This window comes from Sprattus sprattus (assembly GCF_963457725.1).
Source record: "Sprattus sprattus genome assembly, chromosome: 13".
NCBI classification, from domain to species: domain Eukaryota; kingdom Metazoa; phylum Chordata; class Actinopteri; order Clupeiformes; family Clupeidae; genus Sprattus; species Sprattus sprattus.
The window spans coordinates 12,257,332-12,329,420 of record NC_137911.1 but is presented as its reverse complement, the minus strand read 5'-3'; the positions used below and the strand labels follow the sequence as shown (position 1 = coordinate 12,329,420).

General features: G+C 41.2%; 2 protein-coding genes across 5 annotated transcripts in view; one reads left to right on the top strand and one right to left on the bottom strand.

Annotated features, from left to right (window-relative positions):
- Nucleotides 1–49,444: 49,444 nt before the first annotated feature.
- On the bottom strand, nucleotides 49,445–63,050 carry nsd2 (nuclear receptor binding SET domain protein 2; the record flags this gene model as incomplete). Its single annotated transcript, XM_080850691.1, has 23 exons — nucleotides 62,310–63,050; nucleotides 61,619–61,775; nucleotides 61,226–61,374; nucleotides 60,241–60,894; nucleotides 59,995–60,123; nucleotides 59,318–59,483; nucleotides 59,045–59,125; nucleotides 58,740–58,849; nucleotides 58,301–58,487; nucleotides 57,944–58,056; nucleotides 57,682–57,777; nucleotides 57,434–57,560; nucleotides 57,070–57,270; nucleotides 56,402–56,581; nucleotides 55,350–55,506; nucleotides 53,873–54,075; nucleotides 53,553–53,656; nucleotides 52,429–52,698; nucleotides 52,068–52,184; nucleotides 51,229–51,370; nucleotides 50,449–50,555; nucleotides 50,084–50,282; nucleotides 49,445–49,800 (listed from the first exon to the last, which is right to left on the bottom strand). The coding sequence occupies exons 1-23, from the start codon at nucleotides 63,039–63,041 to the stop codon at nucleotides 49,445–49,447; spliced, it is 4,737 nt and encodes a 1,578-aa protein (XP_080706817.1). The 5' UTR covers nucleotides 63,042–63,050.
- A 3,518-nt stretch (nucleotides 63,051–66,568) lies between these two features.
- letm1 (leucine zipper-EF-hand containing transmembrane protein 1) overlaps nucleotides 66,569–72,089 on the top strand; it is a 28,193-nt gene continuing 22,672 nt past the window's right edge. For all 4 annotated transcript variants that reach the window (XM_080850615.1, XM_080850613.1, XM_080850614.1 and 1 more), the window contains exon 1: nucleotides 66,569–66,923. In XM_080850615.1, coding sequence (XP_080706741.1) covers nucleotides 66,845–66,923 — 79 coding nt within the window. In that variant the 5' untranslated portion in view covers nucleotides 66,569–66,844. The remainder of the gene's footprint in view (nucleotides 66,924–72,089) is intronic.

Sequence of the window (72,089 nt, the reverse complement as noted above, 5' to 3'; positions counted from 1 at the left end):
GGGGAAAACATCAGAACTGCTTAAAACCCACCACCTGCTGATTTCCATGCTCTATGTTTCAGCCGTTCTAGAGCATAAGACTTGTTTGAGATTTTCAGGCTCTTAAAGCTATGAAATATAATCCAATATGAACATTAAAGCTCAATCTGTGTAAGACTGGGGCCACAAAAACAAATTTGAAAACCAACTTATATGATTTTATATAGTTCTATGGAGGGACACATCAGACTTGATGTCCAAACTGAATTCAACTTCAACCGTATCCAATTACTGCAATTCCCAATATAAAAAGAAAAATGAGATACATGTGCAATACACAATAATACACAAACTGATTCATGACCATTCTGTCCCTGTTCAGTAAACAAGATATTTAAATGCTTATAGTTCTGTTTCTAACCAGGCAAATGTTCATACCTTATGCTCTGATAGCAACCTAGCCCCAATAGCTTATTGGCTGTGAGTTAATCAAGCTTGACGTTCCAGATTAGATATATAGCACACTGAGTGTGTCTCCTGTCTATGACAGAATCATTCACACTTCACCACTGCTCCTGCTGTCATTTCAGAGTGCCAGGGACCGGCCTTTTATTGTTGGATTAATACAAGTGTAATATAAGTGTAGTGTAAACACTGACCTTCCAGAAGACTTTTCTTTTGAAGAGAGAACATTTTGTATTCTTTACATGAAAATGGCAGGACGTGTTTTGTTGATCCTACCAACACTAGTGTGGGTTTTTGGTGGAGTACTTCTGCAAGTGTGTGGTGTCTCTGCAGTGAGACAGCTTAGAGCACCTCAAACGAATGAGACATCAGGTAAAATGGACTACCACTCAGCCTCATCGAATTCATCCCATCACTTCAACATGTCAAGCAAAACTGTAGTTCCTGAAGCTAGCGTGAAGCGCAATAGTATGATTAGAGCCATTTTGAAGAAACAGCAGACCTGGAGGCACCTACAGTGTGAGTATTGTAGTCCTGAATTAGCGTTTTGTGTTAAACTGAAATAGCCTAGTCACTTATGAATAGTATAACACTCATGTGCGCTTTCAGTTTACCTTAACTGGAAGGCAGGGCTTCCCTATTTCAGGGTATACTGTCTTTAGACAGGTGGGGTTTTGCTTACAGTACCAAAAACTAGTTAGGCCCAGCAGAATGGCAGCTGGACCTAAGCAGACATTCAGACTCTGGCTAAAAGGGGTTGTTTCCCTATTTGGGTAGTGTTAGAGACAAGTCATATGTGGAGGTAAAATTACATACTATTCTGAGGATTTCTGATGGGTATAAGAACAGTTTGTATTCTGTGGCTAGTTAGATCTTGGATTCCGGAGTCCAAACTCCTGTTCGTCTGTCGGCGTGTGTATGTTATTAAACCAGCTCCAGTTCTCCTCAATCTTGATGGCTCTTGGCTCTTTTGATTATCGAACTCAGATCGAGTACAAAGTATTACCAATTCTCTACATCAGTATGATACCTGTGTTTCACATAAAGGCACAATTGATGTGACAAACATCTCTTATCTAATACTTCAGATGTTAATTTAGTTGCAGTGCTATTTTAGATTACAACTATACTGCCTGGCTGCTGTATGAGTTTGAGGATGAAACTAAAATGTTTCCTTAAAATCACCAGACTTGTATGGTAACTACTGTTAACTCAGCCATTCAGATTTAGAATTCCGGAGAAAAGGATGATTTTGGTTTACAATTCATTCATCAATGATGGACTATTAAACTGTGTACTATAGTACAATGTGTTTATATATTATTACATTTTTACCAAATCCAACTTTAAACACCATCCTTCAACCAAAACCTAACCCAGGTATAGTTTGAGACAACATGCAATGCTATAAAAAGCAAAGTGTATTGCCTTATTGATAAGGTCTCTAAGGATAGTCCATACAGAGGGGGTTTGAAATACTGGGGTGCTTTTGGTTCAGAGCACCCACTGAGGGGGTGCCTCCAGATAACCCAACACAATTACAGGCCTGTGCTATGCCATGTCTCTAGTGGAGAGATCACTTGTGCTACACCGTCACATTAGGCTGAAGTCTGCATTAGTGTGCATGTTTCCCCTTTTCACTTGTCACCACAGAATAGCCTGACATGCATGAATGGCATAAAAAATTTTTTTCTTTTATCCTCTAAGCATTACTGGTGACTTACTCAAAGGCACTATGGAAACCTTTACTTTGGTGTCTGTTATATTATGTAACCTTTTGCATTTTCGGTCTGGGCTCTGTTCTCTTTTCAGTATCTTCCAAGAGTTTGGATGGAATGAATATAACAGAAGATTATCTGCCACAGTTTCACTGTAAGAGCGAGTCTCTCATTCTGAGGATTGCTGAGGCCAGACAAACCCATCTATTCCTGCTTACCGGTCAGTATAGATAATGTTAGTACACAGCACAGTATCTGGATAGAACCCCACTTTAATGTAGTTCCTTTCCACAGACAACCTCTCTCCCATCAGCATCCAGCATCTCCCTGCCCACTGCAAGCACACAGCAGTGAAACATGGACCTTGGATGCTCCTTAAGGTCTACTTTAATGGTTGCTACCTTCATCACAAGGCAAGGAACTCGTAGTGTTGATATACACTGTTAATCCCGCATCTCCAAGTAGCACCACACCTCTGTGTCCTTTTTATGTTGTATATTTAATAATATGTATTCTATATGTAGATAACTTATACAGATAAACATGTAATCCCTAGGTGATGGAGTGGATGCAGCTCCATGCTCTGATGGTGCAGTACTTTGACCGTGGGCTGAAGCAAAACATAACAGGGACTGCCTTGTGCCTTACTGTCACACCATCACGTGCTGCTTCAAAAGCTGTGCCTCCTCAAATTAAGTGTGAGAACAGTGAAATGACTGTGAAACTGTCTGGACGCACTCTGAAGAATGTTTTAGTGCCTGGTGAGTACGCTTGGCCTAATGGTGGGTGATTTGGTACTTTGGTGTTGTGTGTGTTTTGTATTTTATTTAAGCAATATAGCACGAGTGGGAGTGGGGTAGGTAAGGGATAATCCAACGGGTGGTGTTCGGCCGTAGCCACCGAGGCCGCAGGCTGTATTATTAGCTGTGAAAAGTCCCAAACTGTTGGTATTTTGACGGATAATCCAACTCATGGAACGTGTCGTCCAATCAGAAACAGCTAAATTACGCGATACCCACTGATGCTGGCACATCAGTGGGCCACAAATTACTTTCTAGTCAGAATGGTGGTCCCTGGGACAAAACCAGTTGAAAACCCCTGACCTAGAATATTAGGTGCCACTTAGTCTGCATATGTACAAGAGAATGTTTAGACCAGAGGTGATAAGAAGGGTCGAACTGTGCTTCTTCTGACCTTGTGGTAAACTGCCATCCTTGCAAGACAGGGAGCATTTGTTGTTTGTCTAATAAATATACTTAATGCAGCTCGAGTCCTGAGTTAACTAGGGTGAATTTTCACTTAACACAGACTCTGCTAGGTAGTCCAGCAAATTTTATCAAAGGTTTATCTGAAAATCCGATGGAAGGAATATTAAGCATCACAATGTCACTCTAAAATAAATAATAACTTTTGCTATTCAAGGTCTCCATGTGGATCAAAACAAGGATGTCAAACAATGGAGAAACAATACGTTTCTTTATGTCAAAATATATATTGAGGTAAGATCCCCTTTAATCAATACATATTTATTAAAAGGGGAAGGGAAACTTTGATATAGATGTAGTGCAGTGTAAAAGTGTGACACTGACTACGTACCATTTTTTCTTACATGTTTTTTTTTTTAATGTATCTCTTTATTTCTATCCACAGACAGAACAAACTTTAACACTGATTTATTTGGACCTAATCGGAAAACTTCAAAAAGTCAAAGTCTCTTGTACCCAGAAACATCGAGCTCGTTCACCCAGATCCATCAAGGGTTTTCCCGACCTTCCATATGAACCATACATACCAACAGATTCATCCACAGACACAGACACATCTGACTCCTCCTCCAATACAGACACATCAGATTCAGACACAGACACAGACACAACTGACTCCTCCTCCAATACAGACACAACTGACTCTGAAACTGAGTTTGGGCGCTTTTGGGAATACTGGGGTTTCCCAGACATACCATCAGGGCCATACAGACCACCTGGAGTGACTGAAACAACTACAGAATCAACAAAAGCTACCACTACTACCAGAACACCAGTTGCTACAACTATTAAATCTCCCCCTGCCACAACCACATTAGCTGTTACTACATCAGAAGTGACTACCACACCTATACTTACAACATCCGCTACAACATCAAGCCCAACCACTACAGTAGCTGCTACGACAACAGATATGCCTACAACAACATTAGCTGCTACAACTACATTAGCTGATACTACAACAATAGCTGACACAACAACATCTGTTCCTACGACAACATCAGCTGACACAACAACATCTGTTCCAACTACAACATCAGCTGACACAACAACATCTGTTCCAACTACAACATCTCTTCCTACTACTACATTTGTTCCAACTACTACATCTGTTTTAACTACTACATTAGCTGACACAACAACATCTATTCGTACTACAACATCTGTTCCTACTACTACATCTGTTCCGACTACTACATCGGTTCCAACTACTACATTAGCTGACACAACAACATCATCTGTTCCTACTACAACATTAGCTGACACAACAACATCTGTTCCAACTACAACATCTGTTCCTACTACAACATCTGTTCCTACTACTACATCTGTTCCAACTACTACATTAGCTGACACAACAACATCTATTCCTACTACTACAACATTAGCTGACACAACAACATCTGTTCCTACTACTACATTAGCTGACACAACAACATCTATTCCTACTACAACATTAGCTGACACAACAACATCTGTTCCTACTACTACATTAGCTGATACTACAACATTAGCTGCTTCAACTACAAACATCCCTACAACATCCATCACAACATCAGACCCTACTACAGCTGCTACAACTACGACAGGTATAATGCAGCTAACAAAGTAAATCCAATTTTATTCCAAAACATGAAGACCTAAAATAGTCTTGGTCAAACATGCACGACTTTGCTTCTATCTCTGGCAGAATGCTAACTTTTCTTCACTACCTTATTTCACTAGTTTTGAGTCAACAATGAATGTTTTTCACAGTTCATGTTGTGCTTGAATGCTAGAAAGCCCTCACTTCTTTAACACTTTTTGTAACTGCAGGTGGTACCTCCTCGGCTTCACTTCAGCTGTTTCTGAATGCCATTTTCAATGACAGCCTTTCCAACACGTCATCTCCTGAGTACAGACAGTTGGCTCAACTTATTGAGACGGAGGTAAGACTTCGGTTTACTCAGATTTTTTTAGTTTTTTGATCACTATTAACTGATGAAAGTGAGAAAGTAAATACAGAAAAAATGCAGCTGTACTTTTATTACTTTCTGAAGCATTGACTTTAGTGAGTTCTTAACAAAAAAGTCTCAAACATAAGCTTGATGCTATTTTATTTTACCACAGCAGGTTGACTTATTTGTTTATTCTATTTTTCCTAGCTCACTCCTTTTTTTGCACAAGCTTTTATAAATTTGTTTGCATTGGTGGTGCAGCGATTCAGGTAAATATTATCCTTATATACTTACTTAGAAACGTTCTCTATGTATGAGTAACTTTCACTGATGGGTTTGAAAATCAAATTCTGACTTTTGTTTGTTTTCTTCCCATTTCTTTGGGGACAGCTCTGGATCAGTCATCACAGATCTCAGCATTCTCTTTAATTCTACCTCACCACCCGCTGTTGATGACCTTGGCAACATTATTCAGTCTGCAATAGATAGTGGCAATTTAACAATAGACATTATGTCCTTTACATTTTCTGGTATGTGCCAAAAGTTGTTGAATTGTTTTTTATAGATGATTGAGAAGAAGCCCAGCTAATAATTACTGCTCAAAGATAGTAAAATATTCTGGAAATGAATGTAAAAATTACAGAAAGAAATGTAGCTGTCATGTAGCTGTATAACGTTCAGAGTATATGAGACAATATGTATTGTATGTCTTACATGTATTGTATGTCTTAGTGTGATACTAAAATCATTTTTCTGATAGTTAACAAAGGTAAAAAATATTCTGCTTGTTCTCCATTTACAGGTTCCAACAACACCAACTCAGGGCCTTCTGCTGCTTGTGAGTATAAAATTAGTATTTTAGGCCACATCATCACCTTGTTTATGCTGTGGGTGTTACTTAATATCTCCAATCTCCTTCTCTCAGTGTGTGGTAGACCTACATTAACGAACAGGATAGTTGGAGGACAGGACAGCCCTCCAGGAAAATGGCCCTGGCAAGCAAGCCTGCAGAGTCGACTTGAACATTTCTGTGGGGGCTCCCTCGTCAATAGACAATGGGTTGTAACAGCTGCACACTGCTTTAACAGGTTAGTTGGTATTTGTCTTCAAGACTGACCCTCAAGGCAAGGCAAGGCAAGGCAAGTTTATTTATATAGCACATTTCATAAACTTAAAGGCACCCATTGCAACTTTATAGGCTGGAGACTTGAAAAATAAAAATTCAATTTCTAGTCTTTTTTACACGTAGTAAGTTTCAATAACCATACCATTACATATCGACATTCAAGGAGCAAAGATGAGACGTCGTTGTGTGGTGAGAACTGATAGAAAATCGTACACAACAACAATTGCCGGTGGGGAGAGGCCATTTTTCCATTGACTAGAATCCTGCTTTATTTATTGGTGGCACCAGTAATCAGTTCTCACCACACAACGACGTCTCATCTTTGCTCCTTGAATGTCGATATGTCATGGTATGGAGTTATTGAAACATACCAAGTTAAGTTGCACTGGGTGCCTTTAACATAACATTTTAGTGTATTTGTACATAAATAATAGCAGGAATATCCAATGGAAAATAAAGAACAAAGTAATTTGAGCCACATTTAAAATCTTCTGGTTAAATAGTAAGTAAGTACGTAAGTAAGTAAGTTTTATTTATAGAGCACATTTACACACAGCATACACTGACCAAAGTGCTGTACAATAAGATAAAAATAATAAAAATAATAATGATAATTAAAAATAACAATAATAATAATAATAATAAATAAAGATAAAAAGTGAATAAAATACAACAACACAACAATACATAGAGGTCATAATAATACAACAGGGGGAACATTCATTTCCAGGGCATACCACACAGACATGAACAGGAGGTAGGCTAAAAGGTCAAGGGGCAAGGAAGGCCAGGGAGTAGAGGTGGGTTTTTAGCCTAGATTTGAAGGCAGAAATGGAGGGGACGGATCTAATGTCCAGGGGGAGCTGGTTCCACAGACGTGGAACAGCAATGGCAAAGGCTCTATCACCTCTCTGCTTGAGCTGTGAGTGTGGCACATACAGAAGCCCTTTGTTAGAGGATCTGAGGGACCTTTGGGCAGAATGGGGCTGAACAAGCTCAGTGATATAGGCCGGGGCCAGCCCATTGAGTGCCTTATAAACAAATAAAACAATTTTAAATTGGATCCTAAAAATAACTGGGAGCCAGTGCAAGGAGGCCAGAATGGGTGTGATGTGCTCGTGCCTCCTGGTGCCAGTTAAAAGACGCGCAGCTGCATTTTGGACCAGCTGCAGACGTCTGAGTGAGGATTGGGGGAGGCCAAGGTAGAGGGAATTGCAATAATCCAGCTGTGATGAAATAAAGGCATGGATAACTATCTCGAGGTCGTTGTGGGATAGGAAGGATTTGAGGCGGGAGATCACTCTGAGCTGGTAAAAACTGCATAAAAAATGCAGCATAACAGTTAAATGCTACCTCACCATGTTTGGTTTGGACTCTGGGTTCTCCTAACTGTGCTGAGTCCATCTGAACCCTTTTTGGTTTATGAATGAACTTTAAACATACAGTATAAGAGATGTATATTCATATTGGAACACCAAACTCCTGACTCTGGTGATATTCTTAAGATGATTGAAGGCTGTTTTGGTGATTGCTTTGATATGGCTGGTAAAGCTGAGATCTGGGTCTATTACAACACAAAGATTTTGGACGTGGTATTTAGTTTTCGCTAATGCTAATTTTCATCTCTTTTTTTGTCAGAATGTTTTTATAAAAACAACATTGCTAAGTTGATAGCTGTTGTTTCCAATGAGTTTGAGTCAACGACTGATAACAGTGAGCCATTAATTATTTGCTTCAAGTCAGTTTGTGCAGCAGTGTGTTGACACAATATGTTGATAATTTAAGATGTGAACTGTTTCTTTGAGAGTTTAAGAAATTCATTTACTAATTGAAATCTCCTTGCACCAGTACGTATCTTAAAACGAAGCAGCTACTCCTCCTCCTTTTTCACCAGTTCAGCACGTAGTCATGTAAATAAATGTTCTGGTGCTGTCTCTTAAATACCGTAGCACTACTGCCTTCTTCTACCTAGATCTCAGTAAGAAACATCTAAATTGTATGATATTATAATGTCACTGACTAAGAAACATTTGTTGGCTAGAGATCTGATATTAGGTAGAGCTAGCTTTGTATGAATACTAAGAGGCCCTGGGGCAGTCTGGGGTTGTTATGATACAGGTACCAGATTAGACTGGTTTACCTCATGAGACACATGCACTCGATTTTTTCTTTTTCTAATCCACAGTTATAATTAAGCAATAAGGTTCGAGAGGCAGTACGGTATCGTCAATAATGTACTTGTTCGAGGGTGTTGTTAGGCCCGACACGCAGCGGAGGGCCGGCAAACCCTCGAACAAGTACATTATTGACGATACCGTACTGACTCGAGTACCTTATTGCTTTTACAACACGGTTGCCAGCGACTTTATAAATATTAAGTAAAATGAAATTATAAACAGTAAGCTGCCTTTCAGCACAAAAAAGTTCTCGTCACCAAACATTGTGTATCACATTTCAGTAGCCAAGAGAAAATAGTCCCCCTTTGTGTGGCTGTTGCTATGCAACAGACAAATAGCATTGGGAACGTCTGTTAGCCTAGCACAAAAAGTTTGTTCATGATTAGCTAGGAGATCGACATTGATCTCGCACCATTTAGTTAATTCACATTGCTCATTTTATATAGTTGCCATTAAAATAACAAAAACTACAATGGGACACTTTCAACTTTGTTAATATTTGTTTATATTGATTTGGATATCGCCACTAACTCGCGTGTGAGAGCTACGTTAGCAAGGCTAGCTAGCTAGCTACCATCTGTTTCAATGGGTTTTTGGTCTACGCGTTAGCAGTCACCTACAAATAATATTCGAGACTTTCAGTTAAGACTTACAATACTCTGCAACATTCGTGTAGCACAGAAACAACTAACCGAGTCAATGTAGACATATAAAAAGTCGTGCAGATAGCTTTATTCACATGAAACATTCCCCACTACATTCCCCACAAATCGTCGCCATCTTGGTTAGATTTATTTTTTTGAGTTCGCACTGATATGGAACGCTCAGGTAGATGAAAACAGGTCGTACAGTTACTATATCGTTGAATATAGCACACCCACTGATCTCAAAAAGAAACGGTCAATGGGAGAGGGACCAATAGGGGGGAGTTATGGGGGGTCATAGGAGGAGAGACCAATAGGGGGAGTGATGGGCAGTCATAGGAAGAGAACTCACTCTCAGAATGGTGGATTCCATCTACCCGTGTTATAATTCCATCTACCCGTGTTATAAAGAACATTATAGGCATACTGGGTCCCATCTTGCACAAACTACAACTGTCAATGACTTCAAGATCACCTGTAACTTATTTACTCTCTTAACATCCCACAACTTCAACTAGTATATCACAACATAACATGGAGCTCTCGATCATTTCATATCGCTTCAATTATATCAGTTCTATTTTATTATAAAATAACCAATATACTGTGCTAGAATAAGCAAATTAACTAATAGGTAAAATGTGTATTGTTCCTCTGCTGTTTGACATTACTGTTACACACGTTATTTTTGTTTTCCCATCCCCAGTTCTGATCCTACAAATTTGATTGTGCACCTGGGTGTTCAGGATCTGGAAATAAGTGGCCCCAATGATGTGACCAGGACGGTGACAAGGATCATCTTGCATCCAGGTTATGATTCTAACACGAAAAACAATGACATTGCGCTGATTAAGTTGAGCACACCTATAACTTTCAGTGACCACATCAGACCTGTCTGTCTGGCAGCCAGCAACAGCGTGTTCCACAATGGCACTGAAGGCTGGCTCACTGGCTGGGGAAACATTGGAGAAGGAGGTAAAGCACTCATTGGCTCATAGGTTAAGTTGTAGCGACAGAAACCACCACTAAATTCACAGAACCTAACTGGGTGACTGTAATAGTGTACCTTCAAAAAGCAATGTGGCATGTTCCAAATTAAGTCAACTAACCAGAACTAAAGGACCACGTTTAGAATCTGAGTAATCTAACCTTTCTAAGGATGTTTCAATAAGCAAAATAGTGTTACTTTTGCTAAAGTCATTGAGGATATCTGTTTTCTGTATGTCACTCCTAGTGTCCCTTCCATTTCCTGGGACTCTACAGGAAGTTGAGGTACCAGTTATAGGGAACAGTCAGTGTGATTGCTTTTATGGACTCGGGACGACCTCCGAAAACATGATCTGTGCTGGTCTTCTACTTGGCGAGAAAGACTCCTGTCAGGTAATATAAACGATGCGTTGACTCAAAAACGATGGGTTGATAGATGTACACGTAATTCTAGAATATTGATTGGTTAAGATTAGTTACCAGGCAGGAACTGGCTAATACCAATACCTCTATTTTGAGCAAAACCCAGCTATTACCTGTGTTTGTGAAATGTAACATACATCCTTTATCAGTTATTTACGTTTACGATATTTACTGCTATAGATTACACCTATCACAAGTGTAATTCAGTTGCTATTAATGTTGAACAGCACCGTTAAACGTGACACCACATTAAAAGGCAAACGACGTTGTAGCTGGTATTAGGCAATCAAATACATGGGGGTTTTCCGTTCCTGCCTGGTAACTAATCTTAACCAATCAATATTCTAGAATTACATCTGTCAACCCATCGTTTACCCACAGATTCCACACTAATTATTCACAATGATTATAAAAATACATAAAAGTCTGTAACTTATAAAATCAGATTAATTTTACTTCTCTGGATCTGTAATTCTCTCGAGGCGCCAATGTTAACTGTATCTGTCTAACTATAACCTTTTCATGAATCCATATTATTCCAGGGAGATTCAGGTGGTCCAATGGTGACCCAACAGAACTCAGTGTGGGTCCAATCTGGTATAGTCAGTTTTGGCACTGGATGTGCTCGACCTGGTTATCCTGGCGTCTATGCAAGAGTGTCCCGTTACCAGTCCTGGATCAACTCGCACATCAGCCGGGACCCACCAGGCTTTGTCCAGTTCTCCTCCACTGGTGTAGATGCTGACAGCAGCTTCTCCTGCCCTGTCCCCCCAACTCCAACTCCTACCTCCACCCTGACAACTACACCCTCAGAGACCACAACATTAGCTGCAACCACAACATCAGCTGACACAACAACATCTGTTCTTACTACTACATTAGCTGACACGACAACATCTGTTCCTACTACTACATTAGCTGACACAACAACATCTGTACCTACTACAACATCTGTTCTTACTACTACATTAGCTGACACAACAACATCTGTTCCTACTACAACATCTGTTCTTACTACTACATTAGCTGACACAACAACATCTGTTCCTACTACTACATTAGCTGACACAACAACATCTGTTCCTACTACAACATATGTTCCTACTACTACATTTGCTGACACGACAACATCCGTTCCTACTACTACATTAGCTGACACAACAACATCTGTTCCTACTACAACATCTGTTCCTACTACTACATTAGCTGACACAACAACATCTGTTCCTACTACTACATTAGCTGACACAACTTCATCTGTTCCTACTACTACATTAGCTGACACAACAACATCTGTTCCTACTGCAACATCTGTTCCTACTACTACATTAGCTGACACAACAACATCTGTTCCTACTTCTACATTAGCTGACACAACAACATCTGTTCCTACTACAACATCTGTTCCTACTACAACATTAGCTGACACAACAACATCTGTTCCTACTACTACATCAGTCTCTACAACATCTGCTACATCATCCATGCCCACCACTACATTAGCTCAGACGACAACGTCAGAAGTTACTACTACATCAGTCCCTACAACATTTGCTCTAGAATCCACTACCACTCAACACTCAACCCCAGTATCTGCCAGACCTAAGGCACAGTCGAGATTCGGCATGAAATTCACAATGGCAAAAGAATTTACAAAAGATCTGGAGGACACCTCTTCACCAGCCTTCAGAAATCTCTCAGCTGCAGTTACCTCAGCGGTAATGTCTCAGCGTTAACTAATTATCCTTTCAATTGTTTCATATTGGAATGGATTGTTTCAAACTAATGGCCTACAGTGGATTGACAGTGGAGAGATGTTTTATCTTTTCTTGTGGTAGGTGGTGGGCCGAAGCCTCGTCTGTTCAACTTTGAAATTTAATTTTGGAGGACCTCATTTTTTTACAGTTTGGATGATCACATCATTTCTAAAGATAAACCGGTTGTTGCCAGTAAAAAGTCTGTTTCATTTTGTCAAACTCATAGTGTAAAGTTTTGTTAAACTCGCTGGCAAACAGAGTTGCCTACTAAATCAGTCGTACCAATAACACAACGTTAAACTGGCGTAAGAACATTATTAACCAATCAGATGAGGGCATATTTAGAAATGATATGATCATCCAAACTTTAAAAAATGAGGTCCTCCTAAATTAAATTTCAAAGTTGAACAGATACGAGGCTTCGGCCCACCGCCTATGGGGACCATGGTCTGTTATAGAGCATTCTCTCTGAAGTGTTCTTTGTTTTTCAATTTTAGTTGAATATCATCTACGCCAAACAGTTTGGCTCACGTTTCAATCGCACTGAAGTGAATGGTTTTAGGTGAGTGCAGTAAATGTGTCTTTTTCTGTGTTTTACATTTTATGGGTACATACATTTCACATGAATGTACATTTTTCACTTCATGTATTCGTTTCATTCTAGTAATGGATCAGTGGTTGCAGACACAACCCTAATATTTGATGCTGTGGAGTCTATCACTGTCAGCAATATCACAGACACCCTGGTAGAAGCTGCTTCATCAAACAGTTCAGACATTGCTGGATTCAATGTAGATGTCAACAGCGTACAAGCTGAACGTAAGAATGTTAAAACAATTAAAACACACATTATCAAAATGAATGCAAAAAATACGCAAAGAAACAGTCATGTAGCTGTATAATGTTAAGTGTAAATATGCAATGTATCGTCTCACTTGTGTGATGCCTAAATCATTTCTCTGAATTCTTCTGTAAAAAATATTCGGCTGGTTCCCCATTTGCATGTTCAAACAACACCAACTCAGTGCCTTCTGCTTCTTGTGAGTATAACATTTCTCAATAAAATTAGTCTTCTTCTCTTTTAGGCCACATTATCACCTTGTCTATGCTTTGGGTGTTGCTAAATATCTCCTCTCCTTCTCTCAGTGTGTGGTAGACCTACATTAACGAACAGGATAGTTGGGGGACAGGACAGCCCTCCAGGAAACTGGCCCTGGCAAGCTAGCCTGCAGAAGCGACTTCAACATTTCTGTGGGGGCTCCCTCATCAATAGACAATGGGTTGTAACAGCTGCACACTGCTTTTCCAGGTAAGTAAGTATTTGTCTTAAAGATTGACCCTCAAGGCAAGGCAAGGCAAGGCAAGTTTAAACACATAGCACATTTCATATACTTAGGCAATTTAGTGCGCTACACATAAATATAAGCAGGAACATCCAATGGAAAATAAAGACAAAGTCATGAAAAACAATCAAGATAAAAATATGATTTAAAACAGTGATGGAAATAGTGAAAATGGTCCCACCAGTGTTTCGAAACCTGTCAAGAGTGACTAAAGGTCTACTTTCAGAATTGAATGGCAGTTAGAATCGAGTGCAAGTTTTAGAGCTCAATCGTAGGCGCATGAAAAGAGAAATGTTTTAAACCTGGATTTAAAAACTGCTACACTTGGGGCACATCTAAGGTCTTCCGATTAAATACAGCATAACACCTAATTGCTGCCTCACCATGTTCGGTTTGAACTCTGGGTTCTCCTAACTGAGCTGAGTCCATCTAACAGGCCTTTTTGGTTTATACACTTTAAACATATAAGGGATGTATATTCAAAGTAGAGATGCACCGATATGGAATTTTAGGGCCGATACCGATAACCGATAATCATTTGTTTATTGTGGCCGATACCGATACGATAACCGAATTTTTTTTGTATTTAAAAATAAAGGGTACAAAAGGTTTTAGATGTGCCTTTTTATTTTCTCAAATGTTAGGGCACAAGACATTTCATCGAAAGCAACACACTTGATGGCTAGAGCCCTCAACAGGATGCACTACAACGCTTAACATGTAGTACTTTATATTCACTATAATATCAAGTCAAAGCAAATAACATCCAACATTCAAGACTGTCGTGTGTGTGTGTGTGTGTGTGTGTGTGTGTGTGTGTGTGTGTGCGTGTCACATCAGTAAGCAACACATTTTGATGGCTAGAGCCCTCAACACTTAACAGGATGCACTACAACACTTAAAATGTAGTACTTTGCATCACTATAATCAAAGCAATCAAGTAATCAAAGTCAACGCAAATAACATTCAATAACATCCAACATTCAAGACACATTCTGTGTGTGTGTGTGTGTGTGTGTGTGTGTGTGTGTGTGTGTGTGTGTGTGTGTGTGTGTGTGTGTGTGTGTGTGTGTGTGTGTGTGTGTATGTGTCCGTGAGTGTGTCCATATGTGGAGGGAAATTAGACGTTAAAAATATCGGCTTAAATTATCGGCCAAAATTATGATATCGGTATAATAATAATATTTAATTTTTTCCACTTATCGGCCACTAATATATCGGCCGCCGATATACGTGCATCTCTAATTCAAAGCCTAAAACTTTAAAATATTTTCTTAACTGGAATCCTAAATACTCTAGCAGCTGCATTTTCAATGAGCTGCAGCTGTGGAAGTCTAGTTAAGAAACAGGCATCCACCCCACTGGAGATAAAAGCATAGGTGAGCTGCTCTTGGTCTTTTTGGAACACCAAACTCCTGACTGATATTTTTAAGATGATTGAAGGCTGTTTTGGTGATCGCTTTGATATGGCTGGTAGGGCTGAGATCTGGGTCTATTACAACACAAAGATTTCGGACGTGGTATTTAGTTTTCGCTAATGCTAATTTTCATCTCTTTTTTGTAAAAGTGTTTTTATAAAAACATCATGGCTAAGTTGATAGCTGTTGTTTTTAGTGGGTTTGAGTCAATGACTGATAACAGTGAGCCATTAACTATTTGCTGCAAGTCAGTTTGTGCAGCAGTGTGTTGACACAATATGTTTATAATTTAAGATGTGAACTGTTTCTTTGAAAGTTTAAGAAATGAATTTACCAATTGTAATCACTTTGCAGCAAAACATACTGTATCTTTAAATGAAGCAGCTACTCCTCCTCCTTTTTCACCAGTTCAGCACATATTCATGCAAATAAATGTACTGGTGCTGTCCCTTAAAAACAGTAGCACTAATGCCTTCTGCTACCCAGATCTCAGTAAGAAACAGAACATCTAAATTGTATGATATTTAGTGCTGTCAAACGATTCAAATATTTAACCGCGATTTGTCATAGTTAACTCAAAATTAATCGCGATTAATCGCAAATGAATTAATCGCAAATCTATTCTAAATGTCCCTTCAATTATTTTTTTCCATCATTTTTATTTTATTTTAATGCTCTTATCATGGAAAAGTGAGTTGGCTTGCTTTATGCAATGTTTTATTGAAAAACAACATTGCCAAACAGGGCGGTACAAAATAAAATTATAAAGTGCACATTTCAGATAAAAAAGGAGTGCAGTTAAACAATGGATTAATATTTTCTTTTTTTCAAGTTTGCTGTGAACATAGAAGTCAGGCCTCTTATTTCAAAAACAATGAACCGTTACAGTTAGATTACCAATAAAAGGTAAGCCTACTACTTCTGTGCTTTCAGCCAGCTGCCTGTCGACATTTTCAGACAACAGTGAAGCTCGCTTCTTTTGCACAACACAACTTTTAAAGGTAAACTTTCTATTCAGAAGCTTTTTATCATCCATTTCCCCGTATAGCGCTCACCAACCATCACTCAAGCCATAACGTTAGCCTACTACACAGTTTGCGAGGCCAAAAAGAACGTTAATCTTAAAACGTTAATCTTTTTTTTTTACAACCATTAATCACGCGATAAAAAATGTACGCCGTTAAAATGGGTTTGCGTTAACCGTTAATAACGCCTTAAACTGACAGCACTAATGATATTATAATGTCACAGACTATGAATGATTTGTTTGCTAGAGATCTGATATTAGGTAGAGCTAGCTTTGTAAAAATACTAAGGGCCTGATTTACTAACAGGATTGCGCCCATTTCAGGCGTAAAATAGCGGTCGTAAACATAAAACGGTATTTACAAAGGAGGCGCATTTGAGTAGAAGTGCATTTTTACGCTTTGTGGGTGTGTGCCGAAACGAGATGGGAGGTTATAAGAAACCTGGGCGTGAAGCGCAAATATATGGGAGGAGAGAAGTTAAGTGCGCCTAATGATGTATTGCGTGGTATTGACTAAAACTGCCTGGCGAGCGCACGTCTCTAATTTGCGGGCTAATTCTCCGCCTCATAAAAGCACGTCTTAACCAGGAAGCGCATTTCCATTGAGTCTGAAAACATTCATATGGCAGCAGTTATAAGAGCAAGGCGAAGAAAGAAGACAGAGAAAGCGCGCAGAAATAATTTTTTGAACTCGTATAACACTTTTTCAGTTAAGCGAACCAAAAATCATTAGACGGTGCAGGTTAACCAGCCGCGCAATGCTTCAATTACTGGACCAGATCAGAGACGACATCGAACCCTCCACCCGGCGATCACATTCCATTCCATCAGTTGTTAAACTCCTGGCAACATTTGCAAATATTGGCCTCCGGATAATTCAAACAGTTAAAGCATCTGCAGTTGGTATATCTCAGCCTTCAATCAGCCAAATATTCACCCAGGTACTCGTCGCATTGCTACGGCGCACTGGTCATTATACATTTCCCCACTACGACAGCTGAAATTAAACATTTTCCGAACGTAATTGGAGACATTGATTGCACCCACATGCAAACAGTCCCACTTTCAATCCACGAACACATTTACCGAAACAGAAAGCACACATATTCAATGAATGTCCAGGTCATATGTGATGCCAACATGACCATTACTAACGTGGTAGCCAAATACCCTGGATCTGTCCATGACAGTTTTATCTTCCGGATATATTGTAGGTGAATTGTATATTGATATATTGTAGGATATATTGTAGTGAACCCATGTCCCTTGTAGAACTTATTAATCTCGCCATGTACACATCTATATTGTTATAATAGACAGTTTATGCATTAATGCCACGAATAGCATATTCTTTATAATCGTGTTCTTTTAAACATCTCGCTGTAGGTGATGGCGGGCAGAATAACAATATAACCGCGTGCACATTGAATCAGGTTCAGTGATTGAGCGACATGAACCAATATATCTATCTCCTCTTCGCTGAACCTTAGTTTTTTCTTCCTCGAATTTCCATGGTGGCAGTAGCTTGCAGGCGATTTCTCCCGTCTTTTAACGGTGCGCTAAATAATGATTGCCCAGCGCGGATCTGGTTTGATAAAAACCACGGAAAATGCGGGGAAACACTGTGCGTTAATGTGCGCCTGGCAAAGGCGCAGATTAAGCTGCGGTCGCAATGTTAGTAAATCAGGCCCTAAAGGGCGGAGTAAGCACAGAGTGCCCAGCGCGGATCTGGTTTGATAAATACCACGGAAAATGCGCAAAAACACTGTGCGTTAATGTGCGACCGCAGATTAAGCTGCAGTCGCAATGTTAGTAAATCTGGCCCTAAGAGGCCCTGGGGCAGTCTGAGGTTGTTATGATACAGGTACCAGATTATACTGGTTAACCTCATGAGATGCATGCACTCCATTTCTTCTTCTTCTAATCAACAGTAATAAAGAACATTATAGGCATACTGGGTCCCATCTTGCACAAACCACAACTGTCAATGACTACAAGATCACCTGTAACTTATTTACTCTCTTAACATCCCACAACTTCAACTAGTATAACACAACATATTATGGAGCTCTCGAACAGTTCATATTGCTTCTATGATATCAGTTCTCTTTCATTATTAAATAACCAGTATACTGTGCTAAAATAAGCACATTAACTAATGAGTAAAATATGTATTGTTCCTCTGCTGTTTGACATTACCGTTACACACGTAATTTTTTTCCCATCCCCAGTTCTGATCCTACAAATTTGACTGTGCACCTGGGTGTTCAGAATCTGTCTGTTATTGGCCCCAATGATGTGACCAGGATCATCTTGCATCCAGATTATGATTCGAACACGAAAAACAATGACATTGCACTGATTAGGTTGAGCACACCTATAACCTTCAGTGACCACATCAGACCTGTCTGTCTGGCAGCCAGCAACAGCGTGTTCCACAATGGCACTGAAGGCTGGGTCACTGGCTGGGGAAACATTGGAAAAGGAGGTAAAGCACTCATAGGCTCATAGGTCAACTTGTAGCTACAGAAGCAAACACTAAATTCACAGAAATTACTAGGTGACTGTAATGAAGTACCTTCAAAAAGCAATGTGGCATGTTCCAAATTAAGTCAACTAAACAGAACTTATGGACTACGTTTCGAAGCTGAGTATTCTGACCTTTTTAGGATGTTTTGATGAGCAAGATAATATTACTTTTGCTAAAGTCATTGAGGATATCTGTTTTCTGTATGTCACTCCTAGTGTTCCTTCCATTTCCTGGGATTCTACAGGAAGTTGAGGTACCAGTAATAGGGAACAGTCAGTGTGATTGCTTTAATGGACTCGGGACGACCTCTGAAAACATGATCTGTGCCGGTCTTCTACTTGGTGGCAAAGACTCCTGTCAGGTAATATAAAAGACTACAACCAATCACAATGGAAAACTGGATTCCACACTAATTATTTACAATGATTATTAAGAAATATAAAAAGAAAACATTTTACTCCTCTGGATCTGTAATTATCTTGAGGCCCCAATATTTACTGTCACTGTCTAACTATAACCTTTTCATGAATCCATGTGATTTCAGGGAGACTCAGGTGGTCCAATGGTGTCCCAACAGAACTCAGTGTGGGTCCAATCCGGTATAGTCAGTTTTGGCACTGGATGTGCTCGACCTGGTTATCCTGGAATCTATGCCAGGGTGTCCCGTTACCAGACCTGGATCAACTCGCACATCAGCATTGATCCACCAGGCTTCTTCCAGTTCTCCTCCACTGGTGTAGATGCTGACAGCAGCTTCTCCTGCCCTGTCCCCCCAACTCCAACTCCTACCTCCACCCTGACAACTACACCCTCAGAGACGACAACATTAGCTGCTACCACAACATCAGCTGGCACAACAACATCTGTTCCTACTATTACATTAGCTGACACAACTACAAATGTTCCTACTACTACATTAGCTGACACAACAACAACTGTTCCTACTACTATCTTAGCTGACACAACTACATCTGTTCCTACTACAACATCTGTTCCTACTACTACATTGGCTGACACAACAACGTCTGTTCCTACTACTACATTAGCTGACACAACAACATCTGTTCCTACTACAACATCTGTTTTTACTACAACACTAGCTTACCCAACAACATATGTTCCTACTACTACATTAACTGACACAACAACATCTGTTCCTACTACAACATCTGTTTTTACTACAAAACTAGCTTACCCAACAACATATGTTCCTACTACTACATTAGCTGAAACAACAACATATGTTCCTACTACTACATTAGCTGACAAAACAACATCTGTTCCCACTACTACATTAGCTGACACAACAACATCTGTTCCTACTGCAACATCTATTCATACTACTACATTACCTGACACAACAACATCTGTTCCTACTACTACATTAGCTGACACAACTACATCTGTTCCCACTACTACATTAGCTGACACAACAACATCTGTTCCTACTACTACATTAGCTGACACAACTACATCTGTTCCCACTACTACATTAGCTGACACAACAACATCTGTTCCTACTACTACATTAGCTGACACAACTACATCTGTTCCCACTACTACATTAGCTGACACAACAACATCTATTCCTACTACTACATTAGCTGACACTACAACATCCTTTCTTACTACTGCATTAGCTGACACAACACTATCGGTTCCTAGTACAACATCTGTTCCTACTACTACATTAGCTGACACAACAAAATCTGTTCCTATTACTACATTAACTGACACAACAACATCTGTTCCTACTGCAACATCTGTTCCTACTTCTACATTAGCTGACACAACAACATCTGTTCCTACTACTACAACTGTTCCAACTACAACATCTGTTCCTACTACTACACTAGCTGACACAACAAAATATTTTCTTACTACAACATCTGTTTCTACTACTACAGCTGTTCCTACTACAACATCTGTTCCTACTACTACATTAGCTGACACAACAAAATCTGTTCCTATTACTACATTAGCTGACACAACAACATCTGTTCTTACTGCAACATCTGTTCCTGCTACTACATTAGCTGACACAACAACATCTGTTCCTACTACAACATCTGTTCCTACTACTACATTAGCTGACACAACAACATCTGTTCCTACTACTACATTAGCTGACACAACAACATCTGTTCCTACTACTACATTAGCTGACACAACAACATCTGTTCTTACTGCAACATCTGTTCCTGCTACTACATTAGCTGACACAACAACATCTGTTCCTACTACAACATCTGTTCCTACTACTACATTAGCTGACACAACAACATCTGTTCCTACTACTACATTAGCTGACACAACAACATCTGTTCCTACTACTACATTAGCTGACACAACAACATCTGTTCCTACTACAACATCTGTTCCTACTACTACATTAGCTGACACTACAACATCTGTCCCTACTACTACATTAGCTGACACAACAACATCTGCTCCTACTACAACATCTGTTCCTACTACTACATTAGCTGACACTACAACATCTGTTCCTACTACTACATTAGCTGACACAACAACATCTGCTCCTACTACTGCATTAGCTGACACAACATCTGTTCTAACTACTACATTAGCTGACACAACACTATCTGTTCCTACTACAACATCTGCTCCTACTACTACGTTAGCTGACACAACAACATCTGTTCCTACTACTACATTTGCTGACACAACTACATATGTTCCTACTACTACATTAGCTGAAACAACAACATCCGATCCTACTACAACATCTGTTCTTACTACTACATTAGCTGAAACAACAACATCCGATCCTACTACAACATCTGTTCCTACTACTACATTAGCTGACACAACTACATTTGTTCCTACTACTACATTAGCTGACACAACTACATCTGTTCCTACTACAACATCTGTTCCTACTACTATATTAGCTGACACAACAACATCTGTTCCTACTACTACATCAGCTGACACAACTACATCTGTTCCTACTACAACATCTGTTCCTACTACTACATTAGCTGATAAAACAACATCTGTTCCTACTTCTTCATTAGCTGACACAACAACATCTATTCCTACTACTACATTAGCTGACACAACATCTGTTCCTACTACAACATCTGTTCCTACTACTGCATTAGCTGACAAATCTACATATGTTCCTACTACTACATTAGCTGAAACAACAACATCTGTTCCTACTACAACATCTGTTCCTACTAGTACATTAGCTGACACAACTACATCTGTTCCTACTACTACTTTAGCTGACACAACAACATATGTTCCTAATACTACATTAGCTGACACATCAACATCTGTTCCTACTACAACATCTGCTCCTACTACTACATTAGCTGACACAACATCTGTTCTAACTACTACAGAAACAACTACATATGTTCCTACTACTACATTAGCTGAAACAACAACATCCGATCCTACTACAACATCTGTTCCTACTACTACATTAGCTGAAACAACAACATCTGATCCTACTACAACATCTGTTCCTACTACAACATCTGTTCCTACTACTACATTAGCTGACACAACTACATCTGTTCCTACTACTACATTAGCTGACACAACTACATCTGTTCCTACTACTACATTAGCAGACACAACTACATCTGTTCCCACTACTACATTACCTGACACAACAACATCTATTCCTACTACTACATTAGCTGACACTACAACATCCTTTCTTACTACTGCATTAGCTGACACAACACTATCGGTTCCTACTACAACATCTGTTCCTACTACTACATTAGCTGACACAACACTATCTGTTCCTACTACAAAATCTGTTCCTATTACTACATTTACTGACAAAACAACATCTGTTCCTACTGCAACATCTGTTCCTACTTCTACATTAGCTGACACAACAACATCTGTTCCTACTACTACTTTAGCTGACACAACAACATCTGTTCCTAATACTATATTAGCTGACACATCAACATCTGTTCCTACTACAACATCTGCTCCTACTACTACATTAGCTGACACAACATCTGTTCTAACTACTACAGACACAACTACATATGTTCCTACTACTACATTAGCTGAAACAACAACATCCGATCCTACTACAACATCTGTTCCTACTACTACATTAGCTGAAACAACAACATCTGCTCCTACTACAACATCTGTTCCTACTACAACATCTGTTCCTACTACTACATTAGCTGACACAACTACATCTGTTCCTACTACTACATTAGCTGACACAACAACATCTGCTCCTACTACTGCATTAGCTGACACAACATCTGTTCTAACTACTACATTAGCTGACACAACACTATCTGTTCCTACTACAACATCTGTTCCTACTACAACATTAGCTGACACAACAACATCTGTTCCTACTACAACATCTGCTCCTACTACTACGTTAGCTGACACAACAACATCTGTTCCTACTACTACATTTGCTGACACAACTACATATGTTCCTACTACTACATTAGCTGAAACAACAACATCCGATCCTACTACAACATCTGTTCTTACTACTACATTAGCTGAAACAACAACATCCGATCCTACTACAACATCTGTTCCTACTACTACATTAGCTGACACAACTACATTTGTTCCTACTACTACATTAGCTGACACAACTACATCTGTTCCTACTACAACATCTGTTCCTACTACTATATTAGCTGACACAACAACATCTGTTCCTACTACTACATCAGCTGACACAACTACATCTGTTCCTACTACAACATCTGTTCCTACTACTACATTAGCTGACACAACAACATCTGTTCCTACTACTACATTAGCTGACACAACGACATCTGTTCCTACTACTACATTATCTGACACAACAACATCTGCTACAACATCAAGCCCAACCGTTACAGTAGCTGCTAGGACTACAGATATGCCTACAACAACATTAGCTGCTACAACTACAGTAGCTGATACTACAACATTAGCTGACACAACAACATCTGTTCCTACTACTACATTAGCTGATAAAACAACATCTGTTCCTACTTCTTCATTAGCTGACACAACAACATCTATTCCTACTACTACATTAGCTGACACAACATCTGTTCCTACTACAACATCTGCTCCTACTACTGCATTAGCTGACACATCTACATATGTTCCTACTACTACATTAGCTGAAACAACAACATCTGTTCCTACTACAACATCTGTTCCTACTAGTACATTAGCTGACACAACTACATCTGTTCCTACTACTACTTTAGCTGACACAACAACATCTGTTCCTAATACTACATTAGCTGACACATCAACATCTGTTCCTACTACAACATCTGCTCCTACTACTACATTAGCTGACACAACATCTGTTCTAACTACTACAGACACAACTACATATGTTCCTACTACTACATTAGCTGAAACAACAACATCCGATCCTACTACAACATCTGTTCCTACTACTACATTAGCTGAAACAACAACATCTGATCCTACTACAACATCTGTTCCTACTACAACATCTGTTCCTACTACTACATTAGCTGACACAACTACATCTGTTCCTACTACTACATTAGCTGACACTACAACATCTGTTCCTACTACTACATTAGCTGACACTACAACATCTGTTCCTACTACTACATTAGCTGACACAACTACATTTGTTCCTACTACTACATCAGCTGACACAACTACATCTGTTCCTACTACAACATCTGTTCCTACTACTACATTAGCTGACACAACAACATCTGTTCCTACTACAACATCTGTTCCTACTACTACATTAGCTGACACATCAACATCTGTTCCTACTACTACATTAGCTGACACAACAACATCTGTTCCTACTACTACATTATCTGACACAACAACATCTGCTACAACATCAAGCCCAACCGTTACAGTAGCTGCTACGACTACAGATATGCCTACAACAACATTAGCTGCTACAACTAAAGTAGCTGATACTACAACATTAGCTGACACAACAACATCTGTTCCTACTACTACATTAGCTGATACAACAACATCTGTTCCTACTACTACATTAGCTGACACAACAACATCTGTTCCTACTACTACATTAGCTGACACAACATCTGTTCTAATTACTACATTAGCTGAAACAACAACATCCGATCCTACTACAACATCTGTTCCTACTACTACATTAGCTGACACAACTACATCTGTTCCTACTACTACATTAGCTGACACAACTACATCTGTTCCTACTACTACATTAGCTGACACAACTACATTTGTTCCTACTACTACATTAGCTGACACAACTACATCTGTTCCTACTACTACACCAGCAGATGCCACTACATCTGTTCCTACTACTACACCAGCAGATGCCACTACCTCAGCATCCACTAGTACTGCTGCCACAACATCAGAGGATACTACAACTTCTGACCCTGTCACCACATCAGCATCTGGTACAAGTACAACATAGGGCTGTAGAATTTGGGAAAATTATCTAATGCGATTTTTTTCCCCTCCAATATTGCGAAACGAAACGTAATGAATTATTTAAATATGACCAACACAATATTAAAAACATTTAGTGGAATATTCTTTCCCACATTTTACATTTGTATTTAACTGCTCATTACAGAAACAAGAACAACAAATCGGTGGCTTTGCCACTGTGCATTTAAGTAATTTAAACAAAGTCATTGTACGAATAAACACAAGGCATACACTTTTTAAACACTGTGTGCAAAATGTACCATCCTAACCATCTTTTTATTTAGGACCTCATTGTAATCGCGCATGTTGCAATTAGAAAATAGCGTTTTATCATATCGCGATTGTATCGCAAATGCAATTAATCATTCAGTTCTAGTACAACATCTGACTGAACACTATGATAGCAGATGATACAACTACCGTACATAAAGTGTTACTTCATGATCTGACCCTACTACAATATCAGTATTTACAACTACGACATCTGACCTTTTGTAGACCATGACAACCTTAAACTAATTAACCCGATATTACAGATCGCATATTTTCTACAAACAACAGTAGAACCTAGGATTACATCAGCTGTTGGTATAATGACTTGCAACTTCATCATCTGACCCATCTACCACAACAGTGGCTTGTCCAACTACACGACTACAAATTGACTAGATAATTTGCTACTGCCACAGATTAGTGTTTAAAATCCCATTAAATTACAACATCTGACCCTTCTACTACAACTGCTTTTGAACCCTCTAGATCAGTGGGTGTCCCTACAACAGATGTGACAACATGGTCCTTTTTCTACATCAGCAGCTACCACCGCTAAACTGTGGCTGCGACTGTGTCTGATATCAGTCAAGTCACAACTATAGTACCATCAGCAGTTAATAGTTTAACTCAGACCTGGGCAAATACGGCCCGCTGGGTGATTCTGACCGGCCCGCGAAAGATTACATGATAATTAGAAAATATATATATATATTTTTTTTCTGCACAGTTCTGAAAACATTACATATTTAATATAAGCCAGAGGTGCCCAACCCGTCGATCACAATCAACGTGTGGATCTCCAAAAAAAAGGAGGACTTCGGAAGACCATAGTCAGAAAATATCTCTGAACACAGCTGAAGTGTTCTCAGGAGGATTCTTAATTTGAACTTGAAATTGAATAAGGTGCCAGATTTCTAGAGACTTCCAGGCGAAAAACACATCGTTAATAACAACCCTGTATCCAGGTTTGCCCAAACAGTAGATGCTGCGTGTGCTTTCTACTTTGTATTACTGTGTATGCATGGCAGGTGTGAGAGCGCCGAAGTTGCGTAGTGGCAGCGAGCAGTATTGCTGACAGATAGAGATTTCAAATTGGATATGAAGATGAAATCTGACACATAGTTTCAGCGTTGGGCTGTGGAAATAATTTAGAAAAATTATAGTTTGAGATGGATTGATAATTGATATAATTGAGAACCCCTGGTTAAATGTGTTCTTGGTTCTTGGTGTTCACATCAATTTGAAAGCTGGACCAAAGTGTTTGATTTCATTCAATTACAACTAGGCCCAATACAAAGATAATCTGTAAGTGCAGTTTGGAGTCTGGACAGTCTTTTTCTCTCAACGCCTCAATAGGTAGATCTTGCCTTCACCAAGGCAAAGGTTGGTGATCTTGGGCCTAAACAGTTTGGGGACCATATATTATAGGCATATAAAGTCAAAAAGGCAACAAAACTGGGACACTTTTCTTTACGCAGTTACACAGTTCAGTGACTTGTTGCCTTGTTTATTTTGGCTACAAAGATGATGTGATGTCTTTTGAAAGCTAAGAAAATCCTTGTTTCAATAGTATATGAAACACAAAATGCCCTTTGTTATTAATGTGACTGAATGAGTCAAATGTTTCACATTTTGTTTATCATTTTGGAAATTCAATTTGAATAAATACAATTTTTGAAAGCTAACATCACATTTGCAATTGCCAAATAATAACATACACTCTTACCAGGGTCAAAACAATGGCATTTACTGCTTTTTTTATAGAAATAAAATGTATATTATGCATAATTGATTATGGCCCAGCCCTCCAAAATATTTTCAGTTGCTCATTTGGCCCCCTGGGAAAAATAATTGCCCACCCCTGGTTTAACTACAATATTTGAACCTGCTGCCATACCAAACTAAAACTATAGGGGAAGACCAAGATAAGCTCATCCATTAGCTCATCCAAGACCATTAAACAGCTGTATCCCAATCAAAATGCTGCTGCTAGAGTTTTAACAAAGACCAAGAGAACAGAGCACATTATTGCAGTTTTAAAATCTTGACACTGGCTTCCAGTTAGCTACAGAATGGATTTCAAAGTGCCACTACTGACTGTAAATCTGAATGGTTTAGGCCCTGAATAATCTCTGATATATTTAAAGAATATCAACCGGGCTCTTAGATCCATGGACCAGAGTTCAAACCAAACATGGTGATGCAGCATTTAGTTGTTACGCTGCATGCAACCAGAATAAACTGCCAAAAGATCTTATATGTGCTCCAAATGTAGCAATTTTTAAATCTAGGTAAAAACATTTCCCTTTACATGTGCCTATGACTGAGCTCTTGATATTGCACTCTATTCTTACTGCACTTTCCTTTTAACGTAACTAAATTACCTATTTTGTAATTATATACTTATATTTTATGTATTATGCACTTTCTTTTAATTATTTGCATTATTTTAAGTTTCCCTTTGGATGTGCCTTTTGCATGTGTAAGGCAAATTGAATTGCCTTTGTGTCTGAAATATGCTATATAAATAAACTTGCCTTGCTTTGCCTGGCCTTACCAACAACTTCTATGCCCTGGTGAACCTGTGTGAGGACAGACACCAAGTGGAATGGGTGACAACTCGACTCTCTGTCTCATTTACCTCTTCCATTCGTGACCATCCCTCGCCTCACTCTGTTCAGTTCCTCCCCTGTTGTTTAGCTGTTCTCTCAGTGCAGTTTCACGTGCTGGTCTACAATGTCTGTATCAGATGCATTCCTGTCTTTGGCTGCAGTGCATTTGCAGTGGTCAAGGTACAAAAGAATGTGAAGAAACAAACAATGAACAGCTCAACTAGAACAAGTTCTGTTTTTCTCCCCTCACACATGTTCTCTCTCTCACAATGAAATGTATCCCATGGTTAATATTTAATTTTAGGAATTTTATTCGATATCAAATAAAGGGAAATCACCAATCTTGCCATTGATCATTTTCTTAGTAAACAACAAAGGTTCAGTTATCATTGTTTTTTTTATCACTTGCCTATAATGTTATTGTCCTAAGTAAAAATTAATAATATAACAAAAAACTGTTGGTGTTATGTGAAGGAATATTTTTGTATATGATGATGGGCAAGGATGAACTCAGTAGATATGTATTGGATTATTTAAATGAAAATACATGTCCAGCCGTTACTTTTTGAAATTGGGAGGGGTGAAATTCGTTTGTTGAGGGTGCAATTTAGTACATTTTCGTTGGAAGAGAAATTAGAAATTAAACGTTTTGGGCCACTCAGACCAGACGATTTGATGCTGCTGCAGCCTGGTGAGAAAGCGACTCGAACGTTCAAGACGGAATGGTATGACAGAAAGACATGGCTAACTGCTAGCACATCCAAACAAGCACTGTTCTGTTTCCCATACCTTCTTTTTGTAGCTGTAAAACCCATATCAATTTCGCCCTGAAATTGGGGCAGGTCAACATTACGACCCAGCTAGATAGTGCATATCAGCGGAACATTTTAGAGCACAACAAACAGACGGAGGAGTATCGTTATACCTGGGAGGCTCATCTCGTGCATAAAGCTCTGTGGGAAGTGCACAGTTTGAGACGATGTGCGAGGGCGACACCAGGCTGAAAAGACACTACGATTCTGTGAGTAAAATTCGTTTTTTTAAGCTGATGGATGGTCAGGGCTAGTAAATCAGCACATAGGAGAATGTAAAGGCGCACATCTGGCTGATACAACTATGTTATAGCAAGATGACCAGTTAAACTAGCAGATGACTACCCTGGGCGAATTTAAAAAAAAACTTACTTTTAGATGCTTTTCAAGTTGGAGTTGGAGTCTTTCGAAGCCGAAAGGAGGTTGCACAGTTATATTCCGTCCTCCCTTCTCTTGCTTTAACATGAAATGCTTATTCAATTTCCAGGATAGAAACGCATTCCTGCCCTGGCTCTCTTGTGCCGGCTCTGGCACCTGCTCCTCTTCAGACTCCATTAGCAGACATGATCACGCAAATAACATTTTCATTCGTTTTCATGTTGGGGCTTCTGGGAAATGCATAAAGTTGCCTTATTTTATTTAGAGAGTGAATATACTCGTGAAATAGAGAAGTACCGTCATGTATTCCATTGATTTCAACAATGTAACTGTATTCTGAATACCATCGATTTAAATTGTAACTGTCACGGAATACAGTTACTCGTAATTTGTATTCTAAATACGTAACGCCGGTACATGTATTCCGTTACTCCCCAACACTGTGGATGAGCAATCTGCAAGAAGACAGTTGTGTTCATTTAGCAGCATGTTTTGTTGCTGTTATTTGTTTTGCTTCATTTTGTATGCCACACGTGTGCCACAAGCTTAATACATTATTCAAGTTATTTGAGCTATGTGTCTGTCTAATCTTTTTACTTTGTTGCAATAATTTTACTTTAATGCTGTATTATAGGCAACATCTTTGTGTCGCGCTGAGCTCTAAAGCATGTGAAATGTATTTGAAATAGGACTATGCTCCCTGCTCCTCCGTCTGTTTGTTGTGCTCTAAAATGCAACCCATTTAGCTGGTAAAACGCAATAGGATTTTGTGACTCGCCATCGCAACATATGAAATTAAATATTCATACGGTATATAAAAAAAAATGCGTCCATGCCCGTGCATACAAAACGTTTGGCACCGACAGGGTTGAGCGCGCCGCCGATGCATACCTGAAGTACCGTGCATATACTAGCACATTTTGAACACTCCTTCTGTGCATATTCTAGCACATATTGTTTTGTATTGTTTTGATCTTGTTTGAGGATTGATGGATGTCCAAATTCATCCAGTCGTCAATCCAGTCGTGCTCCTCTGCGCTGATCGGTGCTTCCAGATTGCTGCGCAATGTTCCTCTTCTGGCACTACAAGCATGCACCTCCACTGCTGTTCGGACTCGAACCTCGGACTCGAACCTTGGTTTCCTGCATTGTAGACGAACGCGCTAACCACTGTACCATTATGCCAAACTAATCAGTCATGATTCATCAGTTATTTAACTCTGACACATAATCCATTAATTGCGTCACAATCAGTGTCATGCAGCAGATCACTGCTAGCTGGACATATGCTAACACATGGTTATGGTACAGCCGAACAATAATGGAGTTAGATTAGTTTCATAATTCACCAACAAACGAAACGCGTTTCAAACCAACGAAACGCCAGTCACAAACAAACGAAACGCGATTCACAAATGTATTTCATGTTTCACAAATTAATTTTGTGATTCACAAATAAATGACAAAATTACATTTGTTTGCAACCCGAAGAACACAAGTTACAAATCCCTGCATTCGTTCGTGTGGAATTTTGGAACTTTCCTAACGCACCTACGAATATCACCAGAGTCTTGAGTTTGGTGTTCCAAAAAGACCAAGAGCAGCTCATCTATGCTTTTATCTCCAGAGAGGTGGGCGACTTAACTGGACTTCCCAAAAAGACCATTTAACAACTTCAGCTCTTTGGAAATCCTGCTGCTACAGTATTTAGGCTTCCAGTTGATTCCAGAAAGGATTTACAAGTTTTAGGCTTTGCACATCATCTCTGATATGTTTAAAGTATATAAAACAAATAGGGCTCTTAGATGGACTCAGTCCAAACTGAACATGGTGAAGCAGCATGTAGCTGTTATGGTGCATGCAACCGTAACAAACTGCCAGAAGATCTTAGATTTGCTCTGTTACGCCCCTCTACACCTCAACTGGCTTCTCAGTGGCAGTGCAACAGCCTTTGGGTGGTGAATGGCCATTATTAGCTTGATTGTCCGCACCTGAGGAGGTGTGGATAAAAGCAATGCTGTTTGCCCCACAGAGAGGGCCTTGCATTCACACCATGCGTTTGAGGATGGTGAACACTACGCATTTTTCGTGCTTGGCTTCACTATTTTATTCCCTATTTTTGTTATATAGAAATAAACTACTATTTTTGTACACTCTGTGGTCTGTCTCTAATGTATGTTGCGACTCACAAGCTGGGTCGTAACATGCCCCAAATGTAGTTTCTAAATCCAGGTTTGAAACATTTCTATTTTCATGTGCCTATGATTGAGCTCAAAAACCTGCACTCTGTTCTTACTGCCATTCAATTCTAGAAGTGGACCTTTAGTAACTCTCAACAGGTTTTGAAACATGGGACTATTTTCACTCTTTCTATCACTTAATGTACTTTCTTTTAATTATATTTTTTATCCCGATTGTCATTCATGACTGTCTTTTTTTCCGTTGGATGTTCTATGCTTTTATTTATAGAAAGCACACTGAATTGCCTCATTATATGAAATGTGCTACATAAATAAACTTGCCTGTCCTTGCCTCGAGGGTCAGTCTTTAAGACAAATACCAACTAACCTGGAAAAGCAGTGTGCGGCTGTTAAAACCCATTGTCTATTGACGAGGGAGCCCCCACAGAAATGTTGAAGTCGCTTCTGCAGGCTTACTTGCCAGGGCCAGTTTCCTGGAGGGCTGTCCTGTCCCCCAACTATCCTGTTCGTGAATGTAGGTCTACCACACACTGAGAGAAGGAGAGTGGAGATATTAAGCAACACCCAAAGCATAGACAAGGTGATAATGTGCCCAAAAAGAGAAGAAGACTTATTTTCTTGAGTAATTTTATACTCACAAGCAGCAGAAGGCCCTGAGTTGGTGTTGTTGGAACCTGCAAATGGAAAACCAGCAGAATATTTTTTTTACAGTTGTAAACAATCAGAGAAATGATTTAAGCATTACACAAGTAAGAAGATACATTACATATATACTCTTAACATGGTAAAGCTACATGACTGTTTCTTTTCGTACATTCATTTCCATAATGTGTGTTTTAATTGATTGAAATTAGTTATGGCACTATAAGCACAATCTCTTCCCATGATCAGACTCAATGTTTTTGGAAAGACAGTTGGGTTAGAAGGTTGTTGATTAATAAATAGTCTTGGCAACATTCTTACGTTCAGCTTGTACGCTGTTGACATCTACATTGAATCCAGCACTGTCTGAACTGTTTGATGAAGCAGCTTCTACCAGGGTGTCTGTGATATTGCTGACAGTGACAGACTCCACACCATCAAATATTAGGGTTGTGTCGGCAACCACTGATCCATTACTATAATGAAATGAATACATGAAGTGAGACATTTACATTCATGCCAAATGTATGTACGTATGTATAAAATGTAAAACACAGAAAAAGACACTTTTACCATGCTCACCTAAAACCATTCACTTCAGTGCGATTGAAACGTGAACCAAACTGTTTGGTGTAGATGCTATTTAACTAAAATTGAGAAACAAAGACAACTTCAGAGAGAATGCTCTATAAAATACCATGGTCCCTACAAGAAAAGATAAAACATCTCTCCACTGCCAATCCACTATAGGCAATTAGTTTGAAACCGCTGAGGTAACTGCAGCTGAGAGATTTCTGAAGGCTGGTGAAGAGGTGTCCTCCAGATCTTTTGTAAATTCCTTTGCCATTCTGAATTTCATGTCAAATCTCGACTGTGCCTTAGGTCTGGCAGATACTGGGGTTGAGTGTTGAGCGGTGGTGGATTCTAGAGCAGATGTTGTAGGGACTGATGTAGTAGTAACTTCTGATGTTGTCTTTTGAGCTAATGTAGTGGTAGGGATGGATGATGTAGCAGATGTTGTTGGGACTGATGTAGTAGTCGGAACAGATGTTGTTGTAGGAACAGATGTTGTTGTGTCAGCTAATGTAGTAGTAGGAATAGATGTTGTAGTAGGAACATATGTTGTTGTGTCAGCTAATGTAGTAGTAGGAGCAGATGTTGTCGTGTCAGCTAATGTAGTAGTAGGAACAGATGTTGTTGTGTCAGCTGATGTTGTGGTAGCAGCTAATGTTGTGGTCTCTGAGGCTGTAGTTGTCAGGGTTGGGGGGGGGGGCAGAGTTGGGGGGACAGGGCAGGAGAAGCTGCTGTCAGCATCTACACCAGTGGAGGAGAACTGGACAAAACCCGGTGGATCAATGCTGATGTGCGAGTTGATCCAGGACTGGTAACGGGACACCCTGGCATAGATTCCAGGATAACCAGGTCGAGCACATCCAGTGCCAAAACTGACTATACCGGATTGGACCCACACTGAGTTCTGTTGGGTCACCATTGGACCACCTGAGTCTCCCTGGAATAACATGGATTCGTGAAAGGGTCTTAGTTAGACAGTTACAGTTGATGTAAATTGATAATACCATTAATTGATATACTTACTATTGCATTTCTCCTGTGAATGTGTGTGTGCCATGTGTATTGATAGTCTGGGCACACCTTTGGTTAAAGCCCCTTGAACCCTAGCAGACAGCCTTCCTGCCCTAGGTGGTGGAATACACATTATATGTCCACCATTTTGGGGCCTTTTGTGTGTGTTCAAGAATCATCCGACCCTCCCCTGCCACTCACAAGCCCCCTGTCCCACCTTTCACCTGTAACACACCCCTTATGTTGACCTCTAACCCCACGGTATCCTCCCATGACTGAGTGGTATAAACTGTAACACTGCAATGATCTTTAGTCTTTTAAACCTCCAAGAACCCTTTGATTCACCTCGTGGTCGTTTGTCTATAGTTTGTCGTCAGTTACGGTTCTGTCACAATAAACATTGGGGCCTCAAGAGAATTACAGATCCAAATAAGTACAATTATTTCGATTTTATAATCAACAGATTTTTATGTTTCTTTATAATCATTATGAACAATTAGTGTGGAATCCCATTTCCAATGTGATTGGTTGCAGTCTTTACATTACCTGACAGGAGTCTTTGCCGCCAAGTAGAAGACCAGCACAGATCATGTTCTCGGAGGTCGTCCCGAGTCCATAAAAGCAATCACACTGACTGTTCCCTATTACTGGTAGCTCAACTTCCTGTAGAGTCCCAGGAAATGGAAGGGACACTAGGAGTGACAGAAAACAGATATCCTCAATGACTTTAGTAAAAGTAGCATTATCTTGATTATTGAAACATCCTTAGACAGGTAAGATTACGCAGCTTTGGTTGTAGTAAGTTCACTTAATTTGGAACATGCCGCATTGCTTTTTGTTGGTACTTCTTTACAGTCACCTAGTAAGGTTCTGTGAATTAAGTGTTGTTTTTTTTACGCTTAGTTAACCTATGAGCCTATGAGTGCTTTACCTCCATCTCCAACGTTTCCCCAGCCAGTGACCCAGCCTTCAGTGCCATTGTGGAACACGCTGTTGCTGGCTGCCAGACAGACAGGTCTGATGTGGTCACTGAAGGTTATAGGTGTGCTCAACCTTATCAGTGCAATGTCATTGTTGAATGTGTTCGAATCATAATCTGGATGCAAGATGATCCTGGTCATTGTCCTGGTCACATCATTGGGGCCACTAACAGCCAGATCCTGAACACCCAGGTCCACAGTCAAATTTGTAGGATCGGAACTGGGGATGGGAACAAAATTTAGTGTGTGTAATTTTAATGACAAACAGCAGAGGAACAATACATATTTCACTTATTAGTTAATGCGCTTATTCTAGCACAGTATACTGGCTATTTTATAATGGAGTGGTACTGATATCATAGAAGTGATATGAACTGACCGAGAGCTCCATTTTATGTTATGTTTTACTAGTTGAAGTAAATAGGTAACAGGTGATCTTGTAGTCATTGACAGTTGTGGTTTGTGCAAGATAGGACCCAGTATGCCTATAATGTTCTTTATAACTAAGGATTAGAAAAAGAAGAACTCGTGTGCATGCGTCTCATGATGTAAACCAATCTAATCTGGTACCTGTATCATAACAACCTCAGACTGCCCCAGGGCCTCTTTGTATTCATACAAAGCTAGCTCTACCTAATATCAGATCTCTTGCCAACAAATCTTTCTTAGTCAATTACATTATAATATCATACAATTTAGATGTTCTGTTTCTTACTGAGATCTGGGTAGCAGAAGGCAGTGGTGCTACTGTTTTTAAGGGACAGCACCAGTACATTTTAATAAAATGACTACGTGCTGAACTGGTGAAATAAAAGGAGGAGTAGCTGATTCATTTAAAGATACTGTATGTACTGGTGCAAGATTACAATTAGTAAATTCATTTCTTAAACTCTAAAAGAAACAGTTCGGCATCTTAAATTATCAACATATCGTCTCAACACACTGCTGCACAAACTGACTTGCAGCAAATAATTCATGGCTCACTGTTGTCAGTCATTGACTCACTAAAACAGCTATCAACTCAGCAATGTTTTTTTTTAATAAAAACATTTTGACAAAAAAGAGAAGAATATTAGCATTAGCAAAAACTAAAGACAATGTCCGGAATCTTTGTGTTATAATATACCCAGATCTGATGCAACCTGGAGGACACAGGTTCGATTATGGCAATGATGTTGAACTTTTACACCTCCATCATTGAGTCCATCCTCATGTCCTCCATCACCATCTGGTACGCTGCTGCCACTGCCAAGGACAAAGGCAGACTGCAGCGTGTATTTCGTTCAGCGGAGAAGGTTATTGGCTGCAATTTGCCATCTCTCCAGGACCTGTATGGATCCAGGACCCTGAGGCGTGCGGGGAAGATTATGGCCGACCCCTCCCACCCTGGTTGTGACCCTCCCCTCCGGCAGAAGGCTGCGGTCCATCAGGACCAAAACCTCACACCACCAGAGCAGCTTCTTCCCGTCTGCGGCTGGCCTCATTATCAAGGCCCTGGACCCCAGCCCCCCAACACGGACTAATCCTGAACTCTGTATTGCACATTAGTCCTGCATTTTCCATTTAATATATTCTGTACATTTTTAAATATATTCTAGATTTAGTTTTTCCTATAATTAATAACTTAATATGTGTATAATAACTTATATTTGTATAGTTTATTGTGTATGTTTATTGTTTGCACCGACGTCCCACAAAAAAATCCTGGTAGGTGAAAACCTACTTGGCAGTAAAAACCTTTCTGATTCTGATTCTGATTCTGATGTGATTTCTCCTGTCCTCTTCACCCTCTCATTTCATCGATTAAAGGCCAAAAAGCCCCAAAATAAATCATAAAAAAACAGCCTTCTATCATCTTAAAAATATCACCAGAGTCAGGAGTTTGGTGTTCCAAAAAGACCAAGAGCAGCTCATCTATGCTTTTATCTCCATTGGGGTGGACAACTGCATTCGTCTCTCAATTGGACTTCCCAAACAGACCATTTAACAGCTGCAGCTCTTTGAAAATCCTGCTGCTAGAGTATTAAGGCTTCCAGTTGGTTCAAGAAAAGATTTTAAAGTTTTAGGTTTGAATATACATCTCTTATGTGTTTAAAGTATACTAAAGGACTATTTTCACTCTTTCTATCACTTAATGTACTTTCTTTTAATTATATTTTTTTATCTCGATTGTCATTCATGACTATCTTTTTTTCCGTTGGATGTTCTATGCTTTTATTTATGTAAAGCACATTGAATTGCCTCAGTATATGAATGTTCTATATTAACTTGCCTTGCCTCAAGGGTCAGTCTTTCAGACAAATACCAACTAAGTCAAAGCAGTGTGCAGCTGTTACAACCCATTGTCTATTGATGAAGGAGCCCCCACAGAAATGTTTAAGTTGCATCTGCAGGCTTGCTTGCCAGGGCCAGTTTCCTGGAGGGCTGTCCTGTCCCCCAACAATCCTGTTCGTTATTGTAGGTCTACCACACACTGAGAGAAGGAGAGTGGAGATATTTAGCAACAGCCAAATAATAGACAAGGTGATAATGTGGCCTAAAGGAAAAGCAACTCAATAATTGTATACTCACAACCAGCAGAAGGCCCTGAGTTGGTGGTGTTGGAACCTGCAAATTGAAACCAGCAGAATATGTATGACAGTTGTAAACAATCAGCGAATTATGTAAGTATCACACTTATATACATATTGTGTTATAAACTCTGACCATTAAACAGCTACATGACTGTTTCTTTCTGTGATTTTTACATTAATTTCCAGAATGTTTTACAATCTTGTAGCAGTAATAATTGGCTTCTTTTAAATCATCTATAAAAAAAAAATCCACATCTTTTGGCACATACCAGAAAATGTAAAGGACATAATGTCTATTGTTAAATTGCCACTATCTATTGCAGACTGAATAATGTTGCCAAGGTCATCAACAGCGGGTGGTGAGGTAGAATTAAAGAGAATGCTGAGATCTGTGATGACTGATCCAGAGCTGTCCCCAAAGAAATGGGAAGAAAACAAACAAATGTCAGAATTTGATTTTCAAACCCATCAGTGAAAGTTACCCATACATGGAGAAAGTTTCTAAGTAAGTATATAAGGATTATATTTACCTGAATCTCTGCACCACCAATGCAAAGAAATGTATAAAAGCTTGGGCAAAAAAAGGAGTGAGCTGGGAAAATAGAATAAACAAATAAGTCAACCTGACAATATATAATGAAATAGCATAAAGCTTATGTTTGAGTCTTTTTTTAAAGTGAACTCACTTAAGTAAATGCTTCAGAAAGTATTTAATAAAAGTACAGCTGCATTTTTTTTATTAACTTTCTCACTTTCATCAGTTAATAGTGATTTTCAAAACAAAAATCAGAGTAAAAAGAAGTTTTACCTCCATATCAATAAGTTGAGCCAACTGTCTGTACTCAGGAGATGATGTGTTTGAAAGGCTGTCATTGAAAATGGCATTCAGAAACAACTGAAGTGAAGCCGAGGAGGTACCACCTGCAGTTACAAAAAGTGTTGAGGAAGTGTGGGCTTACTAGCATTCACACACAACATGAACTGTGAAATAAGGTAGTGAAGAAAGCATTCTGACAGAAATAGAAGCAAAGTAGTGCATGTTTGACAAAGACAATTTTCATGTCGACATGTTCTGTAATTTAAACTACATTTGATGGAAATATTTTACAGTTGCTCTTTTAATTTTAAGTTTGTGAACTTCAATTATACCTGTCGTAGTTGTAGAAGCTGTAGTAGGGTCTGATGTTGTGATGGATGTTGTAGGGGTGTTTTTAGTTGTAACAGCTAATGTTGTAGTATCAGCTAATGTAGTAGTAGGAACAGATGTTGTTGTGTCAGCCAATGTTGTAGTAGGAACAGATGTTGTTGTAACAGCTAATGTTGTGGTATAAACTGATGATGTAGTAGGAACAGGTGTTGTTGTAGCACCTGATGTAGAAGTATCAGCTAATGTAGTTGTATCAGCTGATGTTGTAGTAGGAACATATGTTGTTGTGTCAGCTAATGTTGTCGTAGGAACAGATGTTGTTGTGTCAGCTAATGTAGTTGTAGCAGCTAATGTTGTTGTAGGCAAATCTGTAGTCGTAGCAGCTACTGTAGTGGTTGGGCTTGATGTTGTAGCAGATGTTGTAGGGATAGGTGTGGTAGTCACTTCTGATGTTGAAACAGCTAATGTGGTTGATTTAATTGTTGTAGCAATTGGGGTTCTGGTGGTAAGAGTGGTAGCTATTGATGATTCTGTAGTTGTTTCAGTCACTCCAGGTGGTCTGTATGGCCCTGATGGTATGTCTGGGAAACCCCAGTATTCCCCAAAGCGCCCAAACTCCTCAAAGGGGATGGCTCTGGGTGAACGAAACCGATGTTTCTGGGTACAAGAGACTTTGACTTTTTGAATTTTTCCAATAAGGTCCTAATAAATCAGTGTTAAAGATTGTTCTTTCTGTGGAGAGAAATAAAGAGATACATTTAAAACATGTAAGAAAAAAATGATACGTAGTCAGTGTCACAATTTAACATTGCACCACATTTACATTATAGTTTAGTTTCCCTTACATATCAGTTTTAATGGCTATTTATTGATTAAAGGGGATCTTACCTCAATATTAATTTTGACGTACAGAAACGTATTGTTTCTCCATTGTTTGACATCCTTGTTTTGATCCCCATGTAGACCTTGAACAGCAAATGTTATTATTTCATTTAGAGTTACATTGTGGTACTTAAAATACCTTCCATCAGATTTCCTGATAAAATTTGCTGGACTAACTAACAGGGTCTGTTTTAAGCAACACATTAGAAATCATGTGTCTTATGTTATAAAATAACAAATAAACACCAAACACACACAACACCAAAGTACCAAATCACCCACCATTAGGCCAAGCGTACTCACCAGGCACCAAAACGTTCTTCAGAGTGTGTCCAGACAGTTTCACAGTCATTTCACTCTTCTCACACTTAATTTGAGGAGCCACAGCTTTTGAAGCAGCACGTGATGGTGTGACAGTAAGGCACGAGGCAGTCCCTGTTATGTTTTGCTTCAGCCCATGGTCGAAGTACTGCACCATCAGAGCATGGAGCTGCATCCACTCCATCACCTAGGGATTACATGTTTGATAAGGAATCCGTTTATAGAATACATATTATTAAATATACAACATAAAAAGGACACAGAGGTGTGGTGCTACTTGGAGATGCAGGATTAACAGTGTATATCAACACTACGAGTTCCTTGCCTTGTGATGAAGGTAGCAACCATTAAAGTACACCTTAAGGAGCATCCAAGGTCCATGTTTCACTGCTGTGTGCTTGCAGTGGGCAGGGAGATGCTGGATGCTGATGGGAGACAGGTTGTCTGTGGAAAGGAACTACATTAAAGTGGGGCTATATCCAGATACTGTGCTGTGTACTAATTTTATCATTTACTGACCGGTAAGCAGGAATAGATGGGTTTGTCTGGCCTCAGCAAACCTCAGAATGAGAGACTCGCTTTTTACAGTGAAACTGTGGCAGATAATCTTCTGTTATATTCATTCCATCCAAACTCTTGGAAGACACTGATAGGAGAACATAGCCCAGACCGATGAATGAAAAAGTCTACATAATATTACAGACACCAAAGTAAAGGTTTCAATAGAGTAATGATATTATTGGTTTTAGGAAGTCAACAGTAATGCTTAGGATACAAAAAAAATACATTTTTATGCCATTCCTGCATATCAGGCTACTCTGTGGTGACAAGTGAAGAGGGGAAACATGCACACTAATGCAGACTTGAGCTTAATGTGACGGTGTAGCACAAGTGATCTCTCCACTAGAGACATGGCATAGCACAGGCCTGTAATTCTGTTGGGTTATCTGGAGACACCCCCTCAGTGGGGGCTCTGAACCAAAAACACCCCAGTATTTCAATCTTCAGTACGCCATCATGACCACACTTTATATGGACTATCCTTAGGGAAATAATCAATAAATAAGCTTTTTATAGCATTGCATGTTATCTCAAATCATACCTGTGTAGTTTTTAGTTGAATGATAAGGTTTGGGATTGGTAAAATGTAATAATATGTAGATACTTTAAGAGTAAAAAGTGTTAGCTATCATGAATATATTAATTGTAAACCTAAATCATCCTTTTCCTCAGAATTCTTTGTAAATCTGAATTGCTGAGTGAACAGTAGTAACAATACAAGTCTGGTGATTTCATTGTACAATTCTGTTCTCATTGTTTCCATCACAGGAAGAGCAGATATTCCATGAGATGCACGATTTAAGGAAACATTTTAGTTTCATCCTCAAACTCATACAGCAACCAAGCAGTATAGTTGTAATCTAAAATAGCACTGCAACTAAATTAACATCTGAAGATGTTTGTCACATCAATTGTGCCTTTATGTGAAACACAGGTATCATACTCACACTGTAGGTGCCTCCAGGTCTGCTGTTTCTTCAAAATGGCTCTAATCATACTATTGCGCTTCACGCTAGCTTCAGGAACTACGGTTTTGCTTGACATGTTGAAGTGATGGGATGAATTCGATGAGGCTGAGTGGTAGTCCATTTTACCTGATGTCTCATTCGTTTGAGGTGCTCTAAGCTGTCTCACTGCAGAGACACCACACACTTGCACACTGGCACTCTGAGCAGGAGCAGTGGTGAAGTGTGAATGATTCTGTCATAGACAGGAGACACACTCAGTGTGCTATATATCTAATCTGGAACGTCAAGCTTGATTAACTCACAGCCAATGAGCTACTGGGGCTAGGTTGTCATCAGAACACAAAAATGAGGTACAAACATTTTGTTTTGTTAGGAACAGAACTAAAAGCATTTAAATATCCTGCTAAGTGAACAGGGACAGAATTTCCATTAATCAGTTTTTGTATGATTGTGTATTGCATGTCTACACACCATTTCCACTACCACAGCACTTAAAGTACATACAAAAATGCTTAACCAAACAATGAATAGCTTCGTCATCCTGCATTGCAGCCATACCATGATTTGGTAATACGATATAATCTCATTTTTCTTTTTATGTTGGGAATTGCGGTAATTGGATAAGGTTCAAGTTGAATTCAGTCTGATGTGTGCCTCCATAGAACTATATACATTTATATTAACTACTAACTAACAGAGAGTGAGGTCATGCCGGGAAATATAAAACTGAGGCTTTAACTTATCGACCGAGCAATAGCCATTTTTTTTGTGCAAGTCATTAAGAGGCCCATCAACTGAGTGTTTGACAAGTGAACAAGGTATGTTTTGGTCGAGGTTAGTAAAATGTTTATTATATGGCATTTTTCGCTCCTTTCATTTTGTAAATGAAAAGAAATGGTTATTGTAAATAGAAAACATGTTGTTTTGTTGAGCTCTCAAGTCTTCTTACAAAACAATGTGTTTCAGGTGTTACCTAGCAACCAATAACTTTTGATAGAAAATACAGCTTGGTTAAAATGGCTTTAATTTCAGTAAAGTAACAACACAAGTGATTCAAACTATAGTTTCTGGTTCACTTTCAATACCAAATCTTCGCTTCTTCTGAATTTCCTCATGGCTGTTGATGCTTTCCACTTTCGTCTGCATAGTTAAACTCAGACTAATCGCTTTCGCTCATTTTGAAAATGTCGTCAAGGGGCAATACGGATCCGTATTGACCGGTGAAGAGGGCAATACGCGGCTGACATGACTTCTCCTTAGCCAATCAGAACGCTTGTACTGTCATTGCCATATAATACATGTGGATTACAGCATTTGACTGTTTTCAGATTTATTTTTGTGGTCCCAAAGCACGTCTGGTGTCCTGTTGTGTTTCACTGAATCACACTTTCTCTGGGCCCATGTGTGCATACAGGTGGCTGTAGTGCTTTATTTTGGATTATGTTTCATAGCTTTTAGGGCCTGAAAATCTCAAACAAATCTTATGCTCTAGAACGGCTGAAACAGACAGTATGGATACCAGCAGTTGGTGGGTTTCAGCAGTTCTGATGTTTTTCCAGTCAGCTCCCTATCATAGGTTTAACTTGTTCATAATACTGTGGGGAAGAACAAGATCTGACAGAGGACAAGCGATACACTCTTCAGATATGCATGCCATCGTCCCTAAAACAGTATGTGTCATGTAGGCTAACAAACACCTTGTGTGTATTTTCTTAGCTTGTGACAAGGCATGATATAATTTGTCCAAATCCAATCAAAACATTCCCAGTAAAACACAGCAACGCATTATGTTAGTCACTTGTATCAGAGTGTTTCTGCTGACAGCCTATCAGCTGTTTTTGTAGTAGGAGGCGCCAAACGGCAGCTGTCGTTTCTGTACAGTTTGTCATTGCGTGACGCATAGTAAAAACTTTGCCTCAGTTGGCACACATTCACCATAATGCATACAATGACCACTACTACCGAAATATGAAAAAAAAAAAATGCCTGGCTAAGTCATTGTTCACCAGTTAATTTTGCTGACATTTTGACACTCAAAACAGGTATCTTTCAGTTCAAAACCAGACCATTTAGATCCCTGCAAATGGAAATGTGCTGTATTTTAACAGACAGTATCCCTGAAAATAAAACTGATTATTCTGATTTTAGCAGAAATATTGTTCAGTTTTTCTTCGTAGCCTATTTACCATCTATACAAAAGTGGTCATATTTGTATTGAAAATGTGGATGATCTCCGCCCTCTCAGAAAACACGCACCCTCCCCCCAAAAACAGAAGGCTCTCAAATTTGCCTCCCTTAACATCCAGTCCCTTACAAACAAATCACTTGTATTGAATGAATTTTTATCTGACCATGACATTGACATTTTATGTCTTAGTGAAACCTGGGATCACAGTGGTGACTACCTCTCCTTAAATGAAGCGGCTCCTGCAGGCTATAAATACATCGAAAAAGCACGCAGCTCTGGTCTTGGTGGGGGGCTGGCAGTGTTTTATCGGGACACTTTCGGCCTTGTTGAACTGCAGGTCCCTGTTTACCCATCTTTTGAATGCTTAGCTGCCAGAAGCCTCACCCCTCAACCTCTGATAATTGTTTCCATTTATAGACCACCAAGAGCTAACCTACTTTTATATGAGACTTCTCAAATCTCCTCACAACCCTGTGCCCCACCTTTTCTAGGATGGTGGTACTTGGTGATTTCAATATCCATGTAGATGCCCCCAAGTGCCCGCTGGCCGTTGACTTCCTCAACCTCCTTGATTGCCTCCCGCTCACTCAGCATGTACAAGGACCTACCCATAAACACGGCCACACCCTTGATCTTGCCATCACTGCCGATGTCTCAGTTTCCAACACCCATGTCCTGGAGCTAGGCATATCTGACCACAGTGTGGTACTACTGGACACTATTGCTACACCACCTGCCCCCAGCAGCAAGCGCTCCATCACCTTCCGTAAGATCAAGGACATTGACCATGCCCTGCTATCAAATGCTCTCTCTTCTGCCCTGACTGAGCCTGATCCTGCACTCTCACTTGAAGAGAATGTACACCGCTACAACCACACTCTTCAAGATGGCCTAGACAGGTTTGCCCCTGAAAGAACGCGGCTGGTGTCCTTCCAGCGCTCAGCCCTGACCATCTCAGAGCCCTTAAGTCGGAGGGTCGAAAAATTGAGCTCAGATTTAGGCGAACTGGCTTAACTGTCCACAAGCTGTACTTCAGAGAACATCAGAAAATATATTCCTCTGCTCTTAAAGCTACCAGGGCATCATACTACTCCACTCTCATTGACTCTGGCCATAATAACCCAAGGCACCTGTTCTCCACTATAAATCAGATGCTCAAACCTTGCAGCTCCTCCACCAATACTCCCTCCTCTGAAGACTGCAACCGCTTCATGGACTTTTTCAAAACAAAGGTCGATGACATCAGGCACAACATCACCCCCAACCAACCTGATCCTCCCTCGGATCTTGCCCCCCGTGATGGCCCAGCCCTTGATCATTTTGCTGAGGTCACCCAAGCTGAGCTGTCCAGCATTGTTTTAAAAATGAACTCCTCCACCAGCTCTTTGGATCCCATCCCCACATCTCTAGTGAAAGCTTGCCTCACAGCCATTGTCCCCACTGCAACCCACATAATAAACAGGTCCCTATCTACTGGTGAAGTTGCCCCCTCCCTCAAACTGGCAGCCATCAAACCTGTACTTAAAAAGCACAATCTGGACCCTGAGGACCTCTCAAACTACCGTCCCATCTCAAACCTCCCCTTCCTAGCAAAGGTCCTGGAAAAGGTCGTCTCCCTCCAGCTGCATAACCATCTCCACTCCTACCAGCTTTATAAATCCTTCCGGTCTGGTTTCAGACCTTCCCATAGCACCGAAACTGCTCTGGTGAGGGTGGTAAATGACCTCCTAATGTCATCAGACTCTGGCTCACCCAGCCTACTAGTCCTGCTGGATCTAAGCGCCGCTTTTGATACAGTGGACCATAATATCCTGTTTCGGCGCCTCCAGGATGTGGGAATTACAGGCACTGCCCTGGACTTCTTTTATTCCTATCTCACAGGACGGCAGGAATATGTTGCCCTTGGCAATATCACCTCCAGTATTAGGGGCGTTACCTCCGGTGTCCCCCAGGGGTCAGTCCTGGGGCCCCTGCTTTTCTTAATTTACATGCAACCCCTGGGAAACATACTTCGAGGTCATAACATCCCATTTCACTCCTATGCAGATTACACACAAATCTACATCCGAACTTCACCCGCCAAACAACAGGCACTATCACAGATTACCAAATGCCTGGATGACATCCAGCACTGGATGAGCAACAACTCACTACAGCTAAATGGTGGCAAGTCTGAAGCCATTCTTATTGGCACGCCCCACCAAATAAAAAAGGCCGGTATCACCCAAATCACCATAAATGGCCACCCCACCCCTCTCTCCTCACTCGTCACAAACCTTGGTGTCAAGCTGGACTCTTCATTGTCCTTTGATGCACACATCAAATCCATCTGCCAAACTTCATTCTACCACCTGAGAAACATCTCAAGGCTGAGACCCTCTCTTCCCAAACATGCTGCAGAAAAGCTGGTGCACGCATTCATCAGCTCCCGTCTGGACTACTGCAACTCTCTGCTGGCAGGTCTTCCAGCAAAAACCATCCAGAGGCTGCAGTATGTTCAAAACAGTGCTGCCCGGGTTCTCATGTTCTCTCCATGAGAAAAACTGACCCAATAGTACAACTGCAGTACATTTTCCACACACAAAAGTGATATCTACAGTACAGATTTTCCTGATTGCTAACACACTATAACCCATACCCTCAGCAAGAAAACCTATGCTTCAGTTCTCAAAAGAAATGCAATAAATGAACACATGCACTAAATAAAATGAACTCAAGGCATCACCAACTGACTCCATGCGCACACATTTCAATGGTGGAAACACTGAACCACATAATAGTTAACATCAATTAGATTTGCCGAATCAATACATAATGAAATCGTAAAAAATGAATTGGTGTTCGAATATGCTTTGGAACAATGTAGAAATTTCTAGAGGGGTGGTGGAGGAGGACAAGCACAAAGAGGAAGAGGACGGGGACAAAGAAGAGGAAGACCACATTATTAGACAAGTAGTTTCAGATGAAATTCCTCCTCATAATTTACCAAGTGCTCTTACATGGGGTGACAATGATGAAGCTAGACAAATCAATGAGTGCAGACAAACTAAACTGACCCATTTCACAACTGCATCCATTTTCAACTTCATTCGCAGAGTGTCTCATTGCGAGATGTGTGGATCATGCTGTACATTTGCAGTGTAAGGACTGTAACTACGCCTGGACCTTGTTCTCATTGTAATTTCATTTCAAGTTCATAGTTCTGTAATGGGTAATTGTTTTGGTAGAACTGAAAAGCAGACACCTTCTGGGGTGTCAAACCTGTTGCCCCCAGCTCACCTAAACCAGGCTCCATTTCTCAGTGCACTTGAGGATTTGTTTTTGCCGTACATAATGCCCACCAGGGTATTTCCCACGGTATTTGGCAAGGACAAACATCTTGTTTTTCTGAATCTGTCCAGAGAGGAGTAAATCTTGTAATCCAGAGAGTAGTTGGTGTTGAGAATGACGATGAGTAGTTCTATTTAATTATTCAAACTATGTTGTCATTTTCTACTGTATAATTGCTGACTTCTTTTCTTTTAGATCTGTCAATCAGCATGTATTTACATGCTAGAGACAAAACATTAGAAAACGTGTTCTCTCTTTATCAGCAGTGTGACAATAATAGCACTGTTTTTTTATATAGTACAGAGCTCCTGTATTTGTAGGCCAAAATAATGTAGATTTCCCTGAACGTACCAATTTCAGGGAGTAAATACCCCTAATATACTATGGGGCAGCCGTGGCCTACTGGCCACCGGAGGGTGGTCGGTTCGATCCCCGACCAGTAGGAAAAATGTGGGAGGGGGAAGTGGTAGAGCATTGCTCTCCCATCCCGGCTGAGGTGCCCTTGAGCAAGGCACCTAACCCCGATCACTGCTCCCTGGGCGCCGCCCATGGCAGCTCACTGCTCCGGGTTAGTGTTCTTCACTGTGTGTATCACTGTGTGTATCACTACCCTGGATGGGTAAAATGCAGAGATAGAATTCAGAGTGTGTGTGTGTCACTATCTCTGCCATAAACAGTCACTAGGGCTCATTTCCATCCATATAATACCTCTAGTGTGTAAGGGATTCACGAAGAGTGTGTTTTTGATGGCTTGTGTGAGTCATCTGAGAGCCAGAGATTTAAATCTGGAAGTTAGATGGTTGTACTGATGTATGTTGTTATGTGAAACAAACTGTATTGTGACAGGCAAACCAACAAATCAAAAAGTTTGTTCTTGGTGTCATGGCGGCTTATTGACTTGAATTTTTGCGAGGTGGATAAGATATGCTGATAGGCTTTTTCTATATCCAAGGCAAGGGATAATGTTAGTGTGTGGACTCTGAAGTTCACCAAATACACAAAGACACCATGGGGACCTACAGCCGATTTCTAGAGGGTTCTTTTTCACTGAGCATACTGTACTGGAAATTAAAAGCATCTGCATAATTTTTGTTGTAAAAAAAAAAAAAGAAAGAACTAAAAATGTTGACTGTAAAGGTGTAGGCTGAAGCTTAAGCTAATTGTACCCAAATGTTTTACATATTTTAATTGACACTTTCATTGCTAAGTGTATGCAATATGCACACAAAACAAAAACAAACTGCAAACGAAACTACACATACATAATTCCTTGTCACAACTCTTCCATATAATAATAAGTTCCTTTGACAATACATCTATTTTTTTGTCCTTACCCTTGTTTTTTGTTTTGTTAAACAGACCTTATTTCCCTAAATCCAGTCTGGCTCTCTATAATTTCTCTCTTACTCTCTTAATACAGTTAGGAAAGTAAATTCTTTTGTGCTTTCTTAAATTTATAATAATCAGAACAATTATTATAGATGGCTATCATAACCAAGTGTCAGGGAAGCCATAGCTTTACACTCCCCCTGCTTATAGCTAAATGTACAAGCCTGCATAGCTAGATTATCCCAGCCTGATTTATAGAAGAATATGGGATATTTGCAAAACGATAGAAGTCTTTGTTTCAGGCTGTCATTCATTTTCGCTCTTGAACCACAGAATCTACTACATGGCATCAAACAACCGGAATATCTGTAACAAAGAACTTCACTTGAGGCGAGCACACACCCGCTCCCGACTTTGAACACGTCATAACTTCCGTCATGCGTCATTGTTGTAGCCACGTGTCTAATTCGTAAACGAACAGCGACAACAGCTTTGGCCTAGTGTACTTATCAACATCACATGGCTAGCCTAATTATTATTAAATTTAAAGGATAAGGGTAGTACATGGTTGTCCATGTTGAATTGCAACTTATTTAGATGTGGAAATGGCAGGCTACTTTGGCATGGGAAACTAGGGCGGTGGCTCTAAAACTTTTTTTGGCTTGTGATACCACTCGAACATTACACACTCTCGTGACCCGTCATTCATAACCCTGAAACTCTTTGGTTTGTCGATTAGGGTTAGGGTCCCGATCTCAACGTTGGGAAACCCTGCTCAGCCATGTCCAATGTGTTTATCTTTGTTCAACTACGAAACGTAATTGCCCATTAACTGCATTCTATGAGACACCAATGCCTTTATTTTGAGCTTATTTATAGCACACGCTACTTGAAAGTGAAAACGATATCTGGGAAGAATTATTTAAAACTATACACGAATGATTCTTTATGAATCACACTAAATATTTGCAATGGTGTGATTTCACATTTGCATGTCTAATCAACCGTTGACATTGATAGTTCGCTATGCAGTACTGTTAGCCTGAAATGGAAAAGGAAGGCGTGTGGGCAAACATTAAGGGCACAAACACCCATTAGATAAATAAAGACACACTACTGTTACACGATACACGTCTTTATTTCAAATAACTGCAGTACAACTAAGTCTTAAGTGTCTAATATAAATTTTCTTGGCTATATAACCAACTGACATGACTATTGTACGTAAGGTTACTGATGAAGTGGGAAGATTGCTTTGATATTAATTTACACTTTAAAAGAAATTTACATAAAAAAAATCACAAAATAGACAAAACAATCTGTCTGAAAGTGGACTCTTAAGTCAGGGAATGGGAATGTTAGGCTGAGTGGGGAGAGGGGTCAATATCTGCAGTCCACTGTCTCTTTAAACCTCTACTGACTTTTCAGAGTTATTCTTTTTGAGGGCCCTCTTGGGTGCTGATCTGGGCGCTCTCTTGGCACCTGCTTTTGGGGGTTTCTGGAGCAGAGGTTCGGCTGGGGCAAGGGTAGGAATAGGGGTTATGGGCAGTTCAGAGGTGGCAGCATGGCCCTGCTGGGGCTCAGAGGGGGCCAGTGGCTCCGACTCCTCGTGCTCCTGGCAGCAGAGTTTTCCTGTGGTGGGGCAGGGCTGCAGCGCCCCCTCCTGGTGGGCCTTGCAGAAGGAGTTGGGACACAGCTGGCAGAAGGCGTCCGAGTTCTTACCGCACACATCACAGTGGTGCCATGGGCAGTCCCAACGACCTGCATAACAGCAAGATGTCAGAGTTAAAGACAGTGACACACACAGGCATAATGTCACGGCACACAAACAATAAACACCAGATAAGTGTAGACTCCAGTAGACTCTCATCTGGCTCTATAGGATTGCTTGCATGCATGATCTCAAATTAACGTCTTTGATTAACCCTGGCTTCTATGCCAGTGTGTGCCGGACAGGGGATAATAATGAACAACTTGGCAGCACCAACGGCGAAAAAAAAAATTGTGTGTGTGTGTGTGTGTGTGTGTGTGTTGAGAGACTGACCGAAGGGCCTCTTGGTGCGGTCCAGGCAGGACAAGTGGTAGGCCTTGGTGCAGCCCTTGCGGTCGCACAGCACGAGTTCTCCTCCGTCACCGCAGCGGAAGCAGTCGTCCTCCGACTGCTTTTTCCCCTCGCTCCGACTCTTCCGCCGTTTGGCCTTCTTCTTTGTTGATTTGGCTTTGGGCTCCGATGCCTGGCCATTCTACATGGACCCCCACCAGATAAATACTTATGATAAGCACTTCCACTTCCACTGGTTTCAGTTTTATTTAAAGCAGAACCCCCCAAGCAATTTGTAACAAAAAATCAACACACTAGGTCAGTAATCAAAAGTTAAATTAACTATGCATTGCGTTGAGTTGAGTTACCTTGGGCCGGTCTCCCAGGAAACCGCTGCAATTCGGTGCTCCGCAGCGACACACTGTCTTTTCGTTGCCAAGGCAATCGAGATTATAGTTGAAGGTCAGCTCTGTGCCTGTGGAAGGCCGCCAATGGTAAACAATGTTACAGACAGTCAGTATCAGCAACTCTCCCCCACACACTTATTTAAGCCCAACATATCTGCCTATGGAAGTTAGGTGTGTAAACGTTTACCTTTCTTTGCTCCAGTATTCAAAGCTTTGTAGTTTTCTCAATTTGACAATAGCAAGGTAACATTTGCCAGTGTTTTTTTGTGACAGCACAGCTGTAAGGGTGAAATCCAGTGACCCCAATGGATGCATATCTCAGCAGGTCTCCAAGACAAACTGCACTGCCATTTCAACCCAGTGTTATCTTTTATTCATCAAGTCGTATGAGCGTTGTTTAGCACTGCCGCCTGGGCAAGTACGGCAATCTAGACTATTCTCATTCGTAGTTTCACGTTGGTGGAACGAGCTGCCTAGTACTACCAGAGCAGTCCCTCTCTACCTTTAAGAAGCTCTTAAAGACCCAACTCTTCAGAGAGCACCTCCCTTTCTCACTTGCTCTTTTACTTTACTTGCACCTACAGCAGTTACAGTTCTGCACTTTTTTTCTATTTCTTATGTAAAATAGTATTTATTGGTACACTAGGTTTCTATTGCTCGTAGCTTGAGTGTTCCCTCCCTTGCACGTTGCTTTGGATAAAAGCGTCTGCTAAATGTAAGTCTCCCCTCTCTCTTACGTACCAGCTGGGATGTCACAGACAGCAAAGAGACCGACACGTGTGTCTCCATTGACCGTCCACTTCTGGGTCTCGCAATTGGGCTGGCAGCTGTGGTTCATGAAGCGCGAATAGTTGCCTTTGGGTCCAGCATCTATGATCCGGTCCTAAGGAAATAATTTTCATTATTAATATGAAAATTATATGAAAATATATATATTATTATATGCAATATATATATTATGTACTATATGAAAATAGCACACTGTTTCTTTAGGTATACATCATCACACAAAGACAGAGACATGAGTATGTACTCCCAGTTGCAGCTTACAAAATATAAGCAATTTAACATGGCTTTATGTTCAGTCTGGTCTCCCCACAGCAGTAGTACTGTTGCCAGCCAGACTGGTGTGGTAGGTCTAATGTTGTTGTAGGGTGCAGAACTCTACCAAGAACTATAGCAAAACTAAAGCACATGACTTAAAACGGCTGTGCTAATAGACTGTTGTATTGTCTACTGTAGTGCCACAGAAGTTTGCACAGTAGCACTCCCAATGCAATACTGTTCCTCTGGCGCCCTCTTCTGACAATTCCAGTCACTGCACAGACTGGAGCTTTCATGAGGGAGCTGCTAGGACAGACAGAGAACCCTTCTGTCTCAATGGGGCCACACTGGGTTATCTGGTATTTCCTGGTAAAAATCACTGTCTTGGAAATGTATGTGATTTGTAACAAAATGCAATTTTAAACAATGTCTACTAAAACAAGTCATTACAGGTGATTGTACACTTAGCTGCAACACCAGCGGACTAATCACCATTCCCTCATGTTGGCCGAAGCTAGTGGTCTGCGGGCGTTTACCTTATCAATGGTGAGCATGTAGAAGTCAGACATGTCATTGTCCTGGGCGTATCTGATGCGGGTGCGGCATTCCTCCTCATCGATCAGCTCGCCCACATACTCGTTCACAAACTGTCCCTGCAGACACACACACACGTTCAGATGGCACCCTCTTCAAATACACTCTAACTAAGAACAGAAACACAAGAAGGCTGTGTTTGCCCTGGCCTTTAACATCTACTTCCCAAGAACCTAATACCCAGTCCAATACACCAACACAACTTCCTTGATGAAGACAAGCACGCAACTCTGAATCCCACCCACACCCACGCTTTTTTGAAGAGGCCTCAACTGTACTCCACACCATATAAGACACACAGACCTTCTTGATGTCACGCAGGGACAGCAGGCCCCAGCCCTTGCCGGCGGCGCGGATGATCTTGGTGTCGGGGTACTGGCGCTTAGTGAAGTCCTGGTTCTGGCAGCGCTCCGCAGCCGGGCACACCTGCGGGTGGCACTCGTAGAGCAGCATGCGGTTCAGGCACTCCGACTCGAAGCTGCATGGACGCTCATCCGTCGGCTTGCAGTTGCACTTGGGGATCTCCGACACGTCCGCAGTGTAGATCTGCACCCGCCCGCACGGCTTATTGATCTGAGGGGAGGGGTGAGGCAGGCAGTCGAAATTGAGAGAGTGTTCACAAGAGGAAGAAAGTTGGAACACTCTAGCTACCATTCCCTTACAGAACACAGGTGACGGCTAAATTATATTATTATACGACTCATCAGAAAGTTGCAAAAAGTTCCGTTGATGCCATTGATACCATTCCCTTACAGAACAAAGGTGACGGCTAAATTATAATATTATACGATCAGAAAGTTTCAAAATTATTTTTTTCCGATAATGACCGCCAGACTACATATTGTCCCTTAGCAGCATCATAGTATTACATAGAAAGAGGTTTACCCCCTCGTCAATTACAGAGCTCATAGCTTTACAATCAGCTTCTGAAACAGGCCACTAGTTTTTACTTAAGGGAATTCGTTTTTGAATTTTGTTCATTTTATTTTGAATTATATAACCAGGCTAGAGAACAAACTTATATAGCTATCAGCTAACATTGTCACCAAGAGCTAAAGGCTTTACTTTAAAATAAATATCCAAACAAATAATGATTAGATGGGAGATTATTAAATAACAAAATGTGTCCAGTGGATGGGCAAGCTTTGCAGGCTTATGAGCTGAGCTGGGAAGTCATCAGCTGACCCCAAAAGCTTTGTGAAGCACCTTAGGGTCACGCTTCTCAAGAAAACTCTTTCCAGTTGAGGAACACATCTCATGGCCCACATACAAGGGTAGAACTTCTTATTAACATTATTTAATTATAGGCTTGTAGACTGGGGATATAAATATACACAGACAGGATGTGCTCTGGACAAAAGAGGAGCCTAGATGTGGTGATTACATGGAGAGGGGAAAGGGTAAGGGGTCAGGGTCAAAGGTCATACCTTGATGTATTTATAGGGCGGTGGCTTCTTGTTTTTCTCCTGAGCCTCTTTTGCCTCACGCTCCTGTTTCACCTGCTTGAAGCGGACCTCAGCCTCCAGCAGGGCTATAGAGAGAGAGTGAGAGAGAGCGAGAGAGGAGAGATAGACGGGGGAGGAGGGAGAGAAAGAGGAGTTGGACGTAAGAAAGGAAAACAGAGAAACAGCCACAGTCAGATAGGGCAGAAGGCATAAGAGATACACACATAAAAGCATTCTTATGTAATGGCTTCCAAAGTGGAGCTCTGTAACCATGGCACCCTGTGGCAGAGCTGTGACCTCACCGTTCTTGAAGACCTTGCCGATGTTGGTCTGCTGGCACTTGCTGCCACGGTCGCCCTCCACGTAAGGGAACACGCGGCCCTGGTGGGTCCAGAAGTAGTCTTTAGAGCCGAAGAAGAAGACTGGGAACTCGCCAATCTCGTGCCGCAGGTGCTGGATGTTGGTGGGGATGCTCCGTGGGTGGCGGATCTCTGCCGGCCACCACCTGAGGGAGCGGCACCAGGTCAAAAGAGTGAAACATCAGACCTCAAACTCCTCTCACTGCAAACATGTTTATACCATATACATGTGTATTACTAGTGGGGGCATGACAAAGTAGGGGTGGGAATTGCCATAGAGGCGACTTTAACGATACCACCAGCTATATCTGGGTTACAATATGACATTTATATGATTCCTTACATTTGACCATTCAGCAAGTATTGTGATTTTTTCCTGCGATTCATTTCACCCTTTTAATACGTTTTGTATACTGGAAGTCTCTACACTCATCTTTGCTCAGTAAATGTTTTCTCGACTATGACTTCGGGTCCAATTTCCACTGTGACGCAAGAGAAGAACGAGGTCTTGTCATGTTGTGGACTTCAGAAGCAATGTTATTAGAGTACCATAACATGAATGCACCAAAATAGTATTGAAATCACAACAATCAAATAACAAACTGAATATCACAATACTTGGCACTGCTGTATCAAAAAAACTACTGCACTGTAGCGATTATTCATAGATAGTATAGCACAGGATGCATGTGGCACATGGAAAACACTGTTAATGTGCTTAGAAACACCCATGCAGTCTGCACTTGAAATAGAGAAGAGAAGGCCTGAGTGGTTCCAGCCTGATCTGAAGTCAAATGCGATTTATTATTAAGGAAATAAAAGGGATTCCCACAAAGCCTCAATGTGGGCACTGTCTGTAGATCTTAGTTGGTCCTTGTGCTCTTTAATCTTTCTTTGCCATGTGCAGTTTGTCAAGGATTTGGCTCGAGTGACAACTGTGTCAGTCATGGAACATCCTGTGTGATTCCCTCCCTTCAGTCTGGTGTTATTATCTGGAGACACCTGACTGACTTAATAAGGCTAAAGAGGTCTTTTGTTTCCAGAAGAATGAACTGCTTGCGGTTTACTTTGGACAGCACATAACTGGACTCTTAGCCATCTCCAACATGCATGCTCGTCTTATTCTTCAGGTCATTTGAAACGTTATTCTGTCCAAGAACTAGAACTAGCTTTCTAGCTACCCATTGGAAATGGCCGTGAAAGATACATTTCCTCCTGTTAAATGGGAGGTTCAGATCTTGGACTCTGTAAAGTCCGTTGAGACAATGATAATTATGGGGGGCTCTAAATAAATAAATAAATAAACCTGAACGGATTAAAATCTGCTAGGGAGCTTGACGATGCTCAATCCTCACACCTCGAACACAGCTTTGGGATTAACACTGCTGTGTGGAACAAAGATGAGGGCGTCACTGCTCACCTGTAGATGCCCAGCTTAACCCAGATGATGTCGTGGTATTTGGGCCGCTTGCCAGTGCGGCAGTCGTTGCAGAACCAGCTGCCGTCGGGCATGGCGATGTTGAGACAGTCAGGGTGGAATGCCGCCGGGCATGACTCACAGCAAAGCAGACTGCCGCCTATACCCCCCCACACACACCCACACACACACACACACACACAGACACAAATAAGGACACAGACACAAACAAAGAGTAGGACCGAAATGTGTAAAACAGGGGTGGTGCAACAGACATCAGGGGTGACATTCCTGCTCTGGAGATGACCCGAGCCAGAGCGTGTGGTTCTACTGCCTTTTCTGGTTTATGTGTAGGGCTGACACAGCTCAACGTAGGTGGTAAAAGGTGTAAGGCTGCGAGTTACAGCAGCTCATGGGCTTAATCACTGAGTCAATCAATCAATCAATCAACGTGCTTGTTGGTCTGCGCGTGGACATGCATTCGCAAATCTGAACCTGTAGATGCAAGCTTTCTGTGGCTGACAAAAACATCCATTACCTCAGACTATGTGCAGAGAAAGAGCCGTGATCTTCAATAAAAGTTTAAAACAGCCATCATTCTAAGACTACAGTGAGTACAGGAATGTCCATCAATTAAAATCATTAGTAATTAAAAGAATGCTTTCCTGTTTGTGATTACTGATATAATTAATTTCGAAACACTGTTAATGACTTAATGTATTAATCAAGTGCCTTGTTTTAATAATGACCTTGTTTGAATCATTTGCTTATGTAAGGAGGAACATGCCTTTTCTGTTTTTCTGTGCGTGTGTAACTTAGATTATAAGGTGCTGACACGTAAGAAAAGGAACCTTTTGTCTATGTTTGAATAAGGTCAGAGGTGATAAGAAGGGTCAAACTGTGCTTCTTCGACCCTGTGTAAAACTGACATCCTTGCATTACAGAAAGGGCAGTTGGGATGACACAAGTCTGACTTTTAGTCGAATGTGGCTACTCTTGCTGATACTCACATTTATGGCGTTACGGTGGGAGACAGAGGAAGAAAGGTTGCTGACCTTTGGAGCAGACGAAGCACCAGCTGACGTTTACGTGGCTGTGCTGGCTGCGGCCCTTCTTGGGCGTGAAATGAGCGCTGCAGATCATTGCGGTGGGAGTCAGCATCTCACTGCCCGCAGCAACGCACTGGTCTCCCGTGTGATAGGCCACTGGGCAGCGCAGACAACGCATCATCTTTCCTGAAGCAACAAGGGAAAAACAGAACTTTTAGAAAACTAGTCACTAGAAAAGTATCTGTCTGTTTGTGTGTGTGTGTGTGTGTGTGTGTGTGTGTGTGTGTTTCAGGGATGGGAAATTAGCACCGCCAACCACCAAATGCGGGAACATTGGCATGAAGTGGATTTGATCAACCTACCTACCACAAACAAAGGGGGAATTTAACAAACATAATAGACATGATTTAATCGTTCTGTAAAGTCAATTCAGTGTGTGTGGTGTGAGGAACAAAATGAATGACCATTAGTACATAAATATTCAATCGTATTTTTTTAAAGAAATGTAATAAGCATTAATAAATACATTTCTATTATAGAATATTACGATTTTTTTTATATATACAGGAAAGTTAGTAACACACAAAATTGAACAAAAGAAAATGAAAAATGGTGAAAAATATAAGTGGCTGGTAGATTTGAGAAGAAATGAATTCCCCTCTCTGGAGTGTCACCTTTAGTGGCTTTGGCTTTGGCCTTGCCGCTGTAGTGGCAGGAAAGGCACGTGTGTAGTGGGCAACGGAACCCTCGGTTATCGAAGACGGAGAGCGGGTCGGGCCGGAGACACTCCTCATGGTAAAATCGGCCACAGTGGAGAACGCTGCAGCGCCTGACCTCCCCTTCTGACTGCTTACAGCAGAAACACACCTGTGTGCCTGAGATAGAAAGAGAGAGGGAGAGAAAGATTTATGATTTGATGCACTGGATTGATTTCAATCTTCAATCAAACTATTGTAAAATCTACAAGCTAAAATAAGCTTACTGTGTGTGTGTGTGTGTGTGTGTGTGTGTGTGTGAGTGAGTATGTGTATGACTTACCTGAGCTGCACGGAACACACAGCACTTTCTCATCTGCTGTGTGTAGCCGTCCCAGACACTCTGCATGGAACGAGCTACAACACCCCCCCTCACACACCAGCAGCTCCTCACCAGTGTGCTCACACACCTACATACAAACAAAACAAAAAGAATATCCATCTCAGATGCAGCTCTTAGGCAATGTGTGCATACCACTAAATAACTTTACTCAGTCCCAGCAGTATGTCGCCCACACACACGGTGCTCACCTGACACACACTCTCCTTCTTAATGCTTTTCTTGGCAGCCTGGGTCTCATCTGTGCTGTCACTTGGAGACTCGGGCCTCTCCTCACACATAGAGGCCTAAACGCACACACACACGAACAAATTCATATTTCTGCTTCTACATGTCATTTTACATACATTTATATCCGTTGGTTACATTCGTGGGACATAAAGATTACAGCCAAAAAAGTACAACAATATTGGGGACTCGGATGGAACTTAGCTCTGTTGATGATTGGCTCACCTCAGGTTCAGGGTGGGACTTGAGGCGCCTCTTTTTGGGAGTGGCAGCAGCTGATTGGCTGCTGGGTCCTGTTCTCTTCCTGGGGCGCTTAAGCGTCCCTGAAGCTTCCTCCCCTGGAACACAAGCGGAAGATCAAAGCAACATTTCCCTCACAGTCCTAAACTGACATTTTTGTTGCTTTTTGCTGCTTGAGAGATACTTTCACCAGGGTTTTACATAATCCTTTATAACACTATAGATATCTCCCTGGTCTTGGTTGTCTAAAGATGCCCAAATAGACCATCAATGCCTCTGATGAGACACAGAAGGTTCTATAGAATGTTCTAGAGAGTTCTGAAGTGTGGGTCAAGTTCTTACCTATGACCTGAGCTTGGAGCATCCCTGATGATCTTTTCTTCCCTTTGGTTGGGATGGAGGTTGTCTCCTCTGCTCCCTTGCGCCGCCTCTTCTTCACCTCTGATCCACTGCTCTCTGCCTTCAGCTCTGTGTCAGTGGTCTGTTTCTTCCTACTCCTCACAGTGGTGGCAGGTTCTGCCGTCTTACCCTGTGGATGGATATCAAAATTTGACAAATCGAAAAAGAGGGTGAGTGCGAGACAAATTGGCACCCTCTGGACCACAGTAAACTTGACCTGCTAGACGACTGGCGCTGAACAGATTACACTGAGGGATCTATTAAAGTTCAGCTAAAGACTCTAAAAAGCTGACAGTGAATACAACTAAACCAAACTTCTACAGAAACGCTGTGTGCTCTTTCTTTTCTCGTCATCACCTCAATGTCTCCATCCATGCCTCACCTTTGGAGTCTTCACTTTGGGCGTGAAAACGTCCAACTTGATCCGTTTTTTGGTCTGTTCCTTATTTTCCCCGCATTTCTCCTCCAGCTCTCGCTTCAGGTTCTTCTTTCCTGAGAAGGAAGGGATAAGGGGGTTATATTCCTCAGATCCTCAAGAACAGTGTTACACCAAACACCAATAAGAATGCTAAAACGGTTGTATCTGCAGTTTATTTAGCTATGCTACTGCACTCTGCCGTCTGTTATGAATTTTATGGAAAGGATAAAGTGTAATTTCCTTTTAATCCATGAAACAGGTGGTCCTACCTTTGGGCTCAGTCTTCTCTTTGCTCTGAGCAGGTTGGCTCTTCGTCCTAGAAGTCTTCGGGACCTTTTGGGCTGCATCAGCTATTCAATAAGAGGTTGCAATTCTTAGATACAAAAATCCTAAAATTTAAACCACAAAGTGATTCTACATACTCCCTTCATACAACCCTTCACAGACCTTTATAACTTCGCCATAATGCTTTCTAGTTCAGATCTAGATTCACAAAAGTGGCAGTTTTGGCTTGATCTTTTATGTGCATAAGTGTGGACTACCTGTTGCCTCTTGGCTGGCAGGCTCCTGGGGGATAGGTTTAACTTCAGAGATCATGGGCCTCCCTCTCTTCTTGGGGGTGCTGGCGTTGGGCGGCTGTTTGGGCTTGGGCTTGGTTTGCCTCTTCCTCACCGGAGTGGGGCTGATGAGGTCTGCAGGGAGGGGCTCCTTCACGTGCACATGTGCACACACAGACAAGGGCAGACACACAAACACCTCTTTAAGCAATTGAGATTACAAGACTTAAAACAGGTATCCCCCAGTTTCATTCACAGCGTTTCAAAACGTTTTCATGACTTCAAGGACACATTCCCAACCTTCATACACAACATTGCATCCATTACTCCACAGGTTGGGTTAAAATAATAGGCCTGTAGCATTAAACTACAATGGTAAGTTTTGTCTGGAACAAATAAATTATGTGAGATTTCAGTTGTAGCGCACCACATGCTGTAGTGGTGGTGTGTCGCTGTTGAAAGCAACTGTACGTCAAAATCACATTTCATGACTTTTCCAAAAATGAGTTTCATTGCTTTTCCAGGCTTGGAAAATGAAAATTCCTAGACTTTTCCATGATTTCCATTAATGTGTGAACCCTGATATAACTGTACAGGGTTGTGGGCTGCATTTCGTCTTTCGTCTTACACATGTTCAGGAGTGTGTGTGTGTGTGTTTTTACCTGAGCAGAAGGCTGTTCCAGTACTTTCAGGTCTGTGGTCGCAGTGGCTTTGACTCTCTTGCGTCTCTGTGGAGGTTTGGGCGGTTCAGTTTTCAGAGGTCCGAGGTTGGAAGCAGCAGTGGTGGTCTCCTACTCACATTTACAGAGACAGACACAATTGATGCTCTGTGGGTCTTCAATTCTATCTAGATTATGTGGGAACAAAAGTGTGTTTGTGTGTGTATGTGTGTGTGTGTGTGTCCTCACCTGAGCCGGTGTGTGTGTGGCCACTTCAGGGAGGCTTAGCACCTTTCTTCTCCTCCTCTTCACAGGTGTGCTTGTCACCTGACCTTCAGTGCCCTCTGTGCTGACCTTTGCCTCCTTCATGACCTTGGTCTCCTTGGTAACCTTGGTAACCTTTGTAACCTTTTTAACCTTTGTAACCCTTGGGGCCCTCCTGCCGGGGGCTTTCTTGGGCACTGAAGTGTTGCTGTCTTTGGAGTTGGCGCTGGGCATGTTGCTGTGTGCGAGTGCAAAGGAGGGTGCTGTGTGTGCCTCAGGCTGCTGCTGCTGAGTGTGTGCTCGCTCAGTGGGTGTGCTGGTGCACAGGGGCAATACATAGCCGATTCGTGCTGGCCCTCGGCAGGTGACGTGTCTAGGGGCCTCCTCTTCAAATTTCACCGGGGTCATCGGGACCCTGCACTCAGAGGGCGCGCCCTGGTCTGGCTCTGGCTGGCAGGGGGAGTGGTGGACTTGGGTATAGGGAAAGGGGCTGCATGGCCCCGGCGGGTTGCCGTGCACGTAGCTCAGGGTGAACTTGGCGATGCGGTCCTCCAGGCCCATGCCCATGGCCTCAGTGGCCTGGGAGATTCCCAGAAGCCACTGCTGCCGGAGCTTCCGGGGAACAGCAGGTGGGGCTAGCTGCTCGGGAACACACAATCAGGTAAACAATGTGAAATAAATAATTAATATTAATGACTGACTGGCATAAAAATACATACAAATCTATATCCAGCTTTAATAAGTTAGTTATTTACAATTAATTAGTTCAAATTTATATTATTTTGGCCCCTTAAGCCATAGTCTTTGGCACTGTTTAAGGTGTACTTGTGGTACGGAGAAGAATGAAGGGCTGGTGAGAAACATGCTACATTGATGCCCCTGCTAAAGGGTATCTTATAGACAGAGACTCCTAATGCATATGTTTACATCCTGAGGGTGTGGTGAAGACTGAGTTGCTGACGGCTGGTACCTTCTTACGGTCCGGCTGAGGAGGCTTCTCAAGGGTGAGCTCCTGGTACTGCTTGCCGTCACGGAACGGCACCATGCATTTCTCAAAAACATAGCCTCTCTCCGAAGCCTCACTGAAGTACTGCACGTGGTACAGGACACTGTTCAAGGCTTTACACACATACACATACACACACACACACACACACACACACACGAGAGAAATGTATTATGTTGTTGAAAGATATTTGCAAGTTATAACAATACCAACTCAGGCACATATCTTGCTTTAAACACCAACAGAATTTGTGCGATGACAAAGTGTTTAAACAGCTTGTCTAATGACTGCAGAAATTGTGTTTAGGTTTATTTACAGTATAAGTAACTAAGAGAGGCTGCTTGACTGCTTACATACCATTCTGCTTGATGTGTTGGTTAAACTGGGGGTCTGTGGTAACCATGCAGGGCCACCAGGGGTACCCCAACATTTTGGTCCATACCACGTCCCCCGCAGAAAATTGCTCGTGGACCGTTCCAACTGAATTGCTCACATATTGCTCAATCTCAACCTTCTTCAAGCGAGAGGGAAAGGTGGAGGAAAGAAGAGATAGGCAAGTAGGGGGGGTTAGACACCCTGATCGCAACTGTCAATCATGCTTACGGATTCATCCATCAATAAATGTAATAGGGACCACACTAGCTTAATAGAGTGGTGTAACGATCTAAGTGTTGGGGATACATCAATGCTGTTCGCTCATAATACATTCGCTTGGGAAAGAATAGCAGATAAACTTCACAAAAATAATTAGATGGATATATTTAGTCATTTAGCAGACGCTTTTAAAAGAACAGACTGCAATATTGGCAGGATACACAACACTCTTATGACCTTAAGCTATGAAAGACTCTACCATCTCTCTGTGTGTGAAAAAATGGAATAAGCTAGCTGAAGGCATTAAAATACAGCACAAACATTGTGAAGAATGTCCTCAAAACACAACTTTACTTTCAGGTCCTGTGTTAAACAGACTTTGACATCATTAAAGTATAGCATGCAACTTAATCTAGACAACCACAAATATGAAAAATAGGAGGGCTATAACTACCGGGTTAAAGTTCACAGCGATGCATGATTGGTCCATGGAGGCAAAGGTAGTGATCGACCTAGTGGTGAGGGTTTTAGATTCTGTGACATGATTGGTTGAGGTGGTAGCTGGGTCGGCTGACTGTGACACGCCCTTGTCGAGTGACACTCGGACTGTGAGGGGTTTCTGAGCGTTCAGAGGGGGCCTTTTTTTCACTGGACGGCCCTTCCTCTTCCTCCTAGTACTTGGGGCTCCCAGAATCATCTCTGGCATCATAACGGTGGACTCGGGACGCTCCCCATCTTCGGTTAAGCAGGTGGAGTCACACCTTCCATTGGGCAACGGCTTGTTGCCGTTGGCAGCCGCCGGTGCCCGTTTCGGAAACTTCAGCTTGATATCCTGGGTTGGGGCGGAGTTCTGAGGGTCGGGCTCGGCACCTTTGATGGGGGATTCCGTGCCAACGGCAGCAGTGGTGGTGCCATGCTTGGGCTGCTCTCCGTTGTTGAGCACCCGCGAAGTGAGGTCCTTAAGTTGCTCTAGGTTGTGGCCAAGGCCATTCTGCATCTTGGGCAGGACACCATCTTGGGGTGTGGCAGCCAGCTGGGTGGAGCCCTTGTCCATGATGAGGTTGGCATCTGTGCCGACCTCACCTCTCCCTTTACGTCCACCAGCCAGTGAATCAGATGGCTGCTTCATGCTGATGGGGCTTCGGGGCTCAGGCATTAGGGGAAGAGAGCCTCCCTTACTGTCCATCCCATTCACACACAGTGTCCTTCTCTAACCTGAAACATACAAACGCACAGGGGAAGGAGGTGGATGAGAAACTAATGAGTTATGAACTTTTCTTGTACATAATTACATGGAGACAAAAAGACAGACACTCTGTTGTTGGCATTTGTCTAGTAGCTCTAGAAAATATCTTCACTGGAACAGTTTAAAAGTATGACTATTTCAAGCTTCTGCATGCACCAATTACTTCTGCCCTAGGCCCCATGGGTTGGCATAAAAATAAGACTGTTAATTTCTATGTTTAGGCAATTGTAGGGGCATTTGTAAATCAAGCTTATTCTAACCAATTAAACACCAAGTAATATAACGACGCCACACATACCAACACTCGAATTCGTATGAGGACATTATAAACACATATTATTCAGGGCAATGGTACACATTTGAAACAACCAAATTCGTCCGGAAACCCATCTGAGGGGGTATAATTTAGGTGGGACTTGTTGCCATTTGCACCTGCAGCGACTACCGACTGTAATGTGCAAGCACGATAACGAGTTTAAACACACTGAGTTTTGCTGCCATTGCTTCTGAGTCGTAAACGTCAAACCGCCCACGTTGACTTGATGTGAAACAATTCGTGGCAAGCTGTGACAATTGAGAGGTGAAAAGTATATCCAGGGATTCTAAAGACACTGTAGAAATACAGGGATAAAAAAAAAACTCCCTCTAAAAGATGGCTACCCATTCGCTCCTATTGTGAGTGGGCGGCCAGCTGGTCCCAGCCCGGTGCGGCTGTCCTGAGCAATTTTCGGTTAGACAGCGCAGGAATCACAAATGAAAAAAAAAAATACAGTGCTGGATGCACATTTGAGATATATAGCTAATATGTGTGTTCGTGATACGATTTTTTTTTTAAATAGAACTACCACGTGCCTACGTATTTTCCACCTTCCCATTATACATATCGGCTACTAAACTTACCTTCGTTCTAAAGTGCAAGTTAAGCTAGCTAGCAGCCGTTGGATACTGAACGATAATGAGGCTCGCAAACTTCGCCGGGTGTTTTGACGGTCTGTGCACAGTTAAGGCAGAGTATCCACGTACCAAACTGAAACAATTTATAAAGTCGGGTTTCCATCCTACAATAACTCTAGTTCTAAATGGCTGCAAGGTTACATGGCCGCTCAGTTGTTGACCAAGGAGGTATTGAGTTGTGCGTACCCATGGCTGGCTTGCAAGCTAACTTTCAAATATTTGCAATGCAAAACTACCCTGCCAATGCAACGCTTATTTAGCATATGTATTGCAGTCATTAAGGATAATAGGTATGGAGTGGCAAAACATAATCGTCGATTTCCCAATGAAAGGAAAGGTTGCCAGGCTTTCACCTTACCCACGGTATCTTAATGACTTAAAAAAAAAAATCAGCCATCTCAAATTATATCAGTCACACTATACAGCTTTAACGGTAGCTCGCTAAATTGACGTTTCGCTCAAGTAGATCAAGGCGCACGGCTAACTTAACGCCAGGCAGCCAGCCAGTTACACTGTATCTCGTTAATGAAATCGGCAACATTACAGGAATGAAATGTGACATAAACCACATTTATTTAAACCGATGCATACCAGTGATTATAATATAGCAGGAACACAACACATATTCAAACTTAGCTAATGTGCGTTATGTTACCACGAATACTACAACCAACAATCAATTTAAAACATCAAACCATATATATGCTTGATATACTTGCTGACCAATCACCCAGTTTCTAATTTTTATATTCTGCACATCTTCACAATCATCACTTACGTTAATGATGACTGACCAAATAGAGATACTCGGCTGGCCAACTTACAGCAAACATCTTACATCTAATGGAAATGTTAGCGAGCTAACGTTAACCAGTTTAGTCATATACCAAGAGACAACAACATACCCGAGAAGTGATTAGTGTAAAACAATATATTCTGATGAATTACACTTAAGATTCAGAATGACTACAGATAACATGATATCTGCATGAAACATCTGTAACGTTATCACATTCTGAGCAGTAAGGTTAATTAAATAGCTACATTTGGCAAGCTAGCTAGCTTCTGCAGTGCTGATAGAGCGGTTTATGGCATGACACGCTAGCAAGCTAGCTACAGACACGATGCCATAACACTCGATTTCATTCCCCCTTACGCTTTTAACCATACAAAGGTTACAGAGATCAAATATTTATTGTTGATTAAATGTATGAATCATCTGGTCTACAAGTTAATGGAATATAACCTGTCTGCCGCATCTTGGAGACGCCGACTTCCATTCAACTCGAATCAATGCTTGCGGGAAACTCTCTTCCCAATCAGCGCGAAAAATACTCACTTTCGATTGGTCGATCCAGGCGCAGAGTTTAACCGGCCTTTTCAAAATTCAACCTTGCCCTCCACAGTGTCTCTAAAACACATCGTTACAATTATATTGAATTAAGCTGCACAGACATAGTGTCATTAATATTACACCTTCATCGATATGATTTCTATTTTGTCGTTCAACACAGACTTAATCCAGTGGATGAGATTCTGTGTTTCGAGAAATGAGCGAAGATGGACGGGGCGTCTATTGGAATTACGTCATGAAAAAGGGATGGTTGCGGTTAGGGTTGCCAGCTAGATAAATAAACTCCACATAACCAGAGCCCATCTTTCTGTCAAGATTAAAAATTATCTGTTCGTGCATTCAATCTAATCGTATGATCTGATAAATTCATGAATCAATGATATTGACATTGTTAAGTGATTTGAATATTTTTTACTCAAGTAGACGTATTGGTGGAATGTATGGTTAGTGGATAAAAGCATCTTCCGTATAACTTAAATACGCTAATTTATGATTTTATTAAACTTAAAAATTGTTGATCACTTTCCTGACCTATGAATCTCTTCCATATGCTGTGGTGTTGTATTCATTTAATCTTCTTAGTCCAACCAAAACATCCAGATAGAACATCAAACATACACAATAACAATGATAATAATAACAACAACAATAATCAAGGTCAAATAATAACTTATCTGGTACTTATATTACTTAAAACGTAAATTATTTTCATGTGGTAATGAAGTTCTGGGGAGTATGTTTTAGTGTTTTCGCACGACATCTGGCAACCCTGAAATTAGCGCCTTTCAATGTCAAATCTGCCACAGTTACCCAAACATCATTATACATCTTTTTAATTTGTTAAGTAACATTGTAAGCACAACAGGGAAGGAAGTTGTAGCTTTTTTTTTTTTTATCCCTTGCAATCACTGCCTTCTTCTACCAAGCAATGTTAATAAGTTATGCAAGTGTGATGACATTAGCAACGCGCATTTGTCTCACATTGGCAATCATAAAGATTTTGAGCCAATTGAAAGTCAGTTCGCAGTACTGCACGCGAAAATTCTGTTCCCAACACTTTGATTTCATTGGCTGTGATACCAGCCATTCATAATAGGGCGGAGCCCCTGCCAGTTTCTCTGTCAGTACTGTCTATAGACAGTAAGAAGGGTACTGTCCTGTCATCGTCGAGTTGTGCTGGAGCAACGGGGAACTCCAAAGTTAATAAATACACCCTCTGTCGGTCGTGTGAGATTCAGTGAAACGGAAGCAAATGACTACTGTTCTTTTCATTAAGTTGCTTTATTGCTTGAACCAATGTGGAGAGGGAACAAGGACATGGGGCAAGAACTTCGGTTTATGACTGTAGCTGCGTCAGACCACTAATTCCCACTTTTCTACGGATAGAGTTAGCTCATTACATGTTTTTTTTTTTATACAGAGCAACGGAATCACAATGGCTTTAATTTTGTTCTCGAGATCTCGGGCTCCATTAATGAAAACATCGAGGTCGTTAAAAAACGAGTTCAGAAAAGGTAAGAAGTGGTCTTTTAAAGTTGTTACCACCATATCTTTCGTTATTATAACTTGAACTTTTCTTTATTTTATATAAATGATGATAACGGGACATTGGTCTAACGTTACTAGCCAACGTTAGCTAACATTAACTGGGTCTGTAAGGACTGGCAATGTAGTGACCATCAACTTACAGAAGACAGGTTAACTTATCAGAATGTATCACACATCTACAAAGTGCAATATCATAACTTATGTTGACCACGTATCTATTGTTGACGGGCTGGACTTGTTATGTACCGGCTTTGGCAGGGATTTAACCGGCTGCCACGACAGTAAAGCGGTCTGTATCAGAAAGTTCATGACCTAGCTAACGTTAGCCACTCACTTAGTCACCGTTAACGATGATGATGTTAACGTTTGTTAGCTACTTTAGATCAAGGGCATGGCGATTCACAACCCGATTGTCTGATAGACTATATATTGTTTTCATAAGTCTAGAAATGTTAAAAAGGCCCTTGTCTTTTAAGTATCCCTTTTTTCATTTGTTTAAACCAGGTAACGTTATAAATCGCTGACGTGCGGCTTTGCATTGTGCTAAGGTACAGGCAATAAATACCTGACAACGTGTAAACACGTGTTTGTCCTTTATGTCACAATTGACAAGTTAGGCCCTTTACCTAAATACTGTATGTACATTCCAGAAAGACTGGTGTTGTTACATGGATGAAAGCATCGCAATTCGTGTGGTCATTGTTGGTGTCATACAGAAGACATTTCTATAATAGGAGTAATGTTTGACCCTCACCATGTAAGTTAACGTTATATTGATTAATTCCAGACAGTGTTCCAGGTTTGCATTTGAAGCAGAGTAGCTAGCGTAAGCTGCTTTGCAATCAAAAGATTGCGAATCGAAATGTTGATAATTAGACGACTCGACACGACTTCAGCGACTTGTTCCAATGTGTGCTCCTTCCTTATACTGTTCATTTCCCCCATCATCGAAATCAATAGTTCTTGAATGCTTTAGTTGGGTTGTTTTGAATTTTGGTTAAAAGTAATGCGACGTCAGAGAACTAGCTGACGTTACCTATCTAGGTAACAACCGATCCAAAATCTTGGATCTCTAAAACTGAAAATGTAATGTCATATCATGGCATGTTAGACATTGTCATCCTTTCCGTTTTCTTTATTTATCAGAACAAACTGCGGTTGCTGCCGCTTCTAAATATTATCTGCTTAAAGACTTTGACAAGCTCAGACACCGAATATAATGACATAGAAATGGTACCTAGACAGAATTATTTAAATTCTGACGATGAACATAGAGCAGGTTTAGGGTGAATATCTGTGTTTGTGTCCTTTTGAAACGACATGCATCGCCTATGAGGGAGAATGGTGAACACCGTCACCCGATCCAATGCGAGGTTATTTGAGGACACCTCAGTTCCCCACTGTCTGAAACGAGGCCGCTGCAGTCTGCAATGGCGGTGTTGCTCAGTGCATCGCAGGATAAAAGCAGACAGGCATACCTCGGCATACATACTGAATGATAAAGCTTGTGTTGCATGTTTATCACAAAGGTGGGGACATTCTTATAAATGCGGAGATAATTATTATAGGTTGAAAGTAATTAAGATGTTTAGTTTGTGGTTGTGGTTTTTGTTGTAGTATGCAGGTAGGGGGCTGCCCATTTTTAGGTCAGCCAAAAAAAAAGCATCTCCTTATCCCAGTTTGTGATTCAGACAGAACTGCAGCGTCACCCAACACCGTTAGCTTCCAAGTAAAGCTTCTAGTAAACAGCTCCATTTCACGTTTAAAGTCTCCTTTAAAGTGATGGGAGGTGGGTATTGTGAAATTAATTATTAGACAGAACAAATGCTAAATGGATGATTACTTCATCGTGTGTGGTGAAATGATACATTATACTATACTGTTGGTTTACAGATACACTGCTGATAATGGAGTGAAGCTCGTTAGGGTCTATGCATGTTAGTGATCTCTGATTAGTTACAGTCCCAGTATTTAGGGCTGAGATCGCTGAGATTGCCACTGAGGTGTCAGCAAACAACAGGCCGGCTAGCATTACAACATTAATCAGTCACACTAATGGACTGGCTCCACACCTGTACAGGTAAACATTAACTTGTCTCAGCACACAGACAGAGTTGCCTGGAAGGCCTATGGACTTGAACACAGTGCATTCTCAAATGGCCTAAGTACCTTTCTTTATAAAATCAGTCCACACACACTCAAATAACTGCCAAGTCGGTCCTCCTTAATTGCAACCTATGTAGCTGTATTATGTGTTGTAAACAATGCGATCCAAGTCAACCGTCTGCCATTTGACACTAAAAATGGGAGTTGTGCTCGTAGATATGTGTTTGCTGCAGTTGTTGTCATTGGTCATCCTAGTACAGCCACACACGTTGCTGGTAGGCAAACCAGAACATGTTGCTGTTGTCATGGAGGCACAGATTGCAGTGTTCCATTTTAAAGCATAGTTGGCATTGGTGTTTGTACATGCTCAACATTCGCACCCATGCAGGTGATGTACAGCCTATCAGAGTAAGCTCCTCATCTGAAATGGAGCCAATAAGCAGGCCTGCTGGGACGTGGCCAATGAGAGTGAGCTAGACAGCTGCCTGGGTCACAGCTAGTCTGAGCAAGCCGTCCTGCCTTGAGAGACTAAAATAAAGATGTCAAGACGGCTGCCTGCTCCATCAGAGAAAATTAAGATTCACTGAAATTGTTATTGAATTATCTAGGAGAGTGCAGTGAAGAGTTCAGTGTAGACTCTTTTAAAGGTTCTCTGAGAGCTTCCAGTCTTCCATTAGTGTGTGTGTGTGTGTGTGTGTGTGTGTGTGTGTGTGTGTGTGTGTGTGTGTGTGTGTGTGTGTGTGTGTGTGTGTGTGTGTGTCATATTTATAGGCTGAGTTGTGTAAGACAGTAGTAAACTTCATGAATACTGCCCTGAAGCACATCTTCAACATAGAGGCGTAAAGCTTAGGCGTGTTTTCCCACCTTCATGTGTACAGCTTGAAGTCAATAACATAGTTTTGTTGTATCTGTCCATCTGTTGCACTCATTAGGTCTAGGTTGTTGTGCAGCAGACTATTTGACAAAGGTATACATTTTAACCAGACCAGAAGTCATCAAACGTTCAAACCTCCCACAGCATTGCAGGGCATTCATTATGTTGAAATGCCCTTGACTTTGTCTCAGATTTTTTTCTCTGTGTCTTTCTGTGACGTACAGCAGGTCGGGCCACCACATTAACTTTCCTTCCCTCCTGTCTTCTTCGACATGGCTCTGTGTGTGTGTGTGTCGGGGCTGAGTGTGGAATCATCGCAAGTATTTTTATGGTTCTGCTTCACTGGAGCTCAAAGGCCTCAGTGTGCCCCGGTTTGTGTGGCGTGTTATCATGCTCAGAGAGGAGGCTGCTCGCCGTGATAAGAGCAAAAAACACACACACACACACACACACACACACAGAGTGAGAGAGAGAAGCCATATAAGTTACTGTACATGTGGATGGTATCATTTTGTGATGAGAAATAGATGAAAAGACCACTCGACACAGAAATAGAACTGATCTGTAGATAGAGGATACGACTTCAACAATGAGGCCTATGGACTATATGGAATAAAGACCTGAAGGTCACAGTAAGACCCAGACACATGTACTGAGCTGGCACAGAAAGTGTAACAGAGTCCACCCTGTCACAACTGATCCGTCTGGCACAACTTCCTTCGGGAGAAAAGCTATTGAAGTCTGCCTGCTTTGCCCTAGTTTACCATGAGGAAAGCCTACAGCCACCCAATCATGCTCAGCTCTGACCGTTTCCATTCTTGCTCTGTGTGCCCAACAATCAGCTACCCCTTCTTTGGAAAAGCACAAGACCTTACTAGTTTCTGGTATAGAAAGCTGCAGCATTTCTCAAGCTAGAGGATGTTTGTCTAATGTTATACTTGCTGGATCATCCCTGTAAGGAGACATGGTGGAAAGGCACTAGATAGAATGAGCCTGATACAGGCTTTCCCACTAGACTGTGATGATGTCACAACAACTCAAGAGCTGTGTTTTTCCACTTGGGTGTTTTTTGATGTTACCATAGCAACAGTGCTCTACAGGCAGGCAGGAAGTATGAGGACCACAGAGTTTGAGTTTGAATGAGAGTTTGTGTCGGCTGTGTGCAGCCACACCCCAAACCCTGCACAGACTTATGGGTTTTATTCTGAAACAGCTCTCATTGCCTGTATGTTGCCGTGGTGTTACTGCAGAATGTGAATGCCAAGTTGGTGGCCTGTTCTTGGAATATGTGTCAGGCATAATTCCATAAAGGAACCCTTACACCCGAAGACAGAGCACAGCTTAGTCTAGCTCATGGCTCATTCCTAAGATTAGTGTGTTGAGGAGGCGGTCAAAGGTTTGCCAGCAGTGTATTCTTCGGCCAATTAAAGTGTTCAGCCTCACTGCATGCGCGCACACACACAAGCACACACTCACTCACTCAATCACAAACTCAGGTCTTAATGGCAAGATAATTTCACTGTGGGACAACTAACAATTAGACCTATGTCTTTACATTGTATTATAAGTCTCCCATATTCAAAAATACAGCTTTAGTTTTTCTTTAAAGGGTGTATGGTCATATATAGGCATTGAGTAATAAGTGACTTTGTTAAATATCAAACAGTAATGAGCAGGTACCAGCATCGTCCTATCTGGTCAAGTGCCACCATTGGGCAGCATTCCAACTGTGCCTTAGCATTTAGCACCATGGATGCACTTGCCCTCATATGGGCCCCTCTGAGGTTCTCTGGCAAAGTATTTACCAGTAGACTGATGCCATGTTCTGCTTTACTTCCTGACCATGGTATCAAACTGCTACTGTATGTAATATGCGCTTCTCATTTTATACATCGGACATTGGACAATATGGGCAGTTGGCCCTTTTTATTTCAGCCAACTTCTGATAATGGTGAACACAATGTGTATTCTGATTGATTATCTAGGAGGCAGAAAACTGATGAAACAATGTTTTAAACTGAGCAAAGCATACATCAGCTCATCATAGCCCAGGCGCACTATTGTAATCTCTTTTCCAGTTGAATACTCCAGTTCAACTAGCAAGCTCTACATACAGCAACCCACTAAGATGCACACACACACACGGATCCTA